This window comes from Ochotona curzoniae, unplaced genomic scaffold (genome assembly GCF_017591425.1).
Source record: "Ochotona curzoniae isolate NIBS_2020 unplaced genomic scaffold, NIBS_Ocur_1.0 contig_3819, whole genome shotgun sequence".
Classification (NCBI taxonomy): domain Eukaryota; kingdom Metazoa; phylum Chordata; class Mammalia; order Lagomorpha; family Ochotonidae; genus Ochotona; species Ochotona curzoniae.
This window is the reverse complement of record NW_024466004.1, coordinates 42,107,363-42,179,451: the sequence shown is the minus strand read 5'-3', so window position 1 is coordinate 42,179,451 and position 72,089 is coordinate 42,107,363.

Sequence of the window (72,089 nt, the reverse complement as noted above, 5' to 3'; positions counted from 1 at the left end):
GGAAGCTCTTCCTCTCTGTCTCTATGCCTCTCTGTATATCTGACCTTCCAATAAAAATAAATAAATCTTTAAAAAAAGAATTAAAAGAAAAGCTCATAAATGAAAGGAATTTTTAAAAGCATATACCTTAGAATCTTTATTAAATCCTATAATCAATCACGCATTAATTACCATCACCTTCACCTAGTGCTGATTCAATTGTTTTTTGTTCTTTTGTTAAAGGGCAGTGAAAGTGATCAGGCCAACTCAGCCATTCTACAAACAGAGGGCCTTTACAAGAAACTTCTTTTTTTATCTTTATAAACTACTTTCTCTCCCTAAATATGAGTGCCAATATAAGATAGAAGCTTTTTAAAGTCATTTCCTTTTCTTAAATATAAGTGCAAATGTAAGGTAGAAATTTTAAGCCATTGTTCGGGGGGTTCACATTTGTCTCCTTTTAGAAGACTCCCCATATACTTTCTGCTTTCTGTTGTGAGAAACCAAAATGTGTCATTTCATGTGTTGTAACAGTTTGAGGTCCATAGTAAGCAAACGCTTTGTACCTCCATGATTGCCATCTGTTCCAAGATATTACCAAGCCATTTCTTAAGGAAAAGATTACTTACATTAGGGCAAGCTTCAGGACAAAGGTGACACATAACAGGATTTTGGAGACATTGTGAGTTCAATTGTACTATTGTTATGCTTTTAGCTGTGTGTCATTGAGTTAAGTTGCTAAAGACACTTTTACCATAACATGATTAACTTGTTTGAGGTGTTATACCAGTTACAGGAATCATTTCACATTTGCAGAAAAACAACAACACCCTCAGCAGAATTCTATGAAACATCAGAGGTGATTGAGTGTCCATACAATGGGGTGAAGCAGCAATGAAGTGACCAGAGACATTCTGCCATGCCTTGCCATGCAGCCAGAAATTCCTCCTAGGCTTGCTAACCAAGGATCAATGCTCATCATGCACCCATGCCATCTGACCCAACTGCATAGCTTCCCACATTAAAGTAAAATCTTTGGACAAATGAGGTTACTCATTCCCTAGGTACAAATACTTGGTGACATCTGAAACTATGATGATCATGTTATGGGAAGATTTTAAACTAAATACTAGCTGAAGAAGGATAGAAATTTGAGTTTCAGTAACTTAACATGCACTCAGTTCATTTCACTGAGCTCTTAAAATTTCCCAAGCATTGGATCATGTTCTTGACAATGGTGGAGTGTTGGGTTGTACATTCCACCTCAACTTCCGTGCTTATCCACAGTCCTCCACTGCTATGTTTTGGTTCACAAATGTATTAAAAAACTACATAGGCATGGGTGGAGGACTCATGATGGATGGCTCAGTGACTAAATCCTCACCTTGCACACACTGGGATCCTGTATGGGCACCAGCTCATGTCCAGCTGCTCCACTTCCCACCCAGGCTCCTGCTTGTGGTCTGGGAAAGCAATAGAGGATGACCCAAATCCTGGGCTCTTGCACCAACATAGGAGATCCAACCATTGTAGCCACTTGGGAAGTGAACCAGAGAATGGAAGACCTCTCTGTCTCTCCTTCTCTCTCAATATCTGCCTTTTCAAATAAACAAATAATTAGATAGATAGATAGATAGATAGATAGATAGATAGATAGATAGATAATCTTTTAAAAGAATTGTAGAACCCACAATTCGATGGCACAATTTATCTTCTGCATTTCCAATGATCACCTCTTCCCACTGACCTACCAGTAAAGCTCCAGTCACTGCTGCAGCATTGCTTGACTGACTCTGCCCCTTCCCCATGTCTGCAAGATCATAGTGTCCATCTGCTGCCACCATGCTCTCTCCTATTGCCTCTCTGCTTCTACCCCACAAATTCAGTTGGCTCTCATGCCCATAAATGTTTGCTCATTAATGCAGAACAGTTAAGATAATATAAGAGCTATTCATTCCTTAAGGCACAATGAACTGACAATAGCATTAGGGATATTCTCATCTCAACTTTCCATTTCACATCCCTAAATACCACCACTGTAATATGCAGACTAGACAGTGTATGATAGAAAAATTATCTGTTCATAATTTACAAATCATTATTGGATACAATAGTTAAGGTATATCAAATTATATAAATCTAATATATTCTCACCTAAATTTATTCATGAAACCTTCATTTCTAAAAAAAAATGGTGTCAAAGGAATTTCTGAGTGTGATTTCTTATTTTAACTAGCTAAATGATCTTACAGAGAACATTCAGATTAATTTTGTATGAAAAACAGAAATGGCTATAATTCCAGTCAAAACAAGAATTGCTAACATAGGAACTAGCAGTTTCTTACACATAAATGCACACACAAATTTACCCCTTTTTCTATCCATGATTTTTTTACATCAAAATCCATCAAGAATAAAACAAAGCACAAGAAAAATAGGAAAATTCACATCAACTCCTTATAAAATGGTGGAGAAATATTGAGCCTGAGCCTCAAATCTACTTGAGTTTACTAACCCAGCAGTCAAGAGAACATAGTATAGATCTCATCAGCAAAAGGGTCTTTAGGGACATATTCAAAATATCTATGATCAATTACAAATAGCTAAGTAAGTGTTGCATAATGTATGTTGTATCTTACAGATCATGGGTTTGAAGGAAGATAAATCAATACTAGAGCACATAGGATCACAGTAGATGATTTTTTCAACACAGAGATGCTGGTCTAGGCAAAGTCTGAGGGATGTTCTTAACATGAAGAATATGAATTACTGATGCATTGCATATTGAGATAAGCATATTTATATATCAAATAAGCCTAATGTAACAACAAAATTTTCTACATTTGGTTATATTCTGATTTGTTAAGGGTGTCAACAACACTCTGCTGAAAGAAATTAACAATTATGAATTACTTAAGTACAAATTAATGTGTTGGAACAACTAACCAGGATTAACTGGAAAAAGATTTTAGCAGATAAACTAATGCAGAGGTCAGGGGAAGAATAAAGAAGAACTGGATCTACTTGAGACAATGCTTTCCTCCACCCAACACAAAGTTAGAACCTCCTGGGTCTTAAGAATATATCTTGAGTCAACTAGTGTAGCAACATGGAGTCCAAGAAAGAAAGGAACAGAATTACTAAAAAGTGCAAGACCTGTCTACAGAGATGGAGATTTTAAAAATCATGGCAGAGAGTAAAACCTGGTTTGGTGCTTTACAAAGGGCAGTGATTACAACCACTAACAGTTGCAGGCATAATAATATTCAGTCCTAGGATGTAGATTGAACTGTCCTCCTCCACTGAATGGCAGAGGCCGAGCAGAGATGGACTTAGAGCAAGGAAAGGAGTGTTCCCCTTTCCATGTCCTCTCACATTGTCCTTACTTGGTCCATTAAACATGATAATCAGGACTATGACCAACCGCCTACAGGAAGAGCTCACAAGGGAATCTGAGTAGACATAATCCCACTTTCTCGCTGTTTCAGTTTTTTCCCCCTACAATCCTCTTGAGGCTGACAAATGGATGGATAGCTTGGATTGCTTAGTGATCATCCAGATGTCAAAAGCAGAAACTTATTAAGTGCTAACATAAGTCACAGAATGAGCACCATGTTGAAAAGCTATAAATATTGGGACTGGTGCAGTAGCCAAGTGATTAAATCTTCACCTTGCACATGCTGGGATCACATATGAATTCTGATTCATGTCCCAGATGCTCCACTTTTCATTCAGCTCCCTGCCTGTAGCCTGGGAAAGCAGTCAAGATGGCCAAAAGCCTTGGGACCTGGCACCCACGAGGGAAACCTGGAAGAACCACCTGGCTCCTGGTTTAGGATTCGCTCAGCCCCAACCATTTTGGTCACTTGGGGAATGAATAAGCAGATGGAAGATCCTTCTCTCTGTCTGTACTTCTCTCTGTATGTCTGCTTTTCCAAATAAATAAATAAATCTTTAAAAACAAAAATAAAATCTACAAGTATCTTTTATCTGAATAATACTTTAGGGAATTGAAAATGTTAAGCCTATCTCAAAGAATGTTTACTGTTCAGAAGACTATAATACATTGTATAAGAATTGCCATAGGAAAAGCGTATTAGAAAACTAGATCTTTCAGATTGATATTATAAAACTACAAATTTTGATTTCACTAAAAAGTAACAACACTATAATAATTCATTCACTTAGGAACTACACAATATTAGGAAGAGTTTATAAGGTTTTGGGACACAATAACGCTAACTGCAAAACTCCTTCCCTTTTAGCATATTCTTACGAGGGAGGCAAAATTATACAGAAATTATAAGTTGTTATTGACAAAAATGATAAGGATGAAGTAAGCACCTGCACCTAAAAAAGATATTTCTTAGGAGGGCCAATGGATTTCTCGGGAGAATAGGATAGAATCAGGCAGGTGAAGAGTTTGAGGAAAGCAAACAATAATAACAATGAGACAGAGGCATATAGAGCTTTGTTGTCCAAAACACAAAAAATGAAAACTCTATATTTCAAGAAGAATAACCAAGGAATGGAAATTATATGAGGTGCACTTAGATAACAGGACATAACTGAGATCCTGCAGGGCCTTGTGGACTGTGCTGAAAAGTTCTGATTTTATCCCAAGAGCATAGGAGGCCTCTGATGAATTTCAAATAAAAGGATATAATAAACAAATATATAACATTGTAACAGAGGCCTAGCAGCAGAACTGAAAACCATAAATAAATAAGCATATAACTCACTAGTCTAGGACATAAGATGAAAAGAATGAGTAAAAGTAATAGAGTCAGTAGGACACAGAAGAGAAATACGACAGCCATCCATGAAAATAATTGGATTAATTCCCACGTGGTAGAATTAACAAAGGTTCTGTGACTGAAGAAAACAGAAAGAACTCAGGCGATCAATCAGTAATAACTTCAAGGCACTTGAATTGGAGCTAAACAGCAAATTTCTCTAAGCTGAGTGGAGAAATATTTTCACCCCACTCTACCACCACGTCGTACTAGTATGAGAGGCTTATCTCCTGGGAGAGAATTAACTACTCTTCATCCCAAATAATAAAATGCCAACGTCACACTGAGATGTTTGGACACACATGATGTTGGTCCTGATGTTCATGAATACCCTGGAAATATTGAAAGCCTGAGTAATAAGCCTGAAGTATCTCAATGGCTGAAGCCCATATATAAGAGAAATCATTGATATTGCTACTTCCAAGGCCAAGTTGATGGCACAATGTGATAGTGGGTGTGCTATAAACTGAACGCTTATGCTACCCCAAAATTAACATGCGAGAGTCCTCAACCATACTATAATGGAATTTGGAGATGGGATATGTGGAGGATAATTGTGGTTCAATGAGGTGATAATTCAGGGGCCTCATGATGGAATGGCAATGTAAGAAGAATCCATCAAGTTTGCACTTTGTTTCTTCATACACAATGAGGTCATGTGAGCTCACAGTCAAAATATTGTCAGCGACATAAGCCAAAAGGGAACACTCTTCACTAAAAATCATTATGGCACCCTTACCTCAGATTTCCACCTTCCGAACTTGAAAAAAATAAGTTTTTTTTTTCACTGTTTAAATCACTCAGTTTAAAAGCCTTGTTATGGCAGTCTAGCAGACTATTATATGGTATTTGTTCCAGTATGAAGGTTGCAACAAATAAAGCTAATCTTTGAGGGTATGGTACATGAAAATGTCAATGGAGAGAGAATGGAAAGTATCATTATATTGTTGGAATTGCACCAGTGAGCTACATGGAATCCATTTTTTTAGGGGGAGGGGGGTTAATAGGACATTAACATGAGGATTAACAAGCAATACATTGTAATGATCATCATGTGTTCCTAAAAACTTAACGCATTACTAGTCTCTCTTTTTAAAGATCTATTTATCTTTTATTGGAAGGCATATTTACAAAGAGGAGGAAAGACAGAGAAAGATTTTTCATCCACTGGTTCACAAACCAAATGGCCACAATGACCAGAGCTGAGCCAATCAAAAGCCAGGAGCCATTTTTCTGGGTATTCCACATGGCTACAGATTCTGCAAGACTTGAACCATCCTCTAGTGCCTTCCCAGGCTATGAGCAGAGAGCGGAATTGGAAGTGGAATTGCTGAGACATGAATCAGCGGCATACATGTGAGACGTTGGCACTGGCAGGTGTGGGGTTAGTCTGTTGAGCTACTGCACCAACTCCTTAGTAAATCTCTGGGGGGGAAAAGTGTCTAAGAGAATAATTACAAGCAATGAGTTAGTTGTTTACTTAATTATGAAAGTATTACTTCTCTCCCTAGGAAAAACTGCTTTCCCACCTCTTAGATATCATACTTGGACTATCTCTAGCAAATGAAGCAAGAGCAGAAATGGCACGTGTCCGAGGGAAGCTCTCAGAGCACCAGTGCAGTTGTCATACTCCATCATTAACTTCTGCCCTAAACCAACAGAGTTCCAGATAGTTGCAGCCAATCTACAAAACACATGTAGCATGACCAGGAAATACATCTTTGCTAATGTAGATCACTGAGGTTTGGGATTATTAGTTACTACAATATCAACTGGAATATTCTGACTTATCTACCATTCATCTAAGTAATAAATCTATAAGGACAAGAAAGATATTTAGACATAGGGCATGATTGCTTCACCCAAGGCTATCCTGAAGTTTAATGGTCCTTGATTTCTTTGTGTGCTTAACAGATAACCCTAACACACTACTGTCTGAACAGAATGTGGTTCCTGGGATTTTTTTTTTTTTTAATGAAAAGCTCAATATCCATCTTGCCTCCAGTGCCGATTAGAATTCCACTACTTCTCTAAATATTTCTGCTTCATTGCCAGAATAATCTTGGTTACTCTGATGGAGAAAAACTGAATCATATAAGGTTTACGACAATGAGAGTATGAATGAAAAATCTTAAAGGCTAGTATTAGAAAGTCATAGGTCTCAGACATCTATAAACTCAAAAAATTTCAATATATAATACTTAGATGTGCAGTAATTAAACAAGAAAATAAGACAAAAGTCCTGTGTATTTTCCTAGGAATTATACAGATTACCACAATTCTTGCAGAAAGTAGTAGAAGAGCAGTAACTTTACTCTTTACATATGAGTCAATCTGTGGCGCCTGAAATTTTCCAGAAACCAATGATGTTACACTAGGAACTATCCAGAAGGAATATAAGAAATAGAAACTGCTAAACATAATATCCTAACCAGAAAGTCATAGTGAATTTGCACTTGCAAATTATCCTGTGGCAAAATATAACTTAATGGCAGTAAGTCATGCATGAGCTCCTGGTTGATATGCTGTGTTTTTGTTATTCTGTAAGTGGTCAGTTTAGGATGTGTAACTTGAAGGTTTCCTCGAAGCTGGATTGCTTCAGGATTCCATGCCATTATCTACATGTACAACTATAATCATACAGCAGCTCTTTGAGATATGTTAAATTAGTGTACCCATTATACAGCTAGTGGCCCTGAACTTCTATCTTCAGCTAAGCTGCCTATAGGTTGTCACAACTCAGAAGTGGAACTCTGTTAAATTCATTGCAATACTATGGATTATTATGGCAGAAATATCCCTGCTTTAGATCGCTAGTTTAAAAATAAATTCCAGTAACCCAGAGTTCCAAAGAATGATATTAAATGCCTTACCAAGAAAAGCCAGAATCTAGGCTGCTCAACTCAAGTGTACTGTTAGTAATGCAACAGAATAGAAAAGGATTTCCTTGCTAGCCATGACAACTGAGACAAGGATGGTGGACCATGAAGTGACATCCAAGGGAAAATTCAAAACAAAAGATGAAATTTATTATTAGTAGTATTTTTAAAATTTATTTATTCATTTTTTATTATATGACACAGTTTTATATGTGCTGGGATTCCCACCACCCCTCCCAAAACCCTCCCCCCCAATGGTAGATTCCTCCACCGTGTTGCATGATTCAGTTCAAGTTCAGTTGAGATTCCTTCATTGCTAGCATATACCAAGCATTGTGATCCTCATATTATTGCCCAGATAAGTTCAACGGCTTTTTGGAGAGACCTTCTCTGGTCTGAAGGTAGAGCCAACAGAGCAAACCCAATCAATCAAAAGCCCCAACATTGACATTTCCCCATATAAGGTACATAACCGTTACAGGAGGGGTGAGCAGAGAAATCTTCAGTATCTTGGTGAGGTGTCCTTGTTCTGTGTCCTACCTAGCAAAGTATGTTTGAGTCTATACTGAGCAAACTTTCCTTGTTGTTCTCTGTCTATTCAAATGTGTGTGTGTGTGTGTGTGTGTGTGTGTGTGTGTGTGTGTGTGTGTGTGTGTGTTTGGAGGGGAGCTCTAGAGCAACCCTGACAGTCATTGCATAGAGGGTGGAGACCCAACGTTGGAACTAAGTAAGGACAAGAGAAAGTTTCTTTCCTTAGTCCTGAAGGGAGTTTACTGTTCTTTTGATTCTGAGGACCGCTCTGGGTTCCTGGCTGTTGTTCCGACATCCTTGGATCCCCCGAGGAAGATTTCGGGCTTCTTTCATCCTGTGTAGTAGATTCAGTTCGGGAGGGATGCCCTCTGAGTTCGCAGGCTCGGAAGGTGTTCCAGCCCCCCGTGGTCTCTTCGGCAGTTGGGATGCAGTCCTTGGTGCCCGTATTGATAGTCCTTAGTGGGGTTTATGGAGTCTCCAGGTGTGGGATACAGGCCTCTTCCTGTCCTCATGCTCCACTCTGGGGTCAATCCTTGCTCTGTGCATATGTCGTCCTGTTGGTAGGTTGTCAGGATTGCTCTTAGTTCCCCCTGTATGTCTTTGTAGTTTAAATGTTGTCTAATGTTGTTTTGAGCCTGTTACCAATAAGTTACCTTTCATTTTCCTGGTTGGTTACCCTATATGTCTTCCTCACACTTTCTAAGGCTATGGAAGATTTCTTTGCTCTCTGCCCCATTCTTGATGAACACAAGGTTTTGAAAGTGTAAAAGGTTTTAAAATTGATCAATACACTTGGGCTGGGACAGTATTATTCACAGGTTTATCTGAGGAAGATTTACTGTCCTTGGGAATCTTTGCGATTAATTCACGTCCCTGAAACACTGTAGGTTCAGCTAGGAGCTGTCTAGCCATCATATCTACTAACGAAAATCCTAGAGTTCCCTGGCCAGGGGGCCAGCAGGCGAAGCCTAGCGCCAAATGGCCCCCTGGCCGCCCTGAGGCAGCATACCACATGGCTGCTGCTGCGGCCCGTGTGTGGTGGGCGTGGGGCGACCATCGCATCCAGCATCCTCCGCGTCCAGGCCCGCTCGCGAAGGGTTAGGTTGCTGGACTCCTAGTCCGCCTCCCCCCGACTCTGCCCCAGCTCGACCACCCAGGGGAGCAGGAGCCGGGGTCCGATGTGCCTAGCAAAGGCAGCAGGCGCGCCAGTGAGGTCAGGTCGCGCTGCCCTGCTAGGCCTGCCCTGAGGCCGCACACTACGTGGCTCTCTATTGATAATACAGATGTCACAGCAAAATCACATTAATGTCCACTCACTAGATAAAATCCTGCTAGAAATTCTGTTTCAGCTTTTGATTCCGTCTTTATTATGCTTTTTCCTCTTTCTTTCTTTCGTTCATTCTTTGGTTCTTTTGTTCTTTTTCTTTCGTTCGTTTTTTTCTTTCTTTCTTTCTTTCTTTCTTTCTTTCTTTCTTTCTTTCTTTCTTTCTTTCTTTCTTTCTTTCTTTTTCTTTCTTTTCTTTCTTGCTTCCTTTTTTGATAAAGGAAGGTGCCAGTCATCCCTCAATAGGACAAGATGTGATCTCGATCATAAGGTGAACCTTCCTGCAACTTCCTGTATAACAAACCTCTCCAAAATTCTTGAGCTTTTGTTTTACATTGCAAGTTTTTAAAGGGCTATTTCTACATAAACCATAGTTTTGGTTTGGCTTAGATGTGATGCAATCTTACTAAAATTCATCTGCTAATAAATAATTATAAAATTAAAATGATGGGGGTCAAATTATTTCAGGGAGGAGACTATCTTCTTGTTTTCAAGAATACAGATGATGCACGTATGATTTTACTCAGGCTTCTTAGGAAGACGAATGGAACTGCACCTGAGTTTCTAACATCCTCCACCACGTAGTGTGTACCTCATCCTGCAGCACGTCAGAGGACTGTCAGCCATCTCCTCGAGATCCCTCCTCTACCGACACATACGCTTGGAAATTTACTCTCATCACCTGCTCCTCCCTACTCTTAGCATCAGTGATCTCAAGTCTCTGGAGGTGGAGATGGAGGTGCAAGGGGGGGAATTAGAGTATTTATCTCTTCTTTAAGTTTCTTTCAAAATGCTTAGGGACTAGTGACAGAAGAAAACTTCCTTTTGAACAGCTCCCATGGAACTGCTGTTTGATCTAAGTCGCCCTCCTAACAGACAACACAGCAATCATTAGTATCTGCATCTTCCATCCTCAAGGCAGTCCACGGAGGCCCATCAACCAATCCTAGGGAGTAAGTTGAGTTCAAAGAGGACCTCCAGGGAGCATCCCAGAGAGATAAACAAATACAGCCTCCCATTTGGGACTAACAAACTACTAATGGAATGTCGGTTAAAATATGTGATTACATCTTCTGTAGCATTTATGATATATTTGAAAAACCACATAACTAATAAAATGGATTATATGTTTATTATATATTTATTTATTGTACATTTGTTGTATAATAATAATAATAATAATAATAATTGACTGGAGTGTAATTTAGTATTTTCACTGGGCTAATAACTCAGTATTTTAATTTAATTTAAACATACCAGTAAGTATTTACTAGGGAAACAGGAAAAACAAAGATGACATTATCTTTGTATGACTCAATCCTAAGATAAAGAGTGGCAATGAGATTTCTAATTTACTTACATTAATTTCAGATTTAAACCATTAAAACTTGAGCTTTCAAATTCCATAAAATGCAAAACTGCCATGAAACAGAATTAGCAGGGAGCTTTCAAAACTCATTAAACTGAACTTTGGTGGCAGAATAAATTTTTTGGCTAATACAGGGAAATATGTCTGTACATACACTATTTATGATATCATTTGAGACTTACATAAAATATAAGTTGGGAGAATGTGTTGCCTTCAATAATTTACAAAGGTAGAAAATAACAGCAAGGGGAATTGAGAACAACTCTAGTCTTTTCTCATACGGTAATATACAGATATTGCATCTGTGGCTTCTAATAAAGATTCTTAATTTGAGCCTAGACAAGCCTTACACGGTGAAGAGATTAAAGGAATATCAGAGGGGAAAAGTATAGATGCTGTTTCTCCTGCATAATCATGTTTGAAAACATGTTAATCAAATCTGGGTGCTTGCTTACTTGATAATTAAATTTACAAATGATTGGAAATATTTGCCACAGAAAGATTTAAAGTCATTCGTGAAATCCTGATGACAGTTCCTGCAGAATGTGTATGCCTCTTGAGGGCCCACTGAGGATAGAAGGTATTAAAAATATAATTGGTTTTAAAGTATATTAGATTAAATTTTTTTCCTATGATTCATTCTCCCTTCTCTGCATTCACCTTTTAGGTCATTTCCTGCTTTCTGTGCTACGTGTCCACAATTCGAACCAACTGCCATATGAGTTTGTGTATTTTGATTGAGTCCAACCAGAAGTTCCAAACCATCCTATGTCTGTAAAAAATAATGTGCTCTGAAGTGAGAAAAATTAAACCTTCAAAATAAGTAATATTTAGAAAAAACTATCAACTATCTTTGAAGAAAAGCACATTAGAAAGTGAAGGATGAGGCAACTGAAAAGCTAAGTGAAGTCATAATAAATTAAACAAAAGAAACAAACCTACCTAACTTACTCAGTCACTTTTAGCTCCCCTATGTAATTTCGTACAAGGCCTGACGTATTTATATGACAAATAAGCATATTCTGATTGGATCAGAATTTTTTATATAATCCATGAACTTTTGGCTGTGTTTATTGAGTTTTTAACAGAATTTCCTACCCCAAAGTGGAAAAACAGTAATCTCCCTAATTTTTGGTGACAACAACTAGTAGCACTGAGTGGAGTGTTCTTTTGAATGCACAGATTAAAATGGGGTCAAGGGTGTTAGAAATAAAGAAGTTGGCAAACAATACCAATGCTGCCCTCACTTGACCTTGGATATAATTGTTTGCACAACAAAGCCGAAGAGCAACAACATGGTTAATCCGTGCACATATATTTCCAGCCATCTGGAGACCTTAAGGGTCAATATGATTTACTAACATTCACTAAAGGTTATTAAAATTGTTGTACATAGTTGATGGAAAGATGTTATTGCTTTTGTAATAAAAAATGACTTTCATGGAATAGTTTACACATAATTTTACTTTCTGTCCTCCTACTCACCCCTTCAGAGTTTCGTCATTGATAACAGCTGATTGATTATTTGTGCTGTCTAGTGGAAATCATTATATTTTTTGTTTGTTTATATGGTTCAATGGATGTGGATAATACTTTCCGGAACTTAAATTATAAATGTGGTAGCTCTCTGCCCAAATAATGCTTAGCCTCTCACAGTTACAAAGGATACCATGTGAAGAGCAGTCATTTTACCCTCGGATTAACACAATCATGGCAACCCTCCAAATTATAAGCTTTGAATAATATTGGAATTTCCTAGTTCTCCATATTATTCCAGACAGCCAAGAGATGTTCTTTGAAAATACATCCTGTGGACTATGAGCCTTTCTCTGCCGCTGAAAATAGAGCCACCATTTAGAAACTCCCAGAGCCAACAGCAGATCCAGAAAGAAGAGCAAGGTGAGCGGCACGGACGTCTGGCAACAACTACATAGAGGTGGGGAGAGAGGGCGGACGACAGAGAAAGGGCAGGAGGCAACCACAGACTACCATTGTTATGAAAACACTTATTAAACATAGCATGAGGCAAGGTGCAACACAGGTAGGATTCCTGCCAACCAAGAATTGAACAACTAAGATGTCTCTCAAAGAAAAAATGTAAGTAAAAACAGAAAAATATTCAAGAGCTGCTTTAGAAAGCATATAAAGAAAGCAAAAAGATAGGAACTAACCGAAAAAATGTTTTAAAATGCTTCAATTATAATATTATTATAAAATAGGACTATAAAGTTATTGCCATGTGTGTCCAGTGCTTGTTACTATGGAGTGTTTTATTTCTCATGCATGTATACTAAAGCATAAACTACAAATTACTCAATTTATAATAATGAGAAGAAATAATAATTCTCATTCAGAATTTAACAGGTACCTAGAGTTCTGTTTACTAAAGATACATTCATGTATTTATTTAAAGTTGATTCAACAGAGAGAAACAAGGAATTAAAGACTGAAGGAGATATCATCTGTCTGCAGATTCAGTCCCTCAAGTGACCACAACAGCCAGGGCTGGGCCAGGCTGAAGCCTGGAGTCTGCAACTCCATCTTGATCTCCCATATGGGTGGTAAGAACTCAAGTGCTTGGGCCATCCTAGCAAGAAGTTAGATCAAAAGCAAACTGCCAAGACTCAAACTTCTACTCTCATACGTCTATGGGGGTTTAACCCACTGCGTCACAATGCTGACCGGTCCTTATAATATTTTTATTTTTTGGTAAATGACTGTCTCCCAAATTAAAATCATCCCTAACTAAATGCAACTCTCTATATATTTTTATTAATGTGCATTGAAGAGCTCATCTCACTCAGGTACAAATACTCATGATATTTGCATTGTTATAACTCAGTGCATTATCTCAAATCACACAGGTTGTATTTATACAGTAATTTCAATCTTTAACTCAGCCTGTAATTCATTTTCTTCTTCAGAAACAGGAATGAATATCACATTAAGCTAACATTTACTGAACTAGTTGCAATACCATTATTAGGGCTTCCCCCCAGTATGATCAAACAAATGGATTCTTTGTCATCAAAAGAAAAGGGCAAGGAAAGATAATCGTGTAACAAGGAGAAAAACTTAAAACAGCATGCTTACCTAAGAGAGAACAAAAGAAAATATCCTCATAGCTGGAAATAACAGAAAATAAGGAAAAACATAAGTAAGATAGGACAAAATGGCTCATAAAGCTACATTAGTTTGCATTTTCTGAGAACTAATCTGTGCCACAGCACCAGCCCCAAATTAATACTTATTAAAAATGATAAGTCTAATCTGAATAACTCAAAAGATGAACCATAATATTAAACATAAAACAACTCAATTGGGGGCGAAAAAAATAGTAGAGCATAACTTACATACAGAAAACAACAACCATTTAGAAGATAGAATTGAAGAAATGAAGCTATTGTAAGCAGCAACTAAAAAGATGAAACTTATAAGGATTTTTATTTCCCCTAGCTCAGGTGATTCAGTCTTCTCTTCTTCCGCAAAAGTAGAATTTCATGAGTTTGGACCCCATGAGCACATTCCATGTTTAAGTCTTTTTTACAGAAAAGCATCATAATGTTTGATTTGATGTGCAATAAAGGTGAGCAAAACAACTTCTTGACCCTCTCCTTAAAGACTCTACCTCCACATTCCCATCACAAAAAAACTGCAATATAGATATGATTCTGGGAAACTGATTTTCACCACCAAGAACTAAAGCAGCATGCGATGGGATAATGGAATAGAACTAGAGATCCAACTGTGGTCTCTGAAAAATCCAATGGGGGCAAAGATCCACCCATTTCTAAACTGCTATGTTGTCACATGAAATTATTCCTATTTGTTTTGTAAAAGCATATCCTACCTAATAACAAAAACAGTAAAATATTTTATATAACCTTTATGGAGAAAATGTTTAAATACAATTATGTGACAGAAAAAAAAAAACCTGCAATAACTGGAAAGCGGAAGGTCACAGAAAATTTTAGATAAAAAGGTAACATGAAAGAGACACCTATTCTGTTCTGATGTACAAATTAGCAAATCTCAATTAAGATGCCTATGTGTTTCCTTTGGCAATATAAACTAAAACAGAAAAATATGAAGCAAAATTATATCAAAAATTCTGTAATACAGTATTACTTTATGCAGTCTAACCCTTTTGATAACCAAACATATTCTGGGTAATATACTACTGCTACATGATTAGAGAGACAGATTAGTGGTTTAGAAGAGGAATTCCTAGCAGTTTTTACTGATAGCTTTGATATTTCAGATCAGTAAGGAAAAGATGGATTATTTAATAAATAGTGTGAAGATAACTGTCTAGCCATATGGGAAAAATAAATTGGATTCATATCTACACCTTACACAAAGATAAATTCCAGATGATCAAAGATTATAAAAAGATTAAAGATGAAGCCCCCCCAAAAATATTAGAAAAAAACACTTTCTTACAATCCAGTATTGAAAAAGATTTGTTCAACACAAATTAAAAACACACACCATAGAAGACAAAAAAAAAAACAACGGAGTGAACTTTATTATATTAAACAAATATGACATAAAAGAGAAAACGAGTCAAATAACAAAGAGAATATATAACAAATATTTGCAATTCACACCAAGGACAAAGGTTAGTTGTTTAACTGTACAAAATAGTTTCTATAAATCAATTAGATTAACTGTACAAAAGAATTTTTGTAGGTCAATTAGAAAAAGAAACAACCTTTCAGAGAGAAAAGAAGCATGATTAATTAGAAAAAGGAACATATAAATGTCTCTTAAATCAATGAAAACATACGAACCTTCTCAACAAGGGTGATGTAAATCAAACTGCAACAAATAATGGCTAAATCCAGACCTGAGACAGAAAGCACAGAAGTTGTATCTGAAACATCTGCTTGTAACAGGAAGCAAGGAAGCTTTCAAAGAGTAAATGGTCCATGTCACATGAACATGGAGCCAACACAAAGAGGGTGCCATCACTGACCAATATGTAATAACTTGAGCTTGAAGAAGCAATAAACGTAAATGTTGGAAGAATTGAAAATACATAAACTCAAGGTTTCATATGGACAGCCCCCTATAAAGAGTGGGAGACATGGAAACAGAGAGAATATACAATTTAAATAGACTAATGCAACAACACTAGGATTAAGGAGGGCTCCAAATCCTTATTTTAAAAATTAATCTTTCCCTGCACAAGGTAGATGAACAAGCTGAATTATATCACAAGAATGCCAACCGATAAATCTAGAGTATGAAATTCTGCATAAAATCCATCTAGTATCTGCCGTTCAACGTCAAAGAATTAAAATAAATGCATATTATTCATGTTTTTAAAAATTAAGAAATAAAAAGCAAATGTAATACATGACTCTTGTTTAGATCTTGATTCATACAAACCAGTGTTAAAGGACAATTTTTTTTCATATCTAGGAAATTTTCATTATATATTCTATAGCAATACCTACTCAGCAGATATGATTGTTAAAATGTGGTGACACAATAGAATGTCCACTTGTTGAAGTATGAAATGTGAAATGAAGTGATACCTGGATCTTAAAAACAAACAAACAAATAAAAAACCAGACAGGTTAGGCATTGTGGCAAAATGGGTTAAGCTGCCTGGTAACCCTGCATCCTGTATTGCAGTATGGTTTATTCTGCTTCTGCTCCTGGGAGGCGCCCTGGCACCTGTGTGGGAAGGCTGGAGGACACTAAGCTCCTGGCTTCAGTCTGAACCACTCAGCCAGGCTGCTAAAGGCATTTAAGGGATGAATCAGTACTGAAGGATCAATCTCTCTCTCTCTCTCTCTCTCTCTCTCCTATCTCCTATCTCTCTCTCCCTCTTTCAAATAGATGAAAATAAGTAGGGCCCAGCGCCGTGGCCTAGTAGCTAAAGTCCTCACCTTGAATGCACCAGGATCCCATACGGGCATTCGTTCTAATCCCAGCAGCTCCACTTCCCATCCAGCTCCCTGCTTGTGGCCTGGGAAAGCAGTCGAGGACTGCCCAAAGTGTTGGGACCCTGCTCCCGTGTAAGAGACCTGGAGGAAGTTCCTGGCTCCTGGCTTCAGATTGGCGCAGCACCAGCCATTGTGGCCAATTGGGGAATGAACCATCAGACAGAATATCTTCCTGTCTCTCCTCCTCTCTCTATATCTGACTTTGCAATAAAAATAAAAATAAATCTTTAAATTAAAAAAATAAGTAAACCTTTTTCTAAACTTCAGCAATAAGAAGAAAAAAAACGAAAATAGAGCTCTAAAACAAATACATCAAATATCCTGATAATTACTGAATTTAGCAGAGGACCACATTTAGATTTGTTTACCATGAAAATCATTATTTTACTTATTAGTTGAAATTTAAACTTGTTTAAGGAAAAGTTGCTCTCCTAACGCTGGTCGAAGACTTCACTCATAAATCCTATGACAATGTGTATTGCAATTTAAAAAACAAATGTACGACCTCAGATTTTGCATTTCTAGTATTTAGTTTATAGATTACAAGCATTTCAATCTCTAAATGTTTATTCTACAGATACAAGCTCAAACATGAAAAATGGCAATTATCAAATCAGCATCTATAGTAGCAAATAATTCAAAACTATCTTAAAGTAACTACCTGGAAACTAATCAAAGTATTATCCAGCCAATTCACAACATCCCACAACCTTTAATAAGGAGGAAAAATAACAGGCAAACTCATCTAAACACTGTTTCTTTGTTGTTGTTGTTTCCACATTCGCTGTTTTTTAAATGATTGAAATAACTTTAGGTCCTTTTATTTTTTTTTAATTTTTATGCATTTGTTTTATTTAGTGGAAAGCTAGAGATGCAGAAATGGTCAGATCCTCTCTGCTCATTCACTCTCCAAATGCCAGCAAACAGCGAGAGTTATGCCCAATCGAAACTGAAAACAGAAACTCAGTTCAAGGCTGTGGCATAGGGAGTAGCAACTCAGCTACCTGAGCCACCACCGTTGCCTCCAAAAGTAGACAACAGCAATCCGGCGGGCAGCCAGGAGTTGAACTCAAACACTCCAACATGGGATGCCAGCAGCTTCTCCAAGAATATGTCAAACACCTTACTATGAACTCCATTTAAAAGACAAGCATGAACTTTCCAGAGAGAAAAGAAATCCCCGAGGGTTAGAAGAAAGCAAAAGTATAGGAAGTAAAGGAAAACCACTCACTGCCCCAAGGGCATTCACCATTCCACTTTTACCAACTACAGGCTCCTAAGCATTAGAGAGAAAGGGCAAAACCAAGATCTCTTCCCGACCAGAGTTAGTTGGCAATCACAAGAATAAAACATTCTCCCAAGAACTGTCATCACAAACAAGCCTTCACGTGGATTTGAGTGCCCACATTTGATTCTATGCACAAGGCAAAAAGAAACATAATACAGTGAATATTTTCACTTATTGTAGATCTGTTTGGTGGTGGCAACTGATGAGTAAGGTATATTCAGGAAGACAGTAAAAATAATGCATTGCTGAAATGATTCCCATAAATGAATTTCCAATAAATAGCAGCTCTATCACCTCCTCAAAGACAGACCGATATGTGATTAAGCAAGGCACCATCATTGAGAATCAATAGAGAAAAACAATTCCAAAATCAAAAAAAAGACACATGACTTAAGAGTTACGAAGACAGTTCACAAAATAATGAAAGCTCATGTATTTAATCACATGAAAGAACTCAATACATAAATAAGCAAGTAGTGGTCACCAAATATCACCAGAAATGTTTGAAGAACTAAATAAAATGTTCAGAAATTTAAAATATAATTGAAACTAGATACGTACTAGTTTCTAGTAAGATGACAGATTACACAGCATGAACAAGTGAATTGCAAGCTAAAGCAGACAAAAGTTATTCAATAAAGTACAGAGACATAAGTTGAAAATATATGAAATACAAGATAAACATAAAATAAGAATGTTTATTTTCATGTATGCACATATCATATATCAGAAGTTTTTAGGGAGCAATAAAAAAGTTGAAAGTGACATAATACTTGAAGAGATAATGAAAATTTGCCCAGAACTGTCAAATACACCAACCTTCAGATGCATGAACTGCAATAGTGTAATTGATATTCTTAGATGTCATAATGACAATAACAATCAGAATAATACCCACAGCTTTGATTGTCTACTTGGTATCAATATACTATCCATATGTGTATATTATCCTCCTTGATAAACAACTCTTAGGAGAGCAAACAAGAGTGACCTAACATTTAGGATTTTTTACAAATCAGATAACACCAAAAACAATAGGTAAGCACTATTTGGAAATGATTCTGCAGATCAATGATAATTTTATTGTTGAGTATTCTTGTGACAAAATTTGTCCAATTTTTATTTACTCATTTTATTTAGTTTGTTATCGGAGCCAGCAACCACCTACTGGTTCCCTCTACAAATGTTTCCAACCACCTGGACTGGGTGAGGCTAGAAGCAGAGCTTTCATGTGTCTGATCGGGCACCATCTTGAGGCATCACGTACTGCCTACATAGGATGCTCCTAAGCAAGAAGCCAGAACGAGAAGCGCATCTCCAACCCAGGCACTCTTCTGTGGAATCAAGCATTCCAAGCAGCATCTTAAATGCCATCTTTCAAGTTATTAAACAACATTTCAAAGAAATCAAATGTCCATTTTGATTCTGCCAGATCACCACAAGGAATTCCATCCCAAGATTTCCACATACCTTCCTTACAGTTTTGGTACAAGACATAGAATATTACACTTTATGAATCACCACTAATTTTCATTTCTTTTTTTCAAAGATTTATTTTACTTTTATTGGAAAGTCAGATATACAGAGAGGAGGAGAGACAGTGAGAAAGGTCTTCAGTCTGTTGATTCACCCTCTAAGTAGCCTCAGTGTCAGGATCTGCACTGATCTGAAGCCAGGAGCCTGGAGTTTCTTCCAGGTCTTCCACACGGGTACAGGGTCTCAAGGCTTTGGGCCATCCTATACTGTCTTCCCAGGCCACAAGCAGGGAGCTGGATGGAAAGTGGGATGCATATGGGATCCTGGCACATGCAAGGTGAAGACTTTAACCACTAGGCCACGGTCCTGGACCCAATTTTGATTTCTGAATACGAATAAATCGCAGTCTGAGCCCTGGGAAACTACTGACTTCCCAGACACACTGCACGGTGGATGGTGAAGCAGAGAATCATAAGAATCACCATCAATAGATGCTGAACTGAGGTTTTTCAAACAAGGTAAGACTAGGGAACAATGCAAGGAGACAGAGAACAGGATTCCAAGAAAAGAATTCAGAAAATGAGTATCTTTTTAATGTGACTCTTGCATTGGATATGACATACAGTCCTAAAAGAGCCTAGGTTGGTTGGTGCTAAGTAACATTCCCATCAGCCACGAAAACAGTCTCACTTAAAAACCATTTCCTGTGCTGAGTCCTTATCCTATTAGACCTAAGCAAAGTCTCTTGAAATGAAAAATAAGGGAAGATTTATTCTAATGAATCTAACTTCCTTATGAAATGTATGTGGATAAATAAAGAGGCACACTAAACGTTTTGTCCAAAGTACATCTAGTCAAAGCAATGTAACTGAGTCACATTAATTCCATTTGCTAACTTTCCGTTCCATTTGCCTCTAACTGGCCCCTGCTGCTGCGTATCTTTTAAAGATGAAGCCTTTTTGGCTTTTAACCTTGTAGTTAGCATGCTTTATAAGTATAAATACATTTTAAATGTTTTCTTTTACTGCCCTAGAAGATAATGTAGCTGTAACGGATTAAGTTAAAAGCAGACTGGGTCCTGTTTTAAAGACGAGCCATATGAATACTTCTTTTCCAAAGGAGAAAATTTCATGGAAATAATATATTAGGAAAAAACATATGCAGGCCCAGTACAATGGCTCAGAGGCTAATCCTCACCTTGCAGTGCCGGATCTCATATGGGCATTGCTTCTAATCCTGACTGTACTGCTTCCTATCCAGCTCCCTGCCTAGAGCCTGAGAAAGCAGCGGAGATCAGCTCAGGTCCTTGGGCCACTGCACCCCCATGGCAGATTCAAAGGAAACTCCTGGTTCCTGGCTGCAGATTGGCTCAGCTCTGACTCTTGGGGTCATTGTGGAAGTAAACCAGCAGACGGAAGAATTATTTCTCTGTGTCTCTCCTTCTGACTATAAATCTGCCTTGCAAATAAAAATAAATATCTATTTAAAAAGGAAAAACTATGCATGGCATTCAGTGGCTTCTAAAATTGAAACGAAATTTTAATGATTTTTATAATATATCTGAACATGATAGTATTTAAGACACTAATATAAGACATCATTTGAAAAGAGCCCCTACAGGGAAACAAGAATTTTCCTAATACTAATGGAAGAAAAAATATCCAATTTCTGGTGATGTTTAGTTGGAAGAATGGTGAAATCATCACTGCTTTGCTTAAAGACTATGAGAAGCTGGTGTTTGGCATAGCTACTAAAGGCACTCAGCTCCAATGCAGATTCAAGCATCCTGTTAAAAGAGCACATGGGGAAACAGCAGATAATACTCTAAGTGGTTATGTTCTTGTCACCAACGTGGGAGACCTGACTGAATGCCAGCCTCGTAGATTCAGACTGGTACAGACGGAGCTGTTGCAAGAATTTAATAAATTAGGTGTAGCTGGTGGATCTCTCTCTGTCTCTCTCTTTCTCCCTCTTAGTAACATCACAAATAAATGAGCAACTTACAAATTAATAACTTAAAAAAAGGATGATATGATCTTGCAGATGACACCTGCAGTAGAAGACAATCCACATTCATTTACAAGGAAAAAAACACATCTTGTTTACGCCCTAATAAAACAGGACCAATGGGCTGATGCAGTGGCATAGCATGTTAATCTTCCACCAGTAGCGCCCACATTCTTTATGTCTATCGATTTATGTCCGACCTGCTCCACTACCAACCAAACTATTTTCCTACTAATGGCTAGAGAAAACAGAGAAGGATGCCTCAAGCTTTTGGGCCTCTGCACCAACATGGGAAACCCAAAAAGGCTCCTGGCTCCTGGTTTCAGATCTCATTTGGGGAGATAACCAGTGCTTGGAAGATTTTTCTGTCTCTCCCTGTCTTTCACAAGTTTTTTCAAGTGCAACGAATAATTTTTAAAAAAGGAATCGACGATTAATGGTAGTTACTATAGCATTGTAGTTATCTCAAGCGCTACACTTTATATAATTCTGAGGGAAAAAGTAAAGTGGATCAAACTTTTCTGTTCAACAAGTGCCAAACCTCCTGTGCCTAGAACAACTGCAGACAAGAGCTGATCTTGGAAATGAAGCACTAAATAGGACAAAAATCCGGACCCATTTCTAACAGGAAATGTAACTACATTGTCCTGAAGATAAAACATAATCAAAACAATGGAAGCCAAGGTGTGGAATTCACCCAAAGTGCAGGGAGCCTAGTCCATGGCAAAATGTTTTAGAATACAAGGAAGTTGGCTTGCTGATTTTCTGGAGGTCTAAGAATGGTAATATTTACTAATTGGGAGGGTTTTTGGTGAAAGCTAGCCAGAGTTTAGAAAAAACATCATAGACATTTTCTTTCAAGAATCTGTCCAGCACAATGCCCCCACTCATGTCATTGATTAAACAAAAACAGTTTTCAAGATATTCAATGGGGAAATCTTTAGGTATCTGTCTTTTTGGCCTGGTTTGGCTATTTCATTTTATTTATGATTTCTTAATTCAATCTTTAAACAATACCTGCCATTTTCCAGTAAATAATTTAAATAAGATCTGCATTAGCATGTTTAAACTCCCAGAACTTTTTATTCACAATTTTTCACAATTGAAAAGTTAGCCTAATCTTATTTTATCCTCATTGCAGGGTAGATGGTTGCTTTCCAATTCATCTGGGATCTGTCACAAGTCAATTTGTTTTTAAAAATATTTATTTATAAAAAATAACTGAGAGACAGAGATCTTACATCTGCTAGTTCACTCCCCAAATGCCTGAAATAATGGCGTAGGACCAAGAATAACTCAGGATCTCTGAGCTCAGTTGGACTTCTACCTAGGTAACAGGGACACACGTTCTAGGCTCTCTACCTGTTGCCTCCCAGTTAGCATGTTAATGTGAAGCAGGAATCAGAAGTGCAGCGAAAGCTCAAACACCAGCACTCTATTAGGGATGTGAGCTTGTCAAGTGGTGTCTTACGCACTACATCAAATGCGCACACTCCTCCAATTTTTAGATGCGATTAAATAGCTAGTATAATCGCTTACAAAGGTGTCTTGAACTTGCTGGACTTTATGTTATAAAAAAAAAATCTTCGAGCCAAGTACGATAGTGTACTGATTAAAGTCTTCACCTTGCATGCACCAGGATCCCATTTGGATGCTGGTTCTAATCCCATCCAGCTCCCTGCCTGTGGCCTGGGAAAGCAGTCAAGGACAGCCCAAAGTCTTGGGACCCTGCACCCGCGTGGGAGACCTGGAAGAACTCCTGGCTTCTGGCTTCAGATTGGCTTAGCTCCAGACGTTGCGGCCGCTTGGGGAGTGAACCATCAGATGGAAAATCTGCCTCTCTGTCTCTCCTCCTCTCTGTATATCCGCCTTTCCAATACAAATAAATAAATCTTAAAGAACAAAAATCTTCTTTCTTTCAAGAAACTGTTAAAATTTCCCTCAAATGAATGTATACTTTCAGTTGGGAAAAGGTAGAAATGATGGCAAAGAAACTGTGCATGCAAAAATTGTTTCTTAGGAGGAAGTAAAGAGGAAAAGACATGCAATAATTATTTCCAGTTTGCAGGTGCATACAAAGCACCAGGAGAAAAAAACAAACAGCTTCCATTAATGTACTCTGTTGTTGAGACACAAAAATTATACCAGCTCAGAAAGACAAAAGAGAAACGACCAGAAGACAAGGTGCTGGGATCATGAATTGATTTGTGACAGATCCCAGATGAATTGGACAGCAGCCATCTACCCTGTAATGAGGAAAAAATAAGATTAGGCTAACTTTTCATTTGTGGAAAAAAAAAAAACGTTTAAATAGAAAACTTATGCTTTAAATCTCATTTTTTACAATATCTTTTTATTTTGAATTTTGAATTATGTGGTACAATTTTGTATAGGCTGGAATTACCCCCCAAACTCCCACCCCTTGAGGGATTTTTTTCGTTTTACTACAATGGTGTAGTCCTTCATAAGGACTCATAATCATAAGTCTCATTTATTTTTAATAGAGAAGGCTCCTGGGTTGTGCTTTAGTACTCTTGTAAACAGTCATGAGTCTGACAACTTTTAAAATAAGGAACAATTAAATACAAAGCCAGATTAATTATCTCCAAGAATGCTTAGTGGTGCAAATAAAAGGTTAGGACTTAGAAAATGTTCTGTGCATAGGCCAGAAGCAAGGCAGAGAAAGTGGGAATGACTATTTCACATACTTTCTACACATTGCAAAACACACCAGCACATCACAACAACCCCAAATGTTGCTACCTTCCCACCCATTTGAAGAAGAGTCAGATGGGACAAAAAGAGAAGAAATGATTGACTGAACTCTTTATACAGCAAATGACCAAAATGCAATTTAACCCACACACTGACCCTAGAGAACTTTCTATGGTTGGATTTTTTTGGTCATTGTTCTCTAATGAAAAAAAAAAACCCAAAAATGAAAATGAGTAGCATACTCATAAATGTGTGAAAAGATAATCAGTGAGAAATGGCTCAATGATGTCTGCTGCCCAGCTGTTCTCTCTCTAGTTAAAATCACAAGTCAACTTTGTGTACTATGTTACTATCTTCCATTTACACAAACCGTGATTTACAAACAATAATATTCCTTTTGAAACTTAATCATCTGTCCAACAAATACATATTGAGCACCCAACTATCCCACAATTGTATTTTATATCAGAACAGTGACAATAAGACAGATACGGTAAAGAAAACTGCATAAAAGTCCATCAGATACTGTGGCCTTTTGACTAGAGCTAAGTATCCTATAAAGAAATAATTAAGGGGCCCAGCATGATAGCCCAATGGTTAAAGTCTTCACCTTGTATGCACCTGGATCCCAAATGGGCGCTGGTTCATATTCCAGCTGTTTCCCTTCTCATCTAGCTCCCCGCTTGTGGCCTGGGAAAGCAATCAAGAATGACACAAAGTCTTGAGACCATGCACCTGCATGGGAGACCTGGAAGAAGCTCCTGACTCCTGGTCCATAGCTCCTGGCTCCTGGTTCTGGGTCAGCTCAGCTCTAGCCATTACAGCCACTTGGGGAGTGAATCAGTGGACAGAAGATCTTTCTCTCCATCTCTCCTTCTCTCTGTAAATCTAACTTTACAAATTCATCTTAAAACACACACACACACACACACACACACACACACAAAGTGGCTTAAAACACATACAACAGAAGTACAGAGATCAAATCTAGTCATCATTAGACTTCTTCAGATTTTTCAAATTGATCATACTATCAGATTTTGTTTTGAAGCAATTAGTACTTACTAACTTTGAGTTTAGACTTTTCTGTGTTTGAAAAATACAATATTAACAAAAACTTCAGTGACTCATTTAAGAGAAGTGTCATTAAATTTTTATTATCCATCTTAGTCGCATGTTTTAAAAGATTTGGGCAAGTACTGATACAACTGCGTAGGAGGGAGATTAATGGAGAGCAAATTGGGCAGTAATTAATCAAGCTGCAAAAGGAAGTGAAAAGTGGAAACAGAGATGCAAGGTTTGACAGGAAAATTCTAGGCTCTTTGTACTTAGCAGTAGCCCCCCAAAAAAGGCATAATAGGACTGAAAAGTTCATGAATATGCTCCAATTAATCTGCATGTGCCTTGAAATGCTTTTCAGTTTGGTTCATTTGAATATGAAATTCCCTTCCCCATTGATGTCAGCTAGTTAGCCAAGATGGTGCATTACTGTTATGATCAGTGCAGCGCACATAATTTAGATTTATCTCTTTGGGGACTCGGCTCCACCCCCTGCTAGCTAATATGCTCACCATGTTTAATGATGCAAAAAATTTCCCTGAGTACAGGTTATTTATCTTTATCAGGGGCTGCATTCGGCTGACTGTCTGTTATCAGCCAGAATATTTGCTCCTGAACGGTTGGTTCTCATACATATTCCAGGGGCAATCCTCAGGCCCATACTGTTACTTAGATATGCAGTAAGTATTTCAGTTATTCAGATGCACTTTAGAAATATTGATTTATGAGTCTGAAACAGCTGAAATTATGATTCAGCCTATGAATTCTAAAATCACTACCATGAAATACAAAATCAGTCCAAATTCTGAAGAAGGACTTTCATTTAGGGGAGATTGTGAGATATTCAATAAACAGCACATGAATATGAATACACAAATATAGCAAGGTTACCAGGTGCCAAGATACAGCCTGAAAGGTAGGTCCAAATAGAATAATCAGGAACCACCTACCCTCACTACTATTAACCAAAAATCAAATCAAGAAAATGAAATGAAGTGTCCTTGACAAGATAGTGCCTTTCCATGAACCCAAGCCAAAAGATTCCCAGAATCAAGGAACACATTGATAGTTCTGAAAACATAATGTTTTTAAAATAATTTTTTTAAAACTAGAAAATGTTAATAAGCAAGAGCAAAAGAAAATGCCATGGTTTATATATTTGGTTGAAAGTTGAATTTTCCCCAAAGGTCCATTTTTTCAGAAGTTTGGTCACCAGGGTGGTGCTATTGGAGGTGGTGGAACTTGGAGGATGTGTGACTAAGCGGGAAGTAGTTAGGTCATTGGTGGTATACTTTTGGAAAGGCAGTTCCCATCAAAGCCTGAATGGCACTCAGCTTCCTTTCCATCTCCCTTCCCATCTCTCTCTTTCTTGGCTGCTTATGTGATTCTCCTTCCATATGTATGCCATTGTTATTATCCTCTGCCTCACAGAGGTCTGAAACAATGATGTCACTTGATCAGAGACTATCCTACAAACCGGTGAACTCAATTGTTTTTTCTATAAATACCTAGTTGCCTTAAGTGCTTCGTTATAATGAAGAAAAACCAGCAAGTTTGGACAAGATTTAGGCACCAAGCATTTTTTTAGTTAATGTCATTTTTCCTTCTGAAGATTTCTATTTATCCATCTTCCAAGCAAGCAGCCTTATGCACCATAGATGACATGGCACCAGCAGCGTTGTTCTTTAGCAAGCTAGTGTAAGAAACAGCAACACTTTCATGCATATCCTATTCCTGCCCAGAGTCTCAGCCCTCAACTCCTCCATGTATTTTCAGTTCTGGATAATTCATCTAAATAGCATATCAATAGGAATAGATCCAAAGGAACGGATGGGCATTATTCTATAGTGTTGTGTTACTAAGCCTTGATGTTCCGTAGGTGAGGCACTTGAAACATATTTTCAAGTTAGAATGTTTTATAACTATCATGATTTTGTGGGAAAGTAACCCCACTGAGAGTAAACAAACATCCGTATCTCCTATTGGTTCCTCCTATGAGTATAATTGCTTTTCATTTGGGGAGTAATTGTTGTCAAAATTTGTAGCAAATATCAGCTTCAATTTGAAAGAATATAAGTGTTTCAAAAATCAATTTTTAATTCTCTACTACACAGACGAAATTACATTTATTTTCTGACAATCTATATAAAGAAATTTACAGAACCCAGAATTGTCAAATAAAACTCAACCTGACATAATCAATGCTACCCCATATAAAAAATAAGTAAGTAAAAAAACTAGTTATCGTTCATGATATATCTTATATATGCATGTTGAATATATAGTGATTATCCTAACAAAAGAAATGCCTACAAAATTTAAGATTTTCAAAACTCTAAAGATCCAAAGAAAAAGAGATAAGGATAATGTTAGCAAATGAGAAAGAAATTCCACCTAACTAAATCTATAAATAAAATTCTCATAAAGTTATATAAGGTAGTTCCAAAAAATTAGAACAACTATTAAAAATTTATATTAAAAGGGTCCATGAATTAAAAAAAAAATTCTGAAAACTGAAAGATTTAAAATGTATCTAGCAAGAGATCAAGTAGATCTAGACATAGGAATAACCTTAAATTAACAATGGGAAAATTGCGTAGATTCTTATGCTAGGAAGAACTAAGCATGTAAGAAAATTATAAAACAGACCATGTATATATATGCAAAGTTAAAAGTAGCACCACAAACTGAGGAAGAAGTTGAATTAGGGTACTGGGAAAACAATGCTGAGACAAAGCAAAATCCTCATAGTCCATATATAACAGAACAAATGACAGATTACTTAAATACAAAACTCTGAAAATGCTCTACCTCCAAATCAAAGATGAACTCCCAATAAAATTGTTAAATATATCTTGACAATAGGATGTTGCACATTCTACCATTGACTATACATACCTACAGCTAAACAGCTGAATGAACTGATGGCTCTTTTTGAAGGATTGTACTATTGTAATAATAGGGAAAATCAGTGGGCATAAGGGGAATTGGGGAGAGGGGAGGGAAATCCTGGAGCTTAAATGACTGCATCATAAAATAAATAATATTTTATTAAACTCAGGGCCTTGTGCAATGGCCTAGTAGCTAAATACTCATCGTGCATGTGACAGGATCCCATATGGGTGCCATTTCCTAACCTGGTTACTCCACATCCCATCCAGCTCCCTGCTTGTGGCCTGGGATAGTAGGTGAGCATGGCCCAGAGCCTTGGGATCCTTAACCCATGAGGGAGACCTGGAAGAAGCTCATGGCTCCTGGCCCCAGATCGACTCAGCTCTACCATTTTGCCCACCTGGGGAGTAAAACAACAAACAGATCTTTCTCTCTGACTCTCCTTCACTCTGTATGTCTGCTTTGCCAATAAAAATGAATAATTTTTAAAAAATGATTAAATACAATAGTGATAAACTTATAAAGGCAAAAATGTATAAGTTTTTTTTTGTGTGGCCTTCATATAAGACTCTAAAATGACAAAGCAAAAGTGAAACTCAAACATCAAAATTAAAGTTTTTTCTTTAACAAAGCGTCTTAAAATTATAGAATATTGTATGCTGAAGAAGCCACTCAGAATGAGGCTGTACCACTCATGGTCTCCTTCCTACTATTATTGTAATCTGAATTTTTCACACTCCATTCATCTTTGATAAAGTATTACATGGAAAACCATGAAGTTTCCCCCTGATGTGATTGATGGCTACAAATGTTGTGCTTTTACACTCCAGAAGCAGTGCTTCCTCCCTTAAAGAGACTATTTGACTGTATAATGGCAACAAGTAAAAATCAGATTTCACTGAGAAATACTTATTTATGGGGCCCTGAGCAGTAGCTTAGCTCTTAAAGTCCTCGTCTTGTGAGTGCCAGGATCCCATATGGGCTCCGGTTCATGTCTCAACATCCCTGCTTCCCATTCAGCTCCCTGCTTGTGGCCTGGGAAAGCAGCTGAGGACAGATCTAAGCCTTGGGACCCTGCACCTATGTGGGAGACTAGGAAGAAGCTTCTGGCTCCTGTCTTTGGATTGGCTCAGCTGCATCCATTGCAGCCACTTGGGGAGTGAATCGGTGGATTGAAGATCTTCCTCTCTGTCTCTCCTCCTCTCTGTATGACTATCCAGTAAAAATAACTAAACTGGGCCCAGCAACGTGGCCTAGTGTCTGAAGTCCTTACCTTGAACATGCCGGAATCCCATCCAGCTCCCTGCTTGTGGCCTGGGAAAGCAGTCAATGATGGCCCAAAGCTTTGGGACCCTACACCCGTGTGGGAGACCTGGAGGAAGTTCCTGGCTCCTGGCTTCGGATTGGCACAGCACCGGCCATTGCACTCACTTGGGGAGTGAATCATCGAACGGAAGATCTTCCTTTCTATCTCTACTCTCTGTATATCTGACTTTGCAATAAAAATAAATAAATCTTTTTAAAAATAACTAAATCTTTTTTAAAAAGAGATAATCTTTTCTGATTTCTTTGTTGAAAAATTGTAGCATATGTCAAAATCTTGTTATAGCCCATATACTGGCACTCAGGAGGGATACCGCTTTAAACAGTATAAACATTCCTCAGTGACAGCAGCCCACTGAATTTTCTACGTATCCCTTGCACTTGAAGCTCAGCTTCAATTGTCAGTTACCACTGAGTTTTTGATGTGGCTTTTTGTCGCATCTAACAAATTTCCGTCACTATCGTCCATGCCTGAAGGCACTTCTGTTTATGACTTCTAACTATAACGCAGTTGCCTTTGAAACTGAGATATGCCCATTGGACTATGAACATCAAATGGTCATGGTCAAGAAAGTAGAATTTTGCCAATCACTGTATTCCAACATTTACAGAGTTCTTGGGATACAATAAGTGCTAAACATACATTAGAGGAACAAACCTAGTAGGTGGGATAAGGTGTCCTTTACAATTTGTTCTAAGTCTCATACCTGCAGAACCTTGCTTTTATAGTCTTCATATGGGAGCATCATGAGCAATTTGCTCAAGATATTATCAGTTGAACTATATTCACCACAATTCTTTTGGTAAAGTCAGTTGGATTAGAAATAGAGTGGTTGAGACATGAGCCAGTGTCACATGGGATGCCAGTGCACTCTATTTCTAATCCAACTATCTAGTCATAGCCTAGGAAATCGGTGGAAAATGGCTCAAGTCCTTGGGCTGATGCACCCATGTTGGAGATCCAGAAAAAGCTCCTGGCTCCCAGCTTTGGATCAGTTCAGCTCTGACCATTGTGGACAGTTGGAGCATAAACCAGCAGATAGGGTCCCTGTATCACCTCTTCTCTGTGAAAATCTGCCTCTCAAATAAAAATAAATAAATCTTTTAAAATTTTTCTTCTTCTATTGAATGAAATGTTCTAAAGCAAACTGGTCACAAATGTGTATTTCCAATCACAAATCAAGATGTTTAAAAACTAAGCTAATACACCCTCATCTCAATTTCATATTTTTACCATGTTATGCATTGACCAAAATTTATCTTTTAGACATGTGTAACTCCTTCAACTGTCAAACCATGCTTCTCCATTTCTTTCAACTAGTATCTGTTTTCCAAAATTTTCATTCAAAAATATGCAATGTAGGTTAAGAAATGGTTAAGATGTATCTATAAGAGATAGCAATAAAATGTTAGGTGTAATTTTTAACATCGGTGGCCAAAAATTGTCAGAGTCATCTTCATTAATCCTAGGCGTTACCCTGCCAATCATGGCGATGCACCAATTCAGAATGGAAAGTATTCTTAGTTCTTTCGACTAAGCTCTCCACAAAGGTCAGGTATGGCTCAGTGGTTGATTATTGTCCATGCAAAAGCAATGGCAGAGCTATCCTTTATTCTGATCCCTGAAGAGATAAAATAAGCAGCAGCAGTGGAATTCTCTTTAAGTTATCAAATGCTCACTAGAAATAATTCTGTTCTTATCATTTTCCTTATCATTACCACAACTTAACAGACTAATAAAACATTTCCCATCTGGATGTAGGATTGATCCACAGGTTTGAAAAAGAAGGGATAAATATGTAACCTAAGCAATTTGACTACACCAGCTTTTCAAATCAACCTAAGTAGTTTTAGGTGAAACCTAAGTAATAGTTTGCCCAAATTTGACAAGCCTAACATGACAAAATGGAAACCGAAAGTCAGTGTGAAATTCTGTACCTGTTAGTTAAGTGAATGACATGTAAATTATAACTAAGCTTTGGATATCTTGAATCTATTATTATATAGTCAAACTTTCAGGAGTAATAGTCTTATAGGCCTGGGATAAGGATGAGGATTCAATGAGCTTGAAGATAAAAAGATAATCATTAAAGTGACTCTTGGCTGCTTCTCTGGGAAATGAACACTGAAGCAGTATCTCTAACTAGCAGGAAAGTTAAAAGAAGGGAACACTTGAAAAGCTTAGACTTTTATCCTGGCATCTGATTCCTTAACCCTGAAAAAAATCAGGTTGCATAGAATTGGATACATTTAGTAGTATGATCAAGACTTAGATCAACAAGAAATTTTAGGATTTTGAAATTAGAAACGGCTATTTTCAACAAACCAGAAAAAGAAAAAAATGAATGTGAAGTAAATTTCTTACCATGTGGCCCAAACGTTTGAAAAGCAAGATAATGAGCTGCTGCCTGTCACCTTGGACACCTAAGGACCACCGAAGAGCATCATCCCCAGTCTAGCAACACTAGCAAATGAGAACTCTCAAATAACACTTACTTTGAAAGGAACCTCTGTCCATTCTGAGGAAAATAATATACAGCCTTTTCAAAATGTGCAGAGGTGGAAAAATAAAAAAGTTCAGCTAAAATGTTTAGACCATTGTGGGAATAGGCCCACTTTAATATGCTTTTCAATTCTGAACACACTGGCAGTGCTCAAAACACATTACAAAAGTAATAACATGATAATGGAGTTGGGAATCCTGTAAAGGTTACATAGAATTCAATTTATAAATCAAAATGCCTAAAAATCAAACTTGGGCCAACTGCCTGAAGGTATTGGAGTCTCACTACATGGAGTAAGACAAGGATCCCATAACTATGAAAATAAACAATGACCAGTATGACTAGGTCCTAATTTTAAACCATTTAGACCCTCTTTTCTATTACTTCTCATCTCTAAAAAAGGATTTTTTAAATAGAATTTTCATTGAAATCTAAGCTTAGAGGATCGTAAGCTCGGTGTTTTATAACAGTCAAATATTTATAAAGATCCAGAAAATAGGGCAGCCTGGAGAAAGGCCACATTTGTCAAACCACCTGATTCCAACTGACATCAATAGAATAAAACCAAAAAAGGAAAAAAAAAAAAAAACAGAAAGGAAATTCTGAGTATTAAAGCAGTCAAATCATTGTCAGCTAGTTTAATTCTTTTTAAATATTATTCTTGCAGCGGAAATTTAGTTTAAAAGTATATGGCTAAGGAATTTATTAGGGTCAACCTGAGTATTAAGCCTTTTTAAGAGAGAAGAAATGCATGATATGAAGAATTTTAAGAGATGCATACTAACAGTAATATAAAAACAGAAGTCAAAATAACTAGCCTAATGAAGAACAAAAAATAATGAGTTCCGCAGTGCAGCCCATGGGAGGCAGGGCTCAAATGGCCGGATGCCTGTCACTCACATCCAAGACTGGACTGGAGTTTCAGCTCCTGCATCCAGCACTGACCCATCACCAGCCACAGCCAGGATCTGGGAACTGAACTACTTCTCTCACATGTGCCCTCGAATAAACAAATGTTCCTCAAAGAAAAGTGAATTCAACAAGAGTTTTAAACAATATTTCTGAAATGTGTTCAGATTTACAGTAGTTGTTGATAGCAGAAAACCACCCCATACATTTAATCTAATTGTATGCACTTGGGGCATTTTCATTCCCAAAGTCACACTATGTAGGTAATACAGAATTGACATCACAGGCACAATTGTGAATAGAAACAAGCAAAATGTTGAACTAAATGAAGAGCTGTTTCTATTTCCATCTGTGATCATTTTACATCGGTTTGTAAATTCTGATCTTCCCTAAGATAATCAGATAAGAGACTGTTCTCAAAACTTTGCGTTGTACTGATTCACTTAATCATCTCAAGAAGAGTAAGGTACAGTTTGCATTTTATGATTTATCTATTTGAAAGACAAAGTCTCTCTCTCTCTTTCTCTCTTTCTCTCTTTCTCTCTCTCTCTCTCTCTCTCTGTGTGTGTGTGTGTGTTTGTCTCACACACACACACACACACACACATACACACAGAAAGAGAGAGAGATTCCCCATCTGGTTCACTCCCCGAATGGCCACACATACATGAATGGGCCAGGCCAATGCCAGGATCCAGGAAGGCCATCTAGGTGTCCCATGTGGGGGGTAGGGACTCAGATATCTGAGCCAGTATTTACTGCTCCCAGGCACATTAGTAGGCCACTGAATATGAAGTAGAATAGCTGAGACCCCCTATACGGAATGCAAGTGACTCAAGCAGCAGCCTGACCTGTTGGTCTCTAATACTTGCCTTCAGGTCCCATTATTCTTGCCATACTATAGATACTATAGATATGAAAATAAACAGAAATATAAACTGATAAAACTATACCCATTAAAATAATAGCCCCATAAAATGGAAAACAGATTCTTTAATTAACTAATATAATATTTATAGCTCAGTGTGTGGAATGATAGTACATAATTGAAGAATTACTGGTTGAAGCAATAATTAGTAAGGTTTAGAGAACAAGTTATTCAGTAAACCTAGGTAATTACAGCACTTAATCTTTTGTATTGAAAACTTTTCACATTTAATTGACAATAAAGATTTGACTTTCATATTTTAAAAGATGCTAACAATGAAAGTCATCGCTAAGAATCTCAGACTTGGTCTTGGCCCTGTCACCCCAGCTGGGGAATTCACTCCAGTCTTCACAGTTCACCTCATTCTTATGGAAACCACAGATCTAAGATCAAACAGCCTCCAGAATATATGCCTTATATATCAAGCTAAAAAGTCTTAAAATATTATACCAAGTCAAATTTTAAAGTGCATTCATTTCCAAGAGAGCTCAGATGGGTAAATTTCATACTCACAGGATGCTAATGAGATACATAGCAAAATCCATGGAAAACAGTGAGTCAAGGCATTTTGAAAGTAAAATGTGGTGAGAAAGGTTGTCCAGGATATCCAGATTACATCTGAATCGCTTAAATATTTGTTGAATTAAATATATGCATGAATAAAGGAACATGATAAGTGAATCAATTTTTCTAGGAAACGGAAGGAAAAGCACAAGTAAAAAGTCACTGGGACACACAGTTCTCTCCTACCAACATACCCTTAATATACACGCAGAGTGGGACACCTAATGTCATTGGTGTCTGAATAACAGCAACAAAAGCCACCAAAAGCCCTGCATCTCTTGCAGCCGCACTCAAACTGCGTGCACAATAGACCAGAATTACATTTATCATTTTCACCCTTCAGTTACTGATTTTCTTATTATTAACCTTATTAACCTGTTTGTCTTATTATTCTTGGTTTTTTAAAAAATCTATTCTCTGGGGGCCAGCATAGTGCAAGCTAATCCTCTGCCTGCAGTGCCAATATCCTATATGGGCACTAGTTATAATCCCAGCTACTCCATTTCTGATCTAACTCATTGCTGGTGTCCTGGGGAAACAGTAAGGAATGGGCTCTTGCTCCCACATGAGAGACCCAGGAAAAACTCCTGGTTCCCAGCTTTGGACTAGCCGAGCTCAGGCTGTTGTAGCCATTTGGGGAGTGAGTGGACAATCTCTCTCTCTCTCTCTCTCTCTCTCTCTCTCTCTCTTTCTCTCTCTCTCTCTCTCTCTCTCTCTTCTTTCCCCTTTTTTCTGTAACTCTTTCAAGTAAAATAATAAGTCATACCATTCTTTATGTAACATCAATAAGATGTATTCTGGAGATACTAACCACCTAGATAAATAATCTTAAATAACAGACATTCCTCATTTTTCTTTTTTAAAGATTTATTTTTATTATTTTTTCATTGGAAAGGCGGATATACAGAGAGGAGAGACAGAGAGGAAGATCTTCCGTCCGATGATTCACTCCCCAAGTGAGCGCAACGGGCCGATACTATGCCGATCCGAAGCCAGGAGCCTCTTCCGGGTCTCCCACAGGGTACAGGTTCCCAAAGCTTTGGGCTGTCCTCGACTGCTTTCCCAGGCCACAGGCAGGGAGCTGGATGGGAAGCGGGGCTGCCGGGATTAGAACCGGCGCCCATATGGGATCCCGGGCGTGCTAGGCGAGGACCTTTAACCACTTGCGCCACCGCGCCGGGCCCAACATTCCTCATTTTTCATAAGCACTTTCTAGCTGACACTTAATAAACGAGTTATTTCATGTCCTTCATCTCCCCAAAGAAATAATTATAGTTTTGGAAGATTTTATGACATAGCTTAGGCAAATACAAACATAATAAATGCTAATGATACTAAGATCTTAAGAGAAAGATTGTATGTATTTGAGAGTTGTGAAATGTGGGGGTTATATAATTTGTCTTTTACCTATTTTTCAGAAAAAAATTATGTATTTGTCTGAAAACTAAAGTTACAGAGAAAATAGGGCAATACAGTGAAATCTTATCCCACTGGTTCATTCCCCAAAAGGAAACTACAGCCAGGGCTGGGCGAGTCTGAAAGAGTGAGCTACACCCAGCATCTTACACGAGTTCAGGAGCATAAGACTTTGGGCTGTTGAGTGTGGTATGATGGCCCAATGGCTACATCCTTGCCTTGCAAGCTCCAGGATCCGGTATGGGCACCAGTTCATGCCCCAGCTGTTCACTAACTACCTCTAGCTAATCTACACTGACATAAAGTAGAATCTGAGAATGCTATTCCTTCAACATTGTTATGTTCTGGTTCACTTAGAACTAGTAAGTCAGGAGCCAGGAGCTTCTTCTGGGTGGCCATGTCAGTGTAGAGGGCCAAGAACCCGGGCCATCATCCATTGCTTTTCCCATTAGCAGGGAACTGGATCAGAAGTGGAACGGCCAAGGCACAAAGAAGCATCCATAGGGAACATCAGAGTGGCAGGCAAGGACTTAGCCTACTATGCCATGGTGCCAGCTCCGGAATTAGTAATATTTAAAGTAAGACTTTGATGTCAAATTTCCTGGTAGTAGCTTTCTTTGTATTTGTGGTACAATTCTGAGGAATAAATTGAAGGGTACACTTATTTTTGTACACTATTTTTATCCTGCTTTTCTTTTTCCCAAAATTATTCTTGGATTATTTCATTACAATATACAAATAATATCCTGAGAAGTCTTGTACAAATGTACCCCTCCAATGATCCTCCTGATCAGGTTCCTGATACCCACATAAGAGACCACATAGGCTTCCGCTTCATCCAGTTGAATGGAGCAGCCAATGCAGATATTGGCAAAGAATAAATGGACAGCAGCTTTTCCTCTGTCTTTTGAAGAAATAAAAACTTTAATTGTATATACATTAAATGATATAAATGTCATTGCTAACAATAATTTATTACAAAACTGTTATAAACAAAGACATGTGTTACAGAGAAAATACTAATGGACACTAGTATCATGTGTTTAAACATTTTCATGTGAACCAAAAATTAGCAATATTCTGTCTTGTGACCTTAAAACAGTGATCTGGCATGCGAACAGGAGATTTTGATGTAGTGGTTAAAAAATTGCTAGTAAAGGTTATTCACTCATCCAATGAGCATGGTTGGAGACAGTGTTCCCTCCTTCCTTTGCACTCAGAAACCAGCTGACTCAGGAGGCAGTAGGCAAACAGATAAATAGCCACAGTAAATAGCAGATGCTGTAATAGAGATAGGAAGACAATGCTTGCTACTTAAGGTCTCGGTGAATGAACAGCCAGTTATCACATATAATTCAGAATATGGGCACTCCAGGTCCAGAGACAGTACAGACAGTATCACAAAAGAATGAAGCAACTTTTCATTTCTGAGTTTAGAAAGAAATTGAAAGAACCTGAACTGCAGGAACTGAGGGGGCTGTGGTAGAGAAGAGATGAGAGAATTTGTCTGTGACTGCAGAGATGAGACATGACTTTTATATGATAGGTAGGAAGGATTTTTTGAAGATGTGCATAGAGTAAGTAAACTGATTTTTGCTGGACCTTCATTTGTTCAGAGTCACTCGAGTCTAAAGGGAGTGAAAATGTAACTTTATTTCTTATAAATCATTTAATTTTCTATACTCTCTCCTTTTTTCTGTAAACCTCCATGAAGAATAAAATTGTGCCAAAGATAATCAATTTCTTGTGCATTAAAGAAAAGCCATGCACTGGAATCAGTTCAAGGTTTCATCTCACTACTAGGGTTGATTCCTCCTTTGGGTTCTCTTCTTTGTGTTCACAGGTCTGAGTCTGTGCTTGAAAGTAGAGCAGGAGCGTGTCTGCATCACCCAGGAGGGATAAGGCAGATCATCAGACAGCGAGATTTCTCCTGGCTCCTTGCTGATGTCATGACAATGACTGTGCTGATGTCGCAGCACAGGGTGGCTGCTTTCTCCTAGTCGTTTGGGCGATCATGTCCTTCACTGAATCACACTAAATCATGTTCTTGACAAATCATACTTCTGGGGCCAGCGTGATGGTTGAGCTAGCTAATCCTCCACCTGCAACATGCCAGCATACCATATACATTCAAGTTCAAGTCCTGGATGCTCCACTTCCCTTCCAGCTCTCTGTCTGTGGCCTGCGAAAGCAGTGGAGGATAACCCAAAGTCTTACAACCTCACACTCTCTTGGGAGGCTAGGAAAAAACTTCTGGTTTCTGGCTTTGGATCAGCTCAGCTCCAGCTGTTGCAGCCATTTGGTGATGAACCACAGAATGCAGGATCTTTTTCCCAGTCTCTTCTCCTTGTAAATCTGCCTTTCCAATAAAAAATGTTTTAAAAATAAATGCTACCAAAAAATCATACTTCCATGTTCTTTTCTAGAATCTATAACTTCTTCCCATGATGGGAGAAAAATACTTTAGCCACATGCCTTGCTCCTCCTCCACTACCTAGATAATAGCATCCTAGTACTTGACAAGGATCTTCCAAGAGAGAATTTAAGTCTCATCGAAAATGCACAGGAAGGTAGGGCATTACTTTCAGCTTTCTTCGAGCCCTCAAAATGGACCTGGATTGTTCTAGAACTCCATCATCCAAAGAGTTGCAATCATAAAATTGGAGCCTAAAAAGACATTTCAACCACTGCCTCTTTTTCACTCTAAGTTGCTTCCCAGAACATGAGATGAGAATGCAGAGTCAATATACCAGCATTAGAAGTTGGATTACCTTTATTCCAGTAAAATAAAACACGTGACCATTCATTTAACTGAAATACGAAATTCAATTATCTTTAAAACAGCAATCCATACCAACAAATAGGTAAAATTGAGATGCTATTAGGCTTAGCTGTACAACCATGCTGTGTAAAGGCCAAGCCTACAATCATACATAAAAACCTCTTTCCTCTTATAATAAAGTCAAGCTTCTGAATCTTGTAAGGGTCCCACTGTAGATGAAGCCTACTTTTAAAGCCTGGTGTTTTAAAAACTTAACATAGCTAAGTACATGAGCTACTAAGAAGTGATTAGATGAAGAAAGAAGTGTATTAGATGTGGGTTGGAGATACAGAACTGAAGAAACAGAAGTCCAAAGCAAATGATTCAGAGCAGAGGCAAAATGTTAGTCATTTCTAAAAAGAATTGACTAGAACTCATGACAAATGGAGAGGTAGGGCAAAACAAAGAATTGAGAGATAAAGGATTTTCTCTTAGAGAACATGGTAACCCCACCACCAGTGTCAGTAATACAACACTGACAGATAGGGAAACAGCAAAAATAGGCCCAAGTTCAGTTTAAGGTGGTTATTTGTGGCTCTGACATTGGAAGGAAAACAACAAGTAGATACGCACATGAACAAGGATACCAAGAGCTTGTGAAAAGGCATGGTCAACGTACCAGTGTCTGAACGTTACTGCCCTTCCTTCTCCATGTAAAATGGAGTGAAAAACTTTTTATTTAATTGAATTACAGGATCTCATTAACAGCCCACCAGTTCCCTGCTCTTAGAAAAGGAAAACTATCATCTTCATGTTATGCATGTATTTCCAAAAAGCCAAATATGGCCTATTAGAATCAATGGCCTATTAGAATCAAATTGCTTTGTCTTTCCTATGGCATCCTAACAGTAACTCAACCTTTTAAGAAACTGCTTTGTAGGTAGCTCACAAGACTAAAACTAAATGATAGGCTTTCTTTTCTTCTATGTTTTATGGTAGCAATTCACCCAAAAAAGCTAAAAACAAGTTTTTCTAATCTAAAACAGTTCAGTATAGCAGACCAACCGACATGAAACAAAAGCCTAAAACCTAAAAATTAGAGTGGAAGTGGCATAACCTTAAGTAACGGATGACTGTAAGTGCATGCTGGCTTTCATAAGTCCTTTGTTGAAAGTACAGGCTAATAGGACAGGGACTGGAAACGGAAGATGTAGATGAAAGTGCTCACACAGGGGTTGGGGAGGTCCAGAGGCGGGATCCACAGTATTTCTCTCCTGCACGACACTTCAGTCCCATCATTCATTTCATATCCCCAGGACTCATTAATGAATGAAATGGAGATACCCAAGGGAAACAGTGAAATTCTTCAGCAAAAATTAAATAGAGAAAACGACAGGTTCTGAAATACACATTCTTTCTGACATTTAATTCCTGGATCAACCCTGGACCCTACTGGACCTGTACATTAAAAAAAAAAAAAAAAAAAAAACTTAATGTACTCATGTGCTAAAAAACCATTTTTGAATCGCACTTTCAAATTCCTTTGTGCTTGCCCATTACCAGAAATAATGGACGTTAAGTGTGCTTGGTATATATTTACACAATCACGAATCAAGGAGTTAGGCGAAACCTGCATCTAGACTACAATTAATTCTACTCTGTATTGTGGCTAAAAGAGTATGGCTTCTTTAAAATGTAGCTAGGTGCAGCTGTAAGCATCTGAGGCAGCCTTGTGGGAGAGCAAAATGAGAACTGGCTGAGTCTGAACAACAAACCTGGGCGTGTGTGCCCAAGGCACAGCTTATAGGGGTTACACACTGCTCCCTGGCAAGCCAGAGAAGATGTGGCATCTGTCCCCTAAGGCTGTCATAACAAATTACCACCAACTAGGTGATTCAAAGCAACGGAAACACATTCTTTTACAGCTCTAGAGAACAGGAGGCCAAAAGTCAAGGTGTCAGCTGGCTTAACTCTCCTCGGAGGGCTCTAAGGGAAGATCCACCTATGCTTTCCCCAGCCTCTGGCACCTGCCGTTTCATCCCTTCTTCACACTGTCTTATCTTCTGTTTCCTTTCTTGTATCCTAAGAACATTCTCACTGTAGTTATGCCCCACTCAAATCCAGTATGAACTCATCTCAATCTTTACCTTAGGTATATCTGCAAAGATCCTGTTTCTGAGGTTCCAGCTGAACATGTACGTTGTGAATTCAACTGCTTCCCAAGAGGAAAATGAAAAGCTGAGAAAAGAGACTTTTAGGACCAACACACTCTACGATGCTTAACAAAACTGTGAGTCAGAAAATAATCACCAGGGCCCAGGGCGCGATGGCACAGTGGTTAAAGTCCTCGCCTTGCACTTGCCAGCATCCCATATGGGCACCGGTTCTAATCCCAGCAGCCCCGCTTCCCATCCAGCTCCCTGCCTGTAGGCTGGGAAAGCAGTCGAGGAGGGCCCAAAGCTTTGGGACCCTGCACCCACATGAGAGACCCGTAGGAGGATACTGGCCCCTGGCTTCGGATTGGCTCATCTCCAGCCATTGTGGCCGCTTGGGGAGTGAATTATTGGACAGAGGATCTTCCTCTCGGTCTCTTCTCCTCTCTGTGTATTCGCCTTTCTAATAAAAATAAATGAATATTTTTTTAAAAAAGAAAACAATCACCAAACTATGTAAATACACCAAGCCCTTACTACATATAGTAGAAGCAGACATGAAAGACTCATACATTAATTAAACCAAGGGGACTCAGTTACCTTAAGTTCTGATGAAACAATGCTGAATCCAGAGACTGGGGAAGGATTCAGTCAGTTTTTAAAAAATGATACACAAGGGAGAGCACCGTGGTGTAGTAGGCTAAGCCACCACCTGCAGTGTCGACAACCCATATGAATGCCAGATCATGTCCTGGCTGCTCCACTTCCAACCTAGCTCCCTGCCTATGATGTGAGAGAGCAGCAGATGGACCTTAATCTCTAAGCACATGGATGACCCAGAAGAGGCTCCTGACTTCAGATCAGTTCAGCTCTAGCCATTATTGCCATTTAGAAAATGAACCAACAGATGGAAGACCTCTCTCTCTCTCTGTCTCCTTCTGTAACTATTTAATATGAAAATTAGTCTTTTTGAAACAAAGTTTTAAAAAATCTCTCAGTGCTAAGAAAAATAATGAATATACATTTTCAAGCAAACATGATCCTTTTAAAAAACATTTCTGTGACAGAATTTGATGCATTTCTGTATTCTGGTGAATAATTATATTCTGACGTTAAAATAATAATTGAATGCCTCATTGTTAAAAGATACCCATATACAACTTTCCCAGGAGCTATTATTATTATTATTATTTTTTACTTCTAAAACCTTCTATACCGGAATCATTCTTTGTGAATTTTTGGACTCTACAAATTAATGGATACAGCTGTAATACATACTTGTTGGACACAGTTGGAAGTTTACTAAAATTTCAAACATAATATACAATTTTCTTATGTGATTCATTAAAAAGTTCTATTTATTTGAGAATAGTGGAACTTACAATCTTAATATCTCCTAGGAGATGCATTCAGGCAATGAATATTTTTGAACACTTTCTTTCTGAGAGCACACTTCTAGAAAGCAGTGACCAAGATGAATTAATCCGCTGGGCTCAAGTGTTTATTATATGAAAATAAATGTGTAAACAAATAAGTAGCTCATTTAGAGAGGCAAGTGTTACAAAGAAAATATGAGGGAGGAATGGAGTCAAGAATATATTGCAGGCTGAGATGTGGGGCTTATGAAATTCGAGCTGAGAAATAAATGATACAAAGAATCTGACAAAAAGCACTCCAGATAGAAAATACAAGTCCAGGGTCCTGAAGTAGGAGCGAGCTGATGAGCTCTGTGCAGTGGATTCCCACAGAGAAGATTAAAGGCACGCAAGCAAGTCTGTTCTCAAGTTCGGGAAGACCAATCTAGTCAGAAGTGAAAATGAAAATGGCTTCATGGAAGAGCAGGGTAGGCATCATGGGCTTCAAGGGAGAGAAAGAAGTACCCTGGTTCACAGACTTGTCCTGAACAGAAGAAATCAAAGCCATTAAAAATACTAACCTGACTCAGCCCTATGGGTCCCAGAAGTGTTGATCAGTCTAGCAACGATTTCATGCAAAAAATACATAACTCCCAAGCAGGAGCTGCTTCTGTGGGTCAGGCGAAACTGCTTACAGCAAACGGTCCCCCGATAACCGCGAATTAAATCAAATCCTTTCTGTTGTTAACAATCCAAAAGTGAGCAATTCAGAGTAAATCGGGGGATTCTGCCCTCCTGTAAGATGCCTTCCCTCTCTGGGTATGAGGTAGCAGCTCTTATTTTCACTGTCTCTTTAGCAGAAGGAAGTTAGGAAGAAAATGAAAAGAAACCAGTTTCTTTTTTAAGGGCATAACACAGAAGTGAAGCAAACTTCTCTCCCATTATCCCCCAAAACGTCATCACATGATCATATTTGAAAGAGAAGAACATACTGAGAACAGGTTAACAAATGTGATTTATTGTTGGGGAGCCTTTGGCAAGCTTCAAATGGGTACTAAAGAGCATTTAGTGGTTCTGACACACACTAGGAGAAGCAGGGTTTTTTTAAAAGAACATAATTTACATTCTTACCCAGGGAGAGATATATGGGTGAACCATGCGCAATACAAAGCACTCTCTGAGCTCCTGACAATGGCTGTCCACCAAAAAAAAGTGAGGGTGGGAAAATTGGAGGAAAAGTGAGTACTGAACACACGGTTTCTATCTTACAATGAGTTTGGAAATCTCAACTTGATCCTTAGCTAACAATGAAGTGATAACAGGAACTTCTACAAAATCAAATGGAATCGCCAAGTCTTACTACCCGAAATCAGAAGGGCTGTGTTTCCAAGCATTCATTCCGTTGTGCCAAATTGTGGACATTATTTTTAGTAACTTTGTTGTCTTTAGACTGAAGATAATATTCTGGATAACACTATTGCTATCAATTAAAATAGTCTGTTAAAATATAGAAAATTATATAAATATATATAATACACAGAGACAGATATTCAGTTCTTGAGCACAAGTTGAGGGAGTTTACATATTGCATCCAGTCAGACAGAAATGTTGAATAAAGTAAACCCATTTGTCAGTGAGTTTTACATAGGGAGACAAGAGAGAGAATTGCAATTGAATTACTGGATACCATATAACAGACCTTATTACTCCCATGCCTCACCTTGGAAATTTCTTCATTGATATTATTTTATTGTATTTCTCATCATTTTATTTCTAATAGTTTTCCCTGGTTTCCATTGCTCCAAGAAAATTACCTATTTCCTGTTCATTCGTTTTTGTACTCTCAAGAAAAGATCATTTCTCTGAAAATTATTTTGTTTAGACACAGGACTTAAAAATTACCTAAACATGACATATCATTTTTTTTTAATTCTACAACTGCCACAGTGCATTTATAAGCAAACAACTTTGTATTGTCTTACATAATTTCATTCACTTTGTTAATACATCCCTTGAAAAATATTTCTTTCCCTACCTCCAAATCATGTGACTCATGGAAGACATTTGAAAAGATAGTCAACAGCTCCCTTCTCATGATAGCATTCTAATGGCTTTTCTGAAACGGATGCAAACGGATGGTGAGGGGTAGATTGGGGACTGGTCAATAACCAATTTGGTTCAGATTAAATATCATGCTTGCTGAAAAAATGGATGATTTAAATGGAATTGTGTCTCTTTCAATATGAAAGTGATAGGAAACTGAAATGTCTTCTCTATTAGTTCTCAAAACAAGCAATAATCCTCGGGCTTAACTTGTTAGGACTCCCAAGAGAAAACCATCATTACATGAGCTTATTCTCTCTCTTTTTCCCTCTAGTCTCCCTGTCCTCCTCTCTATCCATGTATCTATCTATCCATTTATCTACTCAGCCATCTCTCTATGCATGTATTTATCTATCTTTTCATGAGAGTACATTTTTGATAAGACCTCTACACTTAAATTTCAAAGCCAACTCCTACAGTATACAGCATAATCTCTTAACTTTCATCTCCACTTCAAGGTCCTGTCCTCTCACATATATTTTCCAGCCTCATCCAATGACTCTAATCCTATCCATCTCTTGAGGGCTCTTTGTTTCATTAACTCTACAGAATCCAAAATTTGGGCCTGGAAACTCATCAATGGTTGACCTAGCTGGTCTTTGAATAATGCATCTCAAAGCCCTCATGGCTAGATTTAAATCAGCAGCTGCGACTTGGTAATACCTTGTATAGAACTTGGAAATGCTATTTTCTTTACCACCACTAAAGATTACTAGACCTTATGGACTACAGGCCTTTCCATTTAGCAGGACATCCTCTTGTTTCCCACATTTGGGAAAAATACCCATCTTCTTATTACAGCGTCTAATGTTAACTATGCATTTCCGTGTTACCAAAAATAACATGTAGCCATAGAAACTCCTGCATCTGTTTTTTCATTCTTTCAAATACGTATGCAACCTGTAATTTAGAAATTGCCATACCCAGTTTGTCAGGATACAATAGGATGTAAGTCTTTTCAATCATAAATTTTAGGGCAGACATTTGACCTAGCAGTTAAGATGCATACATCCATCATGCAGTACCTGGGTTCAGTGCCTATTCCTGACTTCTGATCTCAGCTTCCTGCTAATGCAGATTTTGGGAGGCAGTAGTGATGCTCAAGTGACTGGGTTCCTGACATCCATGCAAAATACCTAGAGTGACTTCCCAGGTCCTCTCTTCAACCTTGGCCAAAACCCAGACAATGTGAGCATTTCAGAAATGAATCAGCAGAAGGAATCTCTCTTAAGATAACACCCTCACCTTTTCTCCCTCATCCTCCACCATCACTCTATATCTCACCTAATATTGTCTTTTTTTAACCATAGAAAAAAGATCCTAGATTTCTCTCAACTTTGACTCTGTTTTGACAACATTTCCTTTAGAAACACCATACTCACAATGAATGTCCTGCTTCATTGGTCCAAAGACCATTAACCACCGCACTTGGTGGTGAGCTAACATTTTATTCACGTTCAAACATCCTAGAAAATCTCCACATATCAAAAATAATAACCTTAGTGTCAAAACTTGATTTAAATTATATTATCCCTAGCCCTCTGCTTAAATCTGTAAGTGCACTGCTAGCTGATACTATAACTTATTTCAGCTTTTTCCTCAGTAAAGTGTAACATATTTATCATGCGGGAACATTAAGTTACAGGCAGTTTACTCACATTAGATCCCATTAGCAATTACACTAGTGTTCAGAATACATTACCTCATTTGTCTCATGGCCCATATAGTTTTTTTATATAATGAATTAGACTAATTAGTGTCACATGACAGAAGGAAGTCTTAACGCTGTCCTTACTTTAAGACAAGCTTGACTGAAGTGTAATGAAAGAAACCGTAAAATTAAAATTTTGTAAGACAGAAAAAAGATTTTGATAACTATACCTCAGTCTAAATAAACTTCTTCTGTGTTCACCATTAGAGAAAACAAAAAGAGAAAAAGGGAGGACAGCATGTCACTCCATTTGGGTTTTTTGCAAGATCTAACTTCGTTATGTACACTGGTAACGGCTATGTTAAATGTCCAAATCAACTGCTTATAGATGTTTCAATTGAGGCCATTATTGTCTCATGGGTAAAACCTTGCTGATTGTAGTCAGCTAAGAAATTTACAGCTATTGCACTGATCAATAGTTAGACATTTTTGGAAGTACGTAGCCAGCCCTCTATCCATATGTTTATTTTTTCAAATGAGAGTTCTTTCTTACCATCCCTCTTATTCTCTTTATATGACCATTCAACAACAAGTCAAATCTCCTATCATAGTTCTATCTTCAGACTTCAGAAGGAATCACAAGCACACGGGGTTGGTATATAGCACCCAGCCATGGGGATATGTTATTGTGAGGGGGCAAATCCTAAAGCTTCCCAGTACTTCATCTCTTCAACCCTGTAACCATTAAGTTTAATGGTATACCATCAGTATAGTTATTATCTGTCACCTCTGTAGATCACAATTATTTTCCTCGTTGTTCTGTCAAGACTGTTTTTGCAATGAAATGATGACAAACTGGTTAGCTAATTCAAAGAGTTCCCAGACCGCAGATGAACACCATAAATTGTACCATCTAAGAAATCAACAGAAGATAGGAATTTGGTAGCAAATATGTTTTTAAAAATATGCTGAGGAATCTAGAAGCATAATCTGACCCATCCATTTTTCTTTATTCAAGATAAATTTTATGTCTTTTCTTAATGTCATAGTAGTTGAAATAATTTAGCAGTTGAAGGGGAAAGTGAAATAGTGCTGTGGGTCAAAGGCAAAAGCGGTTTCCATAAAACTCGCACATTTTAACAATGTGTTTTTCCTTTTCTTCTCAACCAAGGATCCTTTTCAAATGAAGTGTACATTAGAGACGATAAATCATGAGAGTTGAACCAGAGTATTCTGAATATGCCTCATCAGAAAGTCCATTTGCTTCTTCTCACCATTTTCTTCTGTTTTCACAAAATATTTCACATACAAGAGATTACCTGTCAGACTTCACTAAAGGATGTGGCTTGTGTTCAAATTGCATGTTTTGGGCCTGGCAGCGTGGCCTAGCAGCTAAAATCCTCCCCTTGAACATGCCAGGATCCCATATGGGTGCTGGTTCTAATCCCGGCAGCTCCACTTCCCATCCAGCTCCCTGCTTGTGGCCTGGGAAAGCAGTCAAGGCCGGCCCAAAGCCTTGGGACCCTGCACCCGTGTGGGATACCCGGAGGAAGTTCCTGGCTCCTGGCTTCGGATCGGCATAGCATCGGCCATTGCGCTCACTTGGGGAGTAAATCATCGAACAGAAGATCTTCCTCTCTGTCTCTCCTCCTCCCTGTATATCTGACTTTTCAATGGATAAATAAATCTTTAAAACAAACAAACAAACAAACAAACAAATTGCACGTTTTAATCTACCATGTTTTTAAAAATGTTCCTAGAGATGGTTATCACTGGCACTGTGAAAAGTACTGACTCCAGTTTTGCCTATTCAGAACTTATCCACAAAGTCAAGAAATTTCCATGCTAATGTTTCCTTTTTTTCAACTGCATGGTTCCAAATAAGTACTCCTATCTGAGGGGCAATTTGGAGAATCCTGTGCTGCTGTTAGGACAGAAGAGAAATGTTAATTCTGAATTTACATACTTGAAAAGACCTTTTAATATTTCCTTGAAAACTCTAAAATAGCCCAGTTTTACCAAATTCAAAATGCAGAATATTCTTTACACAGATGACTGAAAATTTGTTAGTCCTTTTGTAAAAATGAACAAGCTTCTGATATACTCCTGGCTGCTTTCCTAGTCACATCTGAAGATCTTGAGAACTATGAAACAGTCCGCTCCCACAGAGTCGGCAGTGCACATTCCTATTCATACTAAACAAGTGTTAAAGTTATATCAGAAATCATAACTAACGTGACAACTTACACTGTTACGGAGAGATAAGATCCAATCTGAGCAAAGAAGATGGGAAGGATGGCAACGAGGATTTCTAATGCAAGATTCTGGTTATTTTGGATTCATATTAACCATATGTTATCTCAAGGGAATTTTTAACTTTGGTTAATTGATCTTCAAGCAGAATTTGGTCCTTCTCCTGCTAAAGAGCCTTCTTGCTACAAAGGGGTCTGTGGTTCCCATCTGTCCTCAATAACTGATTCCCAGTATGTGGCCCAAAGTGGCACAATAGGACTGTCTTAGGAAAGCAAGTAGAGGTAGCTTTCTGTCAGTCAAGATTGAATGGTCATCACAAGCAGTAAATCAGAATTACTACTCTCAAAACTTTTCCAAACATTTAATTACCATTTTGTTTTGTTTTGGTTCTTTTTTAACAATTTATTTATTTAATGTGTCTGGCATGATAGTGGCCAAATCTTGCCTTGCAACCACCAGTATCCTATATTGGATCTGGTTCATGTCCCAGCTGCTCCACTTCCCATTCAGCTCCCAGCTTGTGACCTGGGAAAGTAGTAGAGGATAGCCCAGAACCTTGAGATCTTGCACCCACATGGACAACATGTTAAGAATCTCCTGACTCCTGGCTTCAGACCAGCTCAACTCCAGCCACTGTGGCTACTTGGGGAGTGAGCCAGCAGACAGAAGATCTTTATCTCCATTTCTCTTGCTTTCTGTAAATCTTTCCAATAAAAATAAATAAATATTTTAAAGAGAGATATTTATTTATTTTACTTGAAAATCAGAATTATAAAGAAGGAGCAGAAGAAGAGACAGAGATTGATTTTCTACCCATTGATCCACTCCCCAGATGACACTGTGACCAAGTTACACCTGTCCAGCATTGGAAGCCAAGAGATTCTTCCAAATCTCCCATGTGGGTGCAGGACTTGAGCCATCCTTCATTGCTTTCCAAGGCCACAACAGTGAACAGGGTCAGAAGTGGAGCAGCCAGGACACAAATGGGTACCCGAATGGACACAGGTACAACAGGCAAAGGATTTGCTTCTTATGCTACTGCATCGGCCCCTAATTAATTTTTAATCATAAAATCATATTGACTTCCGTGTTTTCTGTGATGACACCCCAAAACGACACAACTTACACAAGCTTTGTTGAATACTCAAACATAAGGTCTCTCTGGCAGTCACTGACATCTCATATAGCTGGAGATCACAGGCTAGAAATGGCTTTCAATTTCTTCAGTATATTAAGACATTCGCGGTACAAGTACAGTACCCTCTCCTGACATTTCCAAGTCTATGGGGACTTGCAATGATGCGTTTATGGCCCTTGGATGTCGTCATCATGACTCTAAACCTCAGAAAAGAATCTTCAGTCTCTCCTGGGCTTCAATTATTCATTTCTTTAGCCCTAAGAGTAACATGTACCCAGAGAGAGCATATACCTCTAACCTAGACAGGAAGAGCTGTAATAATAATGAATACTAATTGAATGACCATTACACAGTAATCACTGTACCATGAAAATTTATGCACAACAGCTCTTTTATCCCCACAATCTAATGTATCTCTTTTGTCTGGGTTGCAACCTAAACTACTAAATGAGAATTCTATTTCTGACATCAGAGCTCACATCATCATAGGATGCTATTTCTGGATGAAAACAAGTCCCTCTTGTTCATTCTTTTTCTGCAGAGTACCTGTGCAATTTCTAACAGAGAGTCACATAGATCCTAACAGGGAAATGCTGCTTCTGCTGCACACATTCTGAAGCCCAGGGAAAATCTTCATTGAAAATTACAAAATCACCAGATCAAAGGAGAGGACTGTAATCTAGCACATGAAGCTGCCACCTGTAGCGCTGGGACCCCGACATGCACACCTTTCAAGTACCAGCTGTTTCACTTCTGATCCAGGTCCCCACTAATGGGCCAGATAGCGCAGCAAAAAGAAAAAGGCACATTTGCCTAGGCCCCTGATCCCAAACGGAAAAAGCAAAAGAAGCCCTAGTTCCTGGCTTCATCGGAGCTCAGCTCTGGTCATGGTGTCCAGGTAGTACTAAACCAGTGAATCACAGATCACTCTGTAAGTCTGCCTTCAAAATTAATAAATAATTTTTAAAAAATTAAAAATCTTATTGCCTAAACTAACCTTAGAGATTCATTATCCTCAAAGATTAACAAATATTAGCTCTTTTGTTTTTCGAAACATTGTTCATGTCAAGAAATATCAACATGATTACTTTTTTCAAAAAGATGCATTTACCAAGAGAGAGACAAACACATGCACACACGCATGCAGGTACACACACACACACACACACCTGAGAAAAAGAGAGAGAGACAGAGACAGAGCCAGAGGCAGAGACAGAGGGAGGTTTCCCATCCATTTGTTCACTTCCCAAATGGCCATAACGATCAGAGCTGGGTCAAGCTGCAGCCAGAAGCTTCTACTCAGTTTCCCATGTGAGGACAGTGGTCTAAGATTAGCGTTCATTAGCAGGTAGCTGGAAGGGAAGGCGAGCAATCAGGACTCGAACAAGTGCCCATAGGGATGCTAACACCAAAGGCAGCAGCTATACCTGCTATGCTACAGTACTGACTTCAACATGGGTATTTCTTTCCTCTCGTATCACACAGCTACCACACAACTTAACCACTTTCCTGAATTTTTTAGAGCAGTGAAGGCAACAATGACCTTCTCAACAATCCAAATGTTAAAGCTCCCCAAACTCATCCTTTACCATCAGTCTAGCAAGGGTGTTTCTTGACAGCTTTACCCTACAGTGCTTTAGTCAATTGAAGTGGATCACCAGAGATGCCCTAAATTTCAAAATTTGAATATGGTACGTTGGATTATTTTTTTTTCATAGCTTTTTACTCCCTCCCTTAAAAGAATTATGTATCTATGCCCTTTGCCAAGAATTGCAGAATTACCTTCCCATCTAGTTGATGTTAGACTTGATGGGATGGTATTTCAAGCCACTGAATGTTGATTAAAATTGACAGAGTGCCAAATCTATGGTAAGGCTTTAGGAAACATGACATTTAACTGTTCACATTCATATTTCTCTGCTACCCACTATTAGAACATTATACAAGTAATAATTCATTCCAGAACAAGGAGTTATGTTGAGCAGACTTGAAACAAAATTCACCCTGGAACACAGCTCAGATGATTACAGACACACCCAGCTAAATCCAGAGCAAGAAAAAAAAGTTGTTCATTACATAAACCATTAAAATTTGGGAACTTGCTTTTTAGACAGCGATAGATGAATAGTTGTTGGCTAATGTAATAAGAATTGTTCATTCTCTAAGTGTAATTTATTTATAGCTGACCTAGGAAGGAACCTGTAGGTAAAATGATCAGCTTGGATTTCAAGCAAACCAAAGACTTTTATAATAATAATAGTAATAATAATAACATGGTTTTACTAATACACTTGGGAATATTTCTTTATTTTTAAAGATTTAATGGGAAAAAATATTTTCTTGTCTTTTGTTATTAGCCGAGGGTAGCTCCTCTCCAGGATTAGGTTCAAAATGTCGTGGAGAACAGGTGCAGATACCAAAATTGTAATATCTGAGTTGGATCTGTAGCCATATTTCCATAACCCTTCTGATTCAAAGGATAATAAGACTTTTCTTATCTCTGGAGAAGAGAAACAGTTACAACCCAAGAGAGGCACTGAAAATGGATCAAAAAGATAAAGACCCAGTGTTAGGGACATCTCCAGATGGAGTCAAATGGAGCAATCTGGCTCCTAGAGACATTTTATTTACACCACAAAAGGTAAGAATTAGACCTCAAACTCCTGACACCTCGCAAAAGGCACTTCTAGAAGGGGAAGAACAGCTGTCTCTTTGCTTTTTATAAACAGAAAACTATTTGTACCCCATTTCTCACCTATACAGTGTTTGGCTACTCACAGGATATATTTGATCTGATTCTCATCACTCACTGTACCCTAGGAATATGGATTGAGGGACGAAGGTAAAGGCACTTAAGTGGTAGTTCATAAAATTCTCTCTCTCTGATTCACACCATTTCCTGTGTACTTACAGGATTAAATTTATGAAGGTGAATATTACAGCAATCTCAAACTAAAGACAGTGACAAATAACCTCTGCTAATTTTGCAACGTGTACTTTGGTTATACCCAGGAAAACTAATGCTAAGTGAAGAATTATCTTTTATGAAAAATCTCAAATAGGTGACAAATATAGACTACACAGGAGCTAAGTTTTACATCACAACAGTCAAACATGAACTGAAGCCTGCTGACATGAATGTGGGAAGAAAGGTACTCTCTTTCACTGTTGGTGGGAGTGTAGGCTAGTACAACCACTATGGAAGTCATCATGGAGACTGCTAAGAGAACTGAAAATTGACCTGCCATATGACCCAACGACCCTACTTCTGGGAATTTACCTAAAGAAAATGAAATCTGCATATGAGAAAAGGATCTGTAATCCAATACTTAGAGTAGCACAATCTACAATAACAAAGACATGGAAACAGCCCAGAATCCCATCAAAAGAAGAAACTGTTGTATAGCTACTCCAAGAAATACTACTCAGCCATTAAAAAGAATGAAATTCTACTATTTGCAACCAAATGATCCCAAGGTGAGACCATATGCTTACTGAAACAAGTCAATCCCAAAAGAACGAATATGTGGTTGCTGATATAAAGCAACCCCCATGCACATACAAGATCAATAGTCCTTTCAGTATTGTTTTTGCTACATCTCATGGGCTTCAAATTTTTAATTTTATTTCTATTCTAAGAAAAGGTTTTTTTCCTAATTAATTTCCTTGCTCACTCATAGGTCATAAAGAAACTGTTTTTTTCAAGAAGGTTTGATTTTTTTTCATTTCTTCAGTGACACATTGATAATTTAGTAATATGTTATTTAACTTCATGTTGTTGTAAATTTTCTATTTTTCTTCTTGTTGTTAATTTTGTTTTATGGCTTTTCATTTAAGAGGATTGATTGTCACTGGCTAGAGACTATCATATCCAGATGTGAAGAGATGCAGCATACATCTCTACTTCCAAATCAAAGATGGACTCTGCCATTGTGGATACCTAGAATGTCAGGATACACTTACATAACAGAGCAACAAACTTAGCACTCTTTGTGTGAGACTATACTGCTGTAACAGCATGAGGGGAAATCAAAGGGGACAGGGAATTTTGGGAGAGAGAGGATGGAAAGCCCAGAGCCTAAGGACAGGAATGATAAAATTTTCAAAATAAAAATAATTAAAGAAAAAAGAGACTAGTACATATTAAGTACAGACAATTTCAATATAGTTCAAGTATAAGCAAACAAGCTAACATGCAAGAAGTAAGAAGAAGAAATTAATGAAAAGCCAAAAAAGTAGTATTAGAAAACAACAAAAAAGAGAAATTGCCTCAAGATACATTTAGCTAAATTTAGGAGAAATACCATTAAAGTATAGAGCACTAATATCTGTTAGGATAACCAAAGTCTCTTTGCTTTGTCTAAAATTCAACTTAGTTGCTGAGAAGTCAAGAATGCCTATTGTAATTTTGAGGATATTACTCAAGAGAAAAGAAGCTGCATAAATTTCTGTCACATGAAGACATATGAGAACAAAGAACTCGCTCAAAAGATTGCAAGGAAAATAAAATATTCATAATGGAACAAATGGAAAACAAAATAAATACATGAATTTCAATGTCAATATATAATTATATGAAACACAAATAGACTTTGGAAATTATTTCAGAATGTGTAAAATCCCACATCTAAATATAAGACCTGTATAACAGACATTTTTGAGGCTGAAAATTTCATAAAAACCTAGAATGTTTCACAACATAAAGACATATTTGCAGACCATTAGTGTCAAAAATATGGGTGATGTGGCTATATTAATACAGAATATTCATTAACACAAAAGGTGTTATTAAAGATACAGCTACTTCATATGACTGAAACATTTTCACCAGGAGAATACAATTAGTGTATTTGTACCTGCTCAGTGTACATGCAAAGTAGAGCTTAGGAGAACACATATAGTTATAGTGAAACCTACAACCCAAAAGAAGAGTGAAGCCTATTATATCAGCACTTGATCTGGGAAATTCCAACATTTAGAACTGTAAGAAACAAAGTTCTGTTCTTTAAAACAACTAGTCTGTGATATTTTATCATGGAAATCAGCACTAATACACTGTAATGGACTTTTAAAGAGTAGAAAACAACAAGACTTACTTACCTTTTAAAATAACTGACTTAGGCCTGGCACGATGGTCTAATGGTTAAATTCCTCACCTTGTGCGTGTTAGGATCCCATATGGGCACTGGTTCATATCCCAGCTACTTCACTTCCCTTTCAGCTCCCAGCTTGTGGCCGGGGAAAGCAGTTGAGAATGACCCAAGGCCTTGGGACCTTGTACCTGTGTGGGAGACCCTGCAGAAGCTCCTGGCTCCTTGCCTTGGTTCAACTCAACTCCAGTGATTGTGGCCACTGGGAGAGTAAACCAGTGGATGGAAGATCTTTCTGTCTCTCCTTCTCGCTGTACATCTGACTTCCCAATAAAAATAAATAAATCTTTGAAATAATGATAATAATAATAATAATAATAGATTCTGTACTCAAAAATCTTTCCGCCAAGAGAACCTAAGCTAAGATAAATCTTCTGGTCATTTCTAATAAATATTCAAAAGGCCATTAAGAAAATAGGGAGTAAAGTAAAAGATCCTTTTTATTCATTAAATAAAGACAATATTCCCTGATCACAAAGCAAACATGAAGCATGAAAAGTCTTATAAAGAAAATTCCAGGTCAATCCATTCATGAACTTGGATCCAAATATCTTATACCTAATGGTAGGAGATGATATCTAACACTACTACATAAAATATATAAAACATCATGAAGTATTGGGGGAAAATCAGTTAAACAATTTACCACATTAACAAAGCAAAAGAAAAGAACAAAGATCATTACAATAGATTTTTAAAGAGGCATTTGATACCACAAGAAAATTCAACATTTATAATTAGAAATATTAAGGTATCAATGTAATACAGTTAGGGAAATCACTGAGGGAAAAACAGAATGCAACCTGAATACTAAAGGAGATCTAAATTACTGGGAAATCAATTATCTCTGGGTCTACAGAGTCAATATAACAAAAACATCAATTCTCTCTAAATTTATCCTAATAGCCCACATAACACAGTTAACATCCCAGCAACTTTGTTTTGAAAGGGAGGGTGGAAAGGATGGCTATTAGATCTTATGGGTTATAAAAGGTTAATAATCATAACAATATCAAGTCAGAAACACAAATTTGGAAGTTATCCAAGTTAGGTATCAAGATTCTCTATGATAATTCAGTAGTTAAGACTGTGTAATAACAATGCAAATATAGAGAACAGGCAAATGAACCCCAAGAGAAAGCTCAGGGTGAAGCTACATGCGCAAGCACACCAGCTTGAAGACAAGCCTGCAGCGATAATCAGTGAGGCCAAGACTGGTGAACAAATGGCATAGGGAAAACTTGATGCCTGGAAAGGAAAAAGTTAAGTCGCATCAAGCCATAATACAAATCAATGTTGGGTGGAATAAATATCTAAAAAAAATAAATGCAAAGAAATTACACTTTGTTATGATATTAGAAGAGAATATGTGTCTTACAGACAGAGAATATTACTTAAGACTCAGAAAGTCCTAATTATAATGGACTTGATCGGTAAAATCTAACTCCAGTAAACAAAAGAAGTCTGCTCATTAAAAATAAAACAGGAGGGCCAGGCACAATAGTGTAGTGGTTAAAGTCCTCGCCTTGCACTCGCCAGGATCCCATATGGTTGCCGGTTCTAATCCTGGCAGCCCTGCTTCCCATCCAGCTCCCTGCTTGTGGCCTAGGAAAGCAGTCGAGGACGGCCCAAAGCTTTGGGACCCTGCACCCACGTGGGAGACCTGGAGGAGCTCATGGCTCCTGGCTCATCTCCAGCCGTTGCGGCCACTTGGGGAGTGAATCATCGGATGGAAGATCTTCCTCTCTGTCTCTCCTCCTCTCTGTATATCTGTCTTTCTAATAAAAATAAATAAATCTTTTTTTTAAAAAAAAAAGGCAATCAATTTAATGAAAGAGATGATTTGTAATACACACAGTAGTTCATATCACAAATATACGCCTATATACCGACAGTTGAAACTATGGACAAGAGATGTTTAAAAGGCACATTAAAAAGGGAAGAGTACCAAATGGTCCTTAATTGTATTAAAAAGGAACTTGACCCTACTTGTGGCTTGGGGAATAAGCTTACCATGAGTGAATGTGACGTGCTCGCTGATCCCTAGCTATCTACTGCACAGAAAACACGTCATTTATATGTTTAAAACATTCCAATTTTGCATCATTTTAGGAGACTCAAAATCAGGAATATAATATTATGAGTTACTCTAAATGATAAACTGTGACAATACACAATATGGATGGGTCTCAAAAATGTAATATTTAGTAAAAAAGGAAGATACAGTAGAACTGGCATTTTACAATTTAATAGATTTCAAAAGCACATAAAAATGGCCTGCAATGTTCAGGCATTTACACATGTAATAATATATGAATAAAAGACAAATGCTTATTGTACAATTCAAAGCAGTCATTGCAGTTTGGGAAGAGAGGAAGTTGTAACAATGAAGGCAAGCACAGTGGACACTGAAGATCTGCACCGTGTGAGTTCATGATCGAGGTGTTGGAAACAAAACACTTATTCATTAAACTATGTAGCTTTCCATATTTCATCCATATGTGATTTAGAATTTAGATGAAACTGTCCTGGGCTTGCTTTCTCCAATGTGTCTATTCTGAAATCACAATCATTCTCTAAATGTCTACAGAAAGTGACTGTCTAGGTGGTATATAACATGAGAGTGGGCTTCTTACTGAGACGTGGAAGGAGATTAAAGTAATGATTGTATCAACAGATTCACCCAGGCACTAAAAATGTATTTGTAAAACCCCATATACTCTTCGGATAAGTAATCATGATTCTGCAGCATTTTAAGTTTCCTCGGAGGTGGTTCACTGATGTGGAACTGAATCATTAGCCAGTTCTTCAATGTGTAACTTCTCGTACCTGTGAAGAGAGGCAGAAAATGAAGTGTTTGGAGAACAAAAAATTCTCGTTAGCTGAATGCTGAGAGAAAAAGCACAAGTGGCTATTTCTGAGACTCAAGTATCTTGTAAAGATGTCTCCAGGGATGTGGCAGCCCCTGCTTCTCACAAGGTTGATGCTGATTACTGCGAGAGTTTTAATCAACATAGCTGCTAGGCTAATGGGACATAGAATACAAGGCAGCACTGAGACAATTCCAAGAGTAATTCTCTCGCCTACCCCTGTTTAAAACACTTTTCCTTTCTACTTCCTCCTATTTTTTTTTCTGCTACCTTGATCGGATCCCTCACTCTTGATCTTCCATCCATCTATACTATCAGCACTCAAAATGATGACAAAGAACTGTGGAGGTGAGGAATATCAAATGTATTAACATAGTGTTTCTGCTTCTGGCAGAAAAAAAAAAGAATAAGAAAACCACATTTACCCTGCTACATTAAACAAATAAAAAAATGTGGCAATATGTATAATACAATGAGGTTACACACTAGTCTAAAGGGAGCACAACCAATGTCCCTGGCTGTTCCACTGCTGATCTTGCTTCCTGTTAATGTGCTTGGAATGACTGCAGATGGTGGTCCAAGGGCTTACAAGTCTGTCTCCTATGTGGGAAGCCCAGATGGCGTTCCTAACTGCTGGATCGAGCCAGTCCCAGTGCTGGCTCCTGTGGCCAACTGGGAAATGAATCAGCAAATGAAAGGTTTGTTTTTTTTTTTTTTCTCTCTGGTTCTCTTCCCAACTGTCTAGTTACTGTTTTCCATACTCCTGCTTTCTAATGCCTTGCCTTACAAATAAAATCATTTGGGGATTGACATGATAGCTCAATAGGCTAGTCCTTCACCTACGAGTGCCAGAATCCCATATAGGCACCAGTTCCTAGCCCCAGCTACTCCATTTCCAATCCAGCTCATTGCTTATGCTCTGGGAAAGCAGCAGGAGACGCCTCAAGTCCTTGGACCTTTAACCCACATGGGAGACAGAAGCTCCTGACTCACAGCATCAGATCAGTGCAGTTCTGCCAGCTGCAGAAATTTTAGAAGTGAACCAGTGTGGATAGAATATTCTCTCTCTCTCTCTCTCTTTCTTTCTCTCTCTTCCCCTGCCCCCATCCTTTGCTTTGTAAATATACCTTTTGAATAACACTAAGCAAGTGTTTTTTAAAAATAAAAATAAGGTCATCTTACAGAAACAAATCAAATAAGGTCAGGCCTTTGCTTGTGCCAGCTGCTTACCCAGCATTTCCAGGCCACAGGGAACTTCAGTGTTTGTATCCCTGTATCTGCCAGTCAGTCATTGCTTCAGAACAGCAACTGCGCACCTTCTCACCTAGGCCTCCTCACACTGCGCAGAACAATCCATCTACAAACAGACACAAATGCTAGTCTGGTTAAGAATAAAAACATACTCAAAGCCAATGTCCAACCAAATGGAAAAAACATGTGAAAACTCGTGGATAAAACACCAGTGTTCTCTACCGTAGTATTCTCTAAACGAAACGGAACATTCTCTTTAAAAAAGAGACAATTCACACAGCCAGAAAAGAAATCAATGAGTAAAATAAAATATATTGATTTTTACAAGTAGTCAAGAAATACAATTAAAATAATAAGGAAACAGCATGCTACATTTATGCAATTGCCAAAATATTTTTAAAAATGATGAATGTCCAGCAGAAGAGACTTTCTGATGGAATGCTGCCAGGAATATGGGTTGAAGTAAATTAGATCATGGTAATCTGGAAACACGGCTTAAATGGGGTATTCCATTTACCCAACAATGCCACTTATGAGCCTCTGTCCTAAGAATTTGTGTAGAATTATGCAGAGGAAAATAGCATTTATAATAACTTGAGCAGGACAAGCATTTCTCAATTTACAGATTTGCCTTTAAAACTACAATGCTTCTTATTCCATTGAAAACAAAACCATTAAAGTGATTTCACTATTTTTATTTGTCAGCAATAGCATTAACGAACTCAGTCTCACACAGACATTCACACATGTACATTTGTACTCATCCTGGAGTCCTTTAAGGATTGTTTCCAGCTCAACTACCTCATAGATAGTCTAGAACTATGTTCTCTGAAGTCTCCAAAGTGACTCCTTATTTCTGAAGGAACTAAATCACTTCAGTTAATTATAAGACAATTTTAAAAACTGATGTGATGTCCACTTTTTATTAATCTAACTATTTCTGTTAAAATTTTTAGAGCATCCTTGAGTAGTGACTCAAAGAAAAAGAGAGATGTCTTGACAATCTCCACATTTTTTCTGCTCCATTTAAAGTGAAGGTTCTCCTGCAATCCTTTTATTTTTCTCCTGGTTGTGCTTGATTCTTTGGGTCAAGGTTACCACACTAAACCACAGTATACAACAGTGGAAAACAAGTTCATGTCTTGTGCTTCAGACTGACTCCTCTTTCTAATCACATGAACCAAGGCACTGTAAACACATTCCACAGAAGCACACATTATATTTGTTCTTCTCTAAAATAATCATCCTTCAGCCTCTTCAATCACAGCTCTTACGATCTGCTAGCTACAAGTACTTGAGATCCCTAGCTTATCAAAGAATTTTTTCTAAAGTGTAGCACAAGGTGCATCAAGCATGGCTGGCCACAACTGGTATCTAACTTTCCCTGACCTGTTAATATGGTCCAAAAGTTTATAATGCTTGCAGCAAGAGTATCCCTGATGATTTCTTTTGAATTTGTAACTATATAAAACCTAGGGACATTGATACTATTGAACAAATCTGCCACATACTTCATGAAGTGACTTAAATATTTATTTCTTGGATGGACATCATGGCATAGCAACCCAGGCCTCTACCTTCAACCCAGGAATCACATTGCTCATTGTCACCGCTGCCCAGCAGCAGCGACACTAAAAACGACAAGGCACGCTCTTGAGGGTCCGGGAAAAGGCAGAACCAGGCCACTCACTGCCAAAAGCAGCTGCATTTCTCTGCTGCTCCTGTCCCCATTGGCCTAAGCTTTCCTCTGCCGCTTCTCTAGCCCTAATTTCCGCCACCCTTCTTCCCATATTGCTTCTTCCCATACGCCCCATCTCCTTTCCACCACCCTTCTTCCCAACCCTCAGTCTTTCTCGTCCATCTTCGTCTGTCTATGTGTCTATGTGTCTATCAGTCTATCTGCCCATCTGTCTGTCCCCTGCCTAGCTTTTACTGGCTACTTTTATATCATTCTCCACCAATCACATCTTCCCGTGGGTCCACTTGGCGCTATCTGGTAGGCCAGTAGCAATGACATAATCGCAGTGGGAGCATTAGCCTATCCCTAATTCTGCCTCCTAGCCCTGGGCCAGCCTCCATGTTGCAACGGCCCCTCCTAATCCCAGGAGCGGCTTTAGCACCCTGCTCCCCACAGCTCATGGCTCTACTTCCAATCCCTACTGATGTATCTGGAGAAGTAGTAGATGGCCTGGATGTTTGGGCTCCTGCACCCATGTGGGAAATCCTCAGGGCTCCTGGCTTTGGCCTATACCAGTTTGGCAATTGTGACCAACTGGCGAAAGCACCAGTGGGTGAGGGACTCTCTTTATATGTACATTTCTTCCTCTTTCCATTTCAAATAAAGAAATAAATCTTTATTTATAAACATGCTTATTTCCTGTTATATTTCTCTTTTCAGTTTTTCTGTTAGTATAAAATGCCATTTTAAATCTTTATTCTATAGTTCAATAAGTTTACTATTTGGTGATTTATAGTTGCAAATTTCATCAAAGGGCTACTTAAACTACTTATTAGTTACTATATAATATCTCATAGTAAATGTTAGAATAGGAAAAAAGATCAATGACAGAGGCCTCTGGCAAAAGATAATGATACCAGCAAGGCCAGACAATGAAGGAAGGGAAGAACACCATTGGAAAACAGATTCCAAGTTACACATTTGATCGTCAGGAGTGGCGTCTATTCAAAACATGTTCCTTTAAAAGGGAACAGAAACAGATTTCCTGAAATTACTAAGCATGTAACATGAAGCTTATTTCAACTGAAGCCAAATTTTAGCCATAATTTATTTTCACAATATTTAGTGTGCTCATACTCAGATAATAATAAGTAGTATCACTTGTACATTTATAGAATTAATGTGTTTCAATAAAATACATTGACTAGAACCTCCTGCTATAAAGCATAGCATGGTTCCATGTGTGAACAGCAGTGAAAAGACATCTGTTTGGGGTCAGTCTCTCATGATTTATATCCTGGCTTTGACATACACTGTGCAAGTCACTTAATCACCCTCTACCTCAATATCTCTGTTTATGCATCTGTATGGAATGCTTACCTATCTTTAAAGGAAGATCATCCGAACTAACACGCATTAAGTATTTGTTATATGTCAGGAACTTTTCTGAGAATTTTAGAAATTTTAATCATCTTAAAAGATTAATACTCACTTCACAAATGTGGAATATGAGGTACAGAGAGGTTAAAAGATTGCCCAAGTGCACATACATAAAAAGCAATAAAACCCAGATTTAAACCCAGGCCCGATCCAAGGTAGATGCTTTAATTCACGGTGCCAGCCTGCTTTTCCAGAGTAAAAACAGCACAGATTTTAAAGGGTTGCTGTGAAAATGACAAGAGGCATCACAAGTAAATACTTGGAATAGTTAGGGTTCAAACTATTATTGTTTTAAACATGAAATCTTTCTGCCCCTAATAGCACATTCTCTACACACCTTTCCATAGATTTCCAACATAGCGCAATACAGCTTATCATTTTAAAACACTGCATCAATTCTGCTTGAAATTTACAACTCATTTTAAATACGTTTTTTGTAGATATATAGATATCTATTTGTTTTTTCTTTCCTCAATACAGAGTTACATGTGTAGAGAATTATCCTTCCCCCAAATCTCTCCCTCACCATTCCCCTTGGCCCCATTGTTATTTGTCCCCAAGTATTATAATGGGATAGTCATTCATTTCACTGTTACATGCTTGACTTTCTGATATATAAATATATCATGGCACTAGTGATGTAGGAAAAGGAGGAAAATAAAGTAATTTAATGTAAAATATAATTAAAAATAGTAATGGGAATCCTACTGTTTTTCAGAATCAAGTTGCATGCTGTACACATCTATTATTTTCTAGTACACTAGCCTTTCTAGTAGAATTCATAGTTGTGGGTGTGTGTGCTGTGTATTGATTGTAACATATTAGAGAACAGATGATATGTTTTTGGGGGAACTGGCTCATTTCATTTTTTAAGCCTAATTTTCCCTTGCCAATTACAATAGGCATATGTACTGACTCACATTATCTACTGATATTTAATTAGGATCTTCACAAGTAGAATTAATTAGAAATCTATTTGGGAATGTATGTTTGTCTCAGTGTTTAGGGCATGGTTTAGGATGCTTGCATGTCACATGGTAATATTTGGGTTCCAATCTCCACTCTGGCTACTGACTCTGACCAGCTCCTAATGCAGACTCTGGAAGGGAGCAGTCGGAGCTCAAGTGGTACAGTTCCTGCCATCACATAGAAAGCCCGAATCCTCTGCTCCCAAGTCCGGCCCACCCAGCTGTTACAAGCATTCTGGGAATGGATGAACAGATGAGCTTTCTCACTCTTTCTCTCATTCCTGCTTTCTCTCTCTCCTCCTTAAATTTAATTAATTAATTTGCTAATTAAAAAAGAAATACAGTTGGAGAGTTTAACATTTAAAGAAGTCCCAAGATAAATGCTTTCCAAGACAAATTATTCTTTGGAAACAAGAATAATTTACCTCACCTGCACATATAAGTATATACTTGTCAGTCTCAAACAGGGGAAACTCTGCTGTCAAAACACAAAAGCAGATGCATCATTGACTACCAGAGGTCACAGAGGCTTGATGGAGCAATGTTGAGTCACATGTTCATGACCATAAACACACAGCCAGCCATCAAGAGGAAAGAAAAAGGAAAATGACATTTACCCAGAGACCAAGCTTTGTGTGTCTGCAAGATGTGAAAAATGGAGATAAAATGTAAAGGTAGGGAGAGTAGGGAGAGGAAATCCATTTCCCTCTCCCCCTTTTTCTCATTTTGTCATCTGCTGGAGAGTGTGGAGATTTCTTTGCTAAGGATTTCAAAGCCTAGGCTATACTCAAAGGCATAAGATTGGTAGCTCTGTTGCTTCACAAAGGAGAAGATTGAAACACTGACCAGCATAACCAATAGGTTTAATGAGTCAAAGTATACCAAGCACAAGAAGCCAGAATAAAAAAGCCAAGAAGGAGGTTTACGAGTCCCTGAACAAGGTCAATAAATCCTTCAGCACGTGAATGTCAAAGCCTCAGTCTGTGCACCAGATGCAGCTTGATGGATGGCTTTATCTGTCCCAAAAGGCATATAGAGATTGTTCCGCCTTTGGCCCCACACATAGGTGAGACAGACCTCTAGTGTTTCTCCTCATAGCCTGTTTCAAATATATTACATGTGCCCCACTCAGTATTTCCATTTCTCTGTCTTTTGATTTTAGCACTCAGAACGTAAGGAATATGTTTACTGTCCTTAACTGCCAGTACATCCCACTATTGGTCTAAATCAAGAAAAATGCAATGCCCCCATTAATTCAGTGCCCTTAAAAGAATGGTATCTTCATCTCCCAACAGTCAGAATCAATTCACCGCGTTTTGTATCTTCACAAAATATGGTATTGACAGGTCCAGACTCATGCAATGTTTTTGTATGACACAGTCACACTTCCTCTTTATTCCTCACCATAGATATGTCAGGGTTGATACACAAAAGGATCCAATAAGTGAATTACATCAACCATAGGAGAAATTAAGCCCATAGAGCTGTATCTTCATGAATTAGAGACCTGATGGACTTTGGCTCTAACTCCAAGAGATGAAAGAGGACTCCCATATACAATATGAACTGATGTACTTAGGGTGAAATGTATAGATAGATATGCAAAGAGCACATTACCTTGAGAAGAACTGAGTTCTGACAGGGATAATTTGTTGCCAGAAATGTCCCAAATGGAGTAATGTTTTCACCAAACCACACTACTCTGTTATCCTCCTAACATGCTGAACTTCCTGCCAACTTAAACCTTTAGATAGCAGGTCCCTCTTACACAGCTCCCTTTTTCAGAGACATTTGTATATGCCTTCCCCAATACCCCATCAACTACATTTTGTTTATCCCAAGAATACAAAAATAGTTAACATAAAAATATGAAGAAAGTTATATTAATAGCTACTTAAGTGATTACTTAAGTAGATCGAAAATAACAAAGTTCAAGATTTATTATTTAAAGCAAAAGCTTTACCACTATTAAACTGGAAGGAAATACCATTAACCTAACCAAAAACCTGCAGAAATCAGCAGTCTGTGACCACACTGATGATGAAATCAGACAAAACAAAAAGACCTTTATTGCAGTTTCTTTTCAACATCTTATTTTATATTCTAGAGGTTCTAATAAGAAGAATGTATAAAAGTACAAAGGATAAAAATAAAAGAAAATAAAGCAAATTCTTGCCAATCTAGAAAAACTGAAGATCTATACATAAACTGTTAGAATTTCAAAAGAATAAAGCACACCTATACATCAATTAAACACATTTAAAATTATGAGAGATATAAAAAAACTCAATCTTTAATTTTCAAAAGCAACAAGAAACATTTAGTTCCTTCATAATAAGCCTATGGAATGCAATTCAACCTGTTGATGTTAAAAAGAATCATGAAAAATGAGGAAAGTATGAATGAGGGACATAAAATGTAAGCGAAAAAATAAAAAAGCACTACATTATGCTAATGGATCAGGGGATGTAATAGCACAACAATACCAGTTCTCTCATACAACCAATGTGTCTAATTTAAGAAACAAAAGCATTTTTTCATATAACTTGACAAATAAAAAAGAACATATCAAAAATATTTAGATCATTTTGAAAAAAAACTATCTGAAACAGATATTTATATTCCAAAACTTATGCAATTCGATATTGACATGAAGCCACTATGTTTGAAATTCCCTAACTTTTTATGAGATTGAATGAGTAGCATACATGGTGATGAAAGAAAAGAAACTACTCAAACAGTTTAACAGATAATTGGTTGGAAAAATAGAAATATACTTCACACAATAAACAACAACAAATCCAGCTGAACTAAAGATATCTACATTAAAAGAAACACTTGGACAATCTTCAAAGAAAACGGAAGCAAATTTGTTTGCCTGTTGCATTAAAGCAGAATTTGCTAAACAAGGTACAAAATGCTCATCCCCCTTAAGGAAGCAATGAATACCTCAAGCTAATTACAAACTTAAAACTTTACAGCTAAAACACAGTATAAAATTAAAAGACAAGGCACAGACTTGGAACATATACTTGCCAACAATATAAATAATGGATAATAATCATCCAAAAATATTTTTTAAAATCCTTCAAGTCAGTATTAAAAAGAAAATTCATTAGAAAATGGAACATCTTACAGGAACTGAAGAAGAATCACAAATGGCCAATAAACACATGAAAAAGGCTCTCAGCCCAATTGATAATAAAATATAAACAATGAGAGGCCGTTCACTTGCTCTTCACACCCACCAGATTGGTAGAAATGTTACAGTTGGCAGTGAGGTGGAGCAGTGGAAATTCTCATGCACTGACATTAAGAGCGTGAATTGGCACAAATGATTAGAAGCAAATCTGTTAGTGTTCATAACCTGTCAGCCAGGAAACTCTCTACTGAGTGCTCATCTTCAGATACTTTTGCATGTTACATTCAAAGCAACATGTGACAAAAAAGTTCATCTTATTGTTTATCCCTCTCTTTTTAAGAAGTAAAAATCCATCAACAAAAAATACATCATGGTATATATGTGGCATATGGAATATAGAAAATTACAGATATAATTGATCAAAGGTGTAAATTTCAAAATAAAGCTGTACCCAGTGCTTGCAGCACGGCTTACGTTGTTCTAACTGAATTGTATGTATTATTTGACTTAACATTCTCACATTAATATTTCAAATTCACCACAAGTCACAATAGTACCAAATCTAAGTACCTGATGCTATTAAAACTGACTTAACAGAAGAGGCAACTGAAGCAGAAAGATGAAAGAATGTATTTATCTAATGACATGCAGGAAATAATAGCAAGGAAATATAATTAAGCTTTTAACTTCACTGCTTTGAAAGTTTTTATTGTATAGCACAATACAACTTCTGCTTAGGCTTTACAATGTTAAACATCACCAAATAGCATTTATAGATAAACAAATATTTTGTGAAACTACAAAGATATAAATCATTTGTTATTTGCAACTTATATTAATTCTGATAACTACCCTATTTTAAACGTCTTGTACTATCCTTTACCCCAATTCAAATCTCTCCCAGGTAAAGAAACATGAGGTTATTGTCTGCAACAGAACCCCTGATGATATACTTCCCGCTTGAGTTCAGTCCCAAGGCAGTGAACAGCTGTGGTTTGGGAAAGCAGTCACTTCCAGGCTCAGTGTCACTGCAGCCATAGTAGAGCGGCCTTTGATATGTCTGTAACTATAGCACGAGTGTTTGAAGAGACGAAGAGTGGAGAGAGGTGGGGGTCAAGAAAGGGAAGTGAATACCACCCCTTCTCATATCACACTTCAATTCTGCCTGTCCCAACTTTAAATGGGTTTGTGCAGTCAAAACCACCAGTTTGGGCTTCACTACAGGCTCAACCTACAATGTGGACACTTCAAAGACTTCAAAGGTAGGGGACACAGTACTATGTCTGGAGTGAAACCAAAAATGTGGGATTTAGCAAAGCTTTCGGAGGGTGGTTCAAGGGCTTGAAGTGATTTCCACTTAAATACACTGTGAGTGAACAAAAAAAGAATCAGAAAATAATAGGCTAGAGGAAGGGAAAAAACTCAATTTTTCTCTTTTGTTAATGCTATAGAAATACCAATCCTGAGGGCTTGGTGAGATTTTATAAAGCCTGGTCCATGAATCGGAGCCTGACTCTTTGCAGCAAAATTCATGAGTCTACTTTTATGCTTTTCTACCCAGTTCCATTTTTAAATAATTGATAGGTAAAAGGAAAAGAAAGAAAATCATAATGGGAGTCTACTCTATGCCAAGTTGCACACTGGGTGCTTTCGTTAATGTTTTGTTCTCATTATGCCTTCTCTCATATCACAACTATGCAGTAGTATGATCTTCTGCTACTTACAACTGAGTCAACTGAGGTCTAGTGTCCAGAAAACCTTGTTACACTAAGGCAATTTTATTGGAAGCTGCAAAGCTTTCCACTTGGTTTTGTGGCTTTGTGGCTCTCCATGATGCCATGCGGCTTTAATAAATAGAAAACAAAAATGTCCTAATTTATTTAAATAAGCCAAAAGAGCATAGTTATTCCAAGTTAAAAATGCTTATTTCTTTAACTTATGTACTGACTAAAAATGATTTTTGTATCTCCTGAAAAATTCACTGAAAGTGATGTTGTTTTTTCAGGTCCTGTAGTTCCCTAGTGGTTTCCTAAGGATTTAACTAGTGTCCACCAATAGTGATAGTATGCTTTACAATGGAGATTCTGGGGCTTTTAGACCTTCCTCTGAGATTTCCCTGCTAGTGTTTGGGTTGTAAGCAATTAGGAAAACTAGGCATCGTTACAACATAAACCTTTCTAATTGAAAAATATACATATACGGGTTTTTATAGCTAATTTCTCTATGAACTGCCCTGGCAAATGAATATTGTTTAATTTTCATTTTGAGTTAAAGACTTGAAAATCTGAGTAATATAGAGGCTAATGATGAACTGAGCTGAGTGGAGGCTCCTCGGAGAGCCATAGCATTGTATTAAAACAAGAATTATTTCATATGCTGTGCTGTATTTCAACATCAGGTCCTCAACAGATTGCAAAATCACTTCCTAGATAAAAAAAAAATTTTTAAAGAATTTTAATTTCATGTTAGAACTTGTATTACAAACTATTAAGGAAGGAAACAGAGGAGAAAATAATCTTTCAACACATTTTTCCTGCAGAATGCCAAACTGAAAGAACTTTCTACTTACAAGTGATGTGAAAAGTTTTATCAGAGGCAGTGCAAATACTTCAAATTTCAAAAAAACAAAGTTTAAACCACTGAGGAGGTCCAGCTCTGACACAAGCATTCCACAGTTATACCATGGACCTGCAATTCTCCCCATGGTTGAAGTTCTGAGTCCAACAATTCAGTTGGGGGATCCCCAAGGACACCTCATCTGAAGTGACCCCAGACTTGATTCTTGTGTGTGCTTGCCAATACAGAGTCCGGCTGAGTCTGTCACCCAAACCAGCTTACTGGTGGTTGCCATTCCTGGGTCAGTTCTGTCTCCAGCCCTGTCCTCTATGCAAACCAATCTGTGTTGCAGTCCAGCCTGGTCCCACCCGCCACACATGGCCACATAAACCAGTGGGAACTGCAGCCTAGTTGGAGTGACCTATAATAACCCCCACCAGATTCACCCCCTGCCCTGGTTCCCATGCTTGCTAATGTCCAGTCTGTCCCACATTCAATTCAGCTCTCCTACATGTCAATGGGCCCCACTATCCAGCCCAAACTGCTGCTGGTGGGTGCCACTCTCTGTCTACACATGCCAGCCTCTAGTCCTGGTTTTCATGCTCACCAGTTGGACTGGTAACCCAAAAGTGAGGTGCCCACTATTTCCCTACTGGGTCCACTCCCACTCCTGGATCTTGCACTTCCCAGGCGGTTCTGAAGTTTAACTTGACAGAATTTGCCCCTGAACCAGACTCTATTCAGCTGATGCTGCAGCAAAGCCCCACCAATCCACACCTACTGTACTTTATACATGTACTAGTAGGAACAGTCAACCCAGTCTGGCCTTCCCCTGATCCAGCTCACATCAGGCCAACGGGTATTGTAGCCCTTCCCAGACTGGTTTGCCCTCAATCCCAGTTCTCACACTCACAAGTGGGAGTAGTGGTCCAGTAGGGGAACTCCATTCAGTTTCCCTACTATGCTCATTCCCTACTGCCTGGTCTCACATGTGCTGATTGAGTGCTATGGCCCATTCTGACACGGCCTGCCTCCTATTGGCATTTGCCAGCAGGTGCTGTAGACTGATCAGGCCAGGTGATTCCCCAAGTTCCAGCTCACACTGGTGTAGGCTACAGTCTAGCCCAGTCCAGCCCAAGCAGCCCCAGTCCAGGCCTTAATGTAAGCTGGCTGGTGTTGTGGCCCGACCAGCCCTATCCATATTCCATTATCATTCTTGGATTTGCCAGTGGGTGATATAAACTGGCCTAGCCTGGCTAGCCCCAGATCTGAGCCAAACGTATGCCAGGGAGTACCGTTACCTGGCCTGGTCTGGGCTGCTCCATTTCTTGGTTCTTGAGTTCACCTGCAGGGACTGTGTCCCAACAGAGGAGTTGCCAAGCTCCTGCATCAGAATCTCTCCCAATGACAGTTCTTGAAAACACTGGTGGGTCCATGGATCAGTCCCTATGTAGTCTACCTTCCGTCCTAGCAGTAACAGTGACCTTTCCTAACTAGCCCCTATCCTTTTCCAGTTTTCACTGTTGGGGGCCACAGCCCAGCCAAGCATGGTCCACACCCACACACAACTCACATATGGCTCATTAGGGGCAGAAACCTAGCCAGGTCCATCCAACATCCATCCTGGTTCTCATAAGTACCAGTGGGTGCTGGAGTCCAGCCAAGTCTGGCACACCCTGGACCCAATCCACACCTGTGATGATGGAGACTGCTTCCATGATCAATCCAGACTACAGGCCACATCCTGGTCCTTGCACTCACCAATGGGAACCACAAACCAGCCCGGGTGTCCTCCCAGCTCCCCAATCAGATCTGATCCCAGCCACAGATTTCACACAAGCCAGTGGTTGCTCTGACCCAGCTTAGCATAGCCCACCACTTGCCTTGGCCTTTGCCTTTGGATGCTATAGCCTGGCCTGACCTGGCCAGTCCCCAGTCCCAGCACTTGCTGGCGCATGCTGTAAGCTGGCCCTGCTCAAGTCTGCTCCAATTCCTGGCTCTTGCAGACCAGCAGGTGCGATAGCCCAGCACAGAATGATCTGCACTCCAGCCTGGTTTCTGCACGTGCCAGTGAGCTGAGATCTGCTTAGCCCTGCCCTATCTGCCCTCTTCCAAAACCTGCCTGCAAGCTTGCAGATGGATAGAGCCGCCTTGCCCAGCATACCCAACACTCAAGCCTGGACCATATGCTCACCAGCAGAAACTATGATCCAGTGGGAGAAATGCCCAGGTTCCCCCACTTGGCTCACTCCCAGAACTAGATTTCAACATGCCAATGGGTGCAAGGCCCCCAGCTGGCATTGCCTGCTTCCTTGATCCCAGTCTTTGTATGAGCTGGTGGATGATATGACCCAGCCCATTCCACACCCTAGTAGGGGTACATATGAGAGAGCGCAGCCTGTACCTGCCCAGCCTTTTCCAAACCCCAGTACCTGCTAGTGTTGGCAGATTCCATGGTCAGCCCTATCTCAGCCCCTACCACCCCAGCTCTTAAGCTAAGCAGTAGGACTTCTATTTCCACAGAATTGGGCCCACATATCCCCTACAGAATCAACCCCCAGACCTGCTTCTCCACGTGCTGGTAGGTATCATGGCCCAACATAATGTGACCCATCTACTGCTCTAACACTCACTTTCATGTACTGGGATTTAGCTCTGCCAGACAGGCCCACAGCCCTAGAATTTGTGTGGGCTGGCATGTGGTGGTCTTCAATGTACCATGCTAACAAGCCCAGCTCAGAAAACTCCCATGTGGGCTAGAGCATTGGTCTGACACATAACGTTTTCTGGTTTCTCCCCTTAAACCACCAGGTCCCAGTCTGCTTACCTGCAAGTACAGTGGACTTGTCATTTGAAGTCCTTCAGCAATTATTCCATACCTACATTTATGGGGGCTTTTTTTTTCCAGGGATGTCCCTCAGCAGTAATTCCTCACCTGGATATGAATCCACAGGTCAACACTCTCCCCCACCTGAGTGATTTCCCCCAATCTTCCTGCAAATACTGAAGCACAAGTTCCTGGAGTGCATCACCGGGCAGCCTGAGGGTTGCACCTAGTGCCATTGGCACCCAAACTGCCTATCCTTGAGCCAGCCCTGTGCTGCCACATGGGCAGTGGCAAAAGGATCCTTTAGAAGGGCAGATGGGGCTGCCTGCAGCTCCTGTGGAACTAAAGAGGTCTAGGTGGGCCCAGACAAGCTCATTCCAGAGCCAGCACTGCACCGCCAGCTGGGCAGTAGCAAAAGAACTGCTGTTTTTTGTTTTGTTTGTTTTGTGTTTTGTTGTTATTGTTGTTGTTGTTTAAAGAGGCCACTGGGCCAAGGTTAAAGAGCTATCCCTTGGGAATGATTATATCAGCTTGAACATCGCATTCAGGGTTCTGCAGGCCTGTTTCTGCCTGATCACACTTCCATGGAGAAACACACTACAGTAATGCTTTCAGATCTGTTTCAATCACAACTAACTCTCTGTCAGGTTCTGTAACTTGCTGTACATGAACTAACTTGCAGAGTGCTTACAAGTTGCTCTTTGGGACTCAGCATTGCGCTGCAGGGATTTAGCCTCCATCTGCAACACCAGCATTCCACAGCAGAATAGGTTTGGAGTCCGGCTGCTGTGCTACAAGTTCAGCTCCCTATTGATATATCTGGGGAAGCAGACCTCTGTCTCCCATATGGGAGACCCAGATGGAGTTTCCAGCTTCT